The following is a 69,761-nucleotide window of genomic DNA, read 5'->3' as shown; positions in this document are numbered from 1 at the left end:
GCTCATCCTCAAGTGTGTAGATTAGATAAAAAAGCATATAGACAGGGATACCCGGCATTTAGCTGTTTGCTCTGTCCCATTTTTAATAGCATCTGATCCCAGTACAGATAACAAGGTGACTTCTTTGTATTAAAAAAGCTGTTATCTGTACAGTTTCTGAGGTTTGGGAAGAACAGTGACAAAAATAAAATAGCAGTGCGTTGCTTTTTTTTTTTTTTTTTTTTTTTTTTTTACAGAATTTTAAATTTAGCACGAGGGAAAATGTGCGATTGAGCAAGTGTTGCCGCTATTTCATGGGTCTAACAAAAATGCAATATTTTTGTCTCATCGCTCATAGCTCATTGATTCCTTCCACACCTTTCCGCAGCCCCTTTCCCCAGATTGCTTCATTGGTTACTGCTGCACGGGCTGTCAGTCAGCGTGCTCCTGTATCAGACTCCCTTGGGTGGAGGCTGGAAAAAGTTCCCTGCAGTCAGGCCAACAAATTAGATCCCAATCAGTTAGAAAGCCCCAAACACTGCTTCTAGCCAGACCCCCAAGCCTGCAAACACAAGCCACCTTGCAGCTCTGATTCCACCTAGAGCTGCACAAAGCAGAGACAGCTTTGGCCTTGTCCCTGACAAGACCCCTGAGCTCACCACCATCCCCTTCTCCTCTCCCCACACACTCTTCCTGAAAGAAACCAGGTGCTACAGAGGCTGAAATAGTGTTGGCTGTTCTTCTCCTTTCACCCCTGGAACTGGTACGCCATTTCCCACTACTTGGATCATTTGCACTATCACCTTTCCACTTGATTTTTCAACTTCTTGCTTTCCAGTTTCAAGCCGACAGGCTTTATTTGTAAGTCACCTTAGAGACGTCAAAACTACACAGTGCAAATTAGAATGTGGAAAAGGTTCAGCTCGGTTTATCAAATAGGCAATTATTTATGACAACTCCTGGTTATGAGAACATGATGTTTTGTTTGTTGTATAGCCAGCATAAAAATGACATATGGATACACTTTGCAAAAATGCCACATTAATATTTTTCATATTTGTCTGGACTAGCTCTAGATTGTTTTCTGTAAACTTTGCATAACCCCCAATATTTAAACATTTGGTAGCAAGTGTTTTCCCTCAATAAACTCTTAATTGCTGCTTATTGATATCAAGAAAGGTCATTCATGTAGTTAAATGAGATATTTGATAGAGTTAAGGGAACTATATGGTCATGCTGAATAAGGCATTAATATGTGCTTTATAATTAAAAACTGTGTGTTATGTCTATATACAATGCTATATAACAAAATGTATGTTATGTTTATATAATATACACATTTTATAAATATAAATATAAACATGTAAATACATAATATATACTTTATATGTGTCTTCATATATATATATAATAAAACACAGTACACACAAACATAAACAAAAATGTTTATTTTGGATGCAATTAATGGTGATTATTTGTTGCCCAGCACTAATTTAAATGCCAACTCTTTGTCTCTATCTTTGTCACTTGAGTTGTAATGCAAGTTATTTATGAACTGTATGTGGCTACATTTATTGTAAATAGTGAACACTGTCACTATAAATGATTCTGACAGGTTTTCACATGCAAAGTACAGCACAGTTGATTACAAATTTGTCAGTTAAGACTTTTTTCAGACTATACGCATATTGTTAATTGATACTGTTTCAGCAAGAATGGACAAATATATCACCACATGTATGAGAGAACAAATGAAGAAGGCGACTTGTCAGATATGGTTAGTTAAAAGCTTGTAGTTGCACGACACTGGCCAAAAACTGGGGCCAGGTTCATGCTTGCTACTTTTCTTTCTTGCCACTCTGAAATTATGTTTGTCATTTTCTGGATCATAACCAAGTTTTTGACACTTCCAAATGATTAATTCTGCATGTCTTGCATAAGAAACAATTACATTTTCCTTTGACAATACTTGTGTTACAGGGTATAAAAATCCAAGCTATTATTCAGTGCCATCACTCAGATAATTCATTTCATTAGATAGATCGTGCTGAACTGAAGTCAAGCTGTTTGCATAACCATTAATGTACTTGCTGTTGGACCCCACCCTTCATCTGAGAGTCTTTATCCTCTAAATAGCTTGAAGGCTATTAAGTTAATTAATGGCACATGGAGAATGAGGATCACCCAGAATCTCAGTCTACATGCAGTTTTCATCCCATTGTTTTCTGTATACTCTATTTTATTTCATTTTCTCGGTCCTTCAGACAAGTCCAGTACTCTAAATACCTCTGTTCTCAATCCAGGCAGATCCAATGGTCAAGTATTACTCATTCAGAGATTCCATTCCTTTTAAATATGCCTCTGACTCCACCTTCCCTCCCCTTGCTGCTCGATCCTGCCAACATCTTTTTTCTGTAATGAACTGTGGGTATGCTGTCATTGTCCAAGAGCTGGAAGTAAAATGTGTTGGGAGTGAAACTGACGTGGGGACAAGCCAATGCACGGTAAGAGGGCACTGCTAGGAAGTGAAGTTATCTCACGTGGTCCATGAGATGAAGTATCGAAGAAGAGGAAAGTGTCAAGAATGTGAGAGGCTAAGCAAGGAAAGGGGGGAGGGTGCTAAACTGATCTGGTTTGCTCTCTGATGAATATATCTGTATGTGATTATTTTGACAGCAGTTATAAACCCATAAGGCCTGGCCCCAGTTCCTGCTCTTGTTGATTTAAACCACTGAGCCCCATAAATAATGGCTGATTAAGTGGCTGCGCCAGCTCTTTTAGCCCAATTTACCGCTGCCTGGGTCTGAGTGCTGTGGCCCTAAATGTGTTCTGCATTAGTATTACTGAGGAGGACTGGGAAAGCGGGCCGACTGGTCCCATGAGCTGGAGGAAGCTCTCAATGAAAGAGAGCATCTTTTAATAATCATTTGAGCAGACTTAAACTGTGCCTTGATTCAAAGGAAACATGGTAGATACTTATGTCATAAACAGTCATAAATATGTCATGCTAAGTAAACTCATTAATTACAGAAGTCTGATATTTTTAGATGCAAATACACGTACATTTGCTCCAACTGCTCTGTTTATGTCAGTCACTTTGTGCACTGCGTATCAACAACCCAGCTGCCGTTTTTACTTAACTTAATGTTAACCTTCAAAAATGCTGTAATTTAATAACCATAAACCAATAAAACGTAATCTTAGCGACTCTCAAAATGGATATCCGTGTTTCTTACTATACATTAAAATGCGATGATGCCTAAATTCTAATGAAGCTTTAAAAATATATTGTGTTTTACAGTTATATATCATCATAGTAATTTTTTTATCATTTATTTAGTCAGAATAGTAGAATTTTATTAAATATCTACGTATTAGTGTTAAATCAGTTTTATTGTAAAATGCTGTGTGTCTTGCATAAACACTCTAAATTAGTATTTGTGTAGTCTACTTTCTATAATTGTCATTTTTATTAAAAATAAAGTGGAAAAGGAGCTCCTTGCATGTTTTTAAGTAATCCATAATAATTGTTGAAATATTAAGGGTCAAAGGGACCATTTTAAAATGGCCTATATATAATTTTTTTAATTTCAGCCGTTTAACTCACAATTTTACAGAAGACTTTAAATACTAAAGTTGGCCATTGAAGTGTGAGAGCTCCCTCCAGCTGTCACTTATCCTGTTCGACAGCGCAACGACTTGGCGAGTCTTTCTGACAATGGAAGCAGGCGCAATGGTGGTAAGTGTGCTTTGAAATTTCATTTCCCCCTCTTTAGCGGGATAACATTTCACCACTTTAGATTAGCCACCCCAGGTCCCATCAACACATTTAAGAGGGTGACCTCCACCTTCCCCCCCCTCCCCGACGCACAGTGAGACGTCTGAGATGACGGCGCTGTCTTAACCTGGCCAAGGGCAGCATAGCAATAACAAACACAGGATCACAGAACCAGTGCGACCCCTGACCTCACAGCCCTTGCCCAACACCACAGAGATTATTATCAACAGGAACGGCTTCAAAGACCCATACAAGACAGGAGGAAAGATATATATATATACACTGTTTTATTTTCATCACATAAGCGGTCTTGAATACTTTTATGAAATATCATATGCTTAAAGCATTTGTTGATTTCATGTAAACATAGCCATCCTTTTTAACTTTTAAACTGTTTTAGAACAGTGGTGGAAAAGGTCTCTTTAGTAAAGCTAAACACTGACTAATGCTACATATCCATTTTGACTTTCAAAATAATGCATAATGAAGGATACTATGTGGTTCGAAGCCAAATACTGTAGCTGTTTTCTTCAAATCTGTGATACTTTGCATTAAAACATGTCTCTTGTGCATGCCACTGAGTCATAATTGTAAATGAACTGAAATGTAGACTACAAACATGTCACAGAGAAAGAGGAGGATCAAATTCTGTGGTACTGCTCTGAGCCGAGTCTGACAGACTGCTCTGGTCCAGAGCTCTCAGACCTGATTGAGGTTTTAATAAGTAAGAGTAATATGACCTGGCTCCAGTCCCCGTTTCTCTCTCTCTCTTTCTCTTTGTATTTTCTCTGTCCTTTCACTCAGTGTTTGAGTGCATCAGAAACACACAAATCTATTCCAGCTTTGGGAAACTTCACAGAGCCAGTGACGATTCAGAACTGAGAAGGTGGATCAGTGATATGTAATAGCGCTCGCTGCTATAACCCTCCTTGCTTTAACAAACACATCGGCATTCGACAAAATATTCCGCTTGTCTGACTTAGTCTGTCCTCCTTTGGCTTAACTCTTCATTTGATTGAAGTTTGTCAAGAATAAACCATCAGTTCGCTACCGAAAGCAAACTGTAAATCAGACTTTTTGACAGGCGACAAGCCAATCAAAGACATTAGCTGGCAATGGCTCGGTTCTTCATTGGTGAGTGGCAGTAAATGATTCACACTAAGTGTTGTAGTTCCGCCCAGTCGTGAAACCAAACTTGTGCAGGCCGCTTGCTTTCATTGATTGACTAGGCCGTACTTCTGCCAAACTGCTGTCAGCAAAGGCTGTGAGAGTCAGAAAAGCCAGATGGCCCGATGAAGAGAGTCATCTGCCTGTACGTTCTGCTTTAACAAGTGGTGAGTAAAAAGGGTAAGACCATTTCATTTGATTTCTATCAGTTTACATGTTTGCCTGGGGGTGTCTGGTTAAATATTTTGGAAGCATTCACCATTTCATTCATTTTAAAGCCCAAATTTATAAGTGGGATTTGCTGATCAGAGTGTATTGTTGTGAACTCAAGGGTGTGTTTGAGATGTGTGACTGATTGTGTTTGTGGGCCTCATTCCTCAGGAGTTTGTTTATTGTCCTGGTCACTATAAGAAAGGGGACTTTGGTCCCTATTAAGCTTGTGACGACACAAATGGCATCAGCATCAGTAGCTGTAAACTACTCCCATTCCTTTCGTCCTTTCCATCACCTAAGTCCCTGAGACGAACCTTTGATAAGAGCCCATTCTCCTTGAGTGTGGTGAATGTGTCTGTGTAAATGTTGATTCTTTGTCTAGACATCTACTGGCTTGCCTGTTCTCGTGCTCCCTGTGGTTTTCCTAGAGATGCAGAGAAATGATCCACTTGTCTTGAGATGACTCTCAGGTTGAATTGTTGGGATGTAAAGGATACTGCCAGGGAGGGGAAAAGGATGGATGGGCCGCTTAAATTGAACTATTGCTAAATCTTGTAGAATTTGGTGGTATTATTTTTAGGCTGCTTCAAATGCTGAACATAGGTTTCATATGTATAATGTGCTGTTCAAAATCTTTTTATCCATTCATACACACACACTAAATTAATATATGTATATGTATATGTATGTATGTGTGTGTGTGTGTATATATATATATATATATATATATATATATATATATATATATATATATATATATACACACACACACACACACACACACACACACACACACATACATATTAGCAAACCATGTAATAGAAAATATTGTTGCATTGATTAAGCATTTGCAACATAAATTGAAGATCAAATAAATAAATTGATGTTGTCACAAAAATTCCAAGTTATATTTTATTGTAACATTGGTTACACTTTTAATTATATTTTCAATTGGAATGTAATTTTAATATATTTAATGTATTGCTGAATGTTTTTTGTTCAACTCAATATTTCTTATTTACAACTATTTCCAAAAACTATTATTTGTTTTTATTTTTAAAGGGACGATGCACATTTATTGACGTAAGCACATGTAGGATCTTGCAGACTTACAGGCTACGTTTTCATCAGCAGTCTCTATTAAGTTAGTTGCAACACACTTGGCACAAGTATCTATAACATTCAGAACAAAATGTACTGGCTTTTCAATACACTACTTGTTAATATTCACGTGCAAAACATCATTTAAATACAAATACGCACGTGGTATTTATCATGCGGTATTTAAGATATTTTAAGCGCATAATACATGTTTTGCTTTCTTTTTGAGCAAAATAAAAAGCATCCACGCTGCACACCCACAGCCCTCGCCTGTATATGTTCCCCTTGTCCTGTAACTGTGCTGTGATTCTTACCTTCAGCACAGACCTGCACGCGACGTCCCCTGGCGAGGTTCCTTATCAGCTGAACTTGAATCGATTCATTAAGAACAGCACTTGCGCGAGTTATGCGGTGGGTCAAAAAACTCATCTTGCCCAACAGACGTCCTGCTTTTCATGTTAGGTGGGCAGATCGCATTCTTAAGGGCCCCTCCTCCGCTTTCAAAAGCGGGATCAATTTCTTTTTTTACTCTGTTTATGTTATCATTTGTAAATCTTACCAGAACTGGACCATGAGGCACAAGGGGGAACTCATGCACAGTCTAATGAAGTATTTACAGATCGTTCCAACTGTCAAATACTTTTTCCCAATGACACAGTGCAGAGTGCTCACGCTTAACAGCTCGCGTTTGCTTTCCAAACCCCTGCGTGAATGTCTCAGGTCAGGCGGATTTCATTCCAGGTAAATACTAATGCGAGGACCTGCAGAATCCGTAGATATACCATATGCTTTTGAAGGTGTTTCACGGGGTACCGAGTGAACAGATTGCATTTTTTTTTTTTTTAATTACTTCAAGATCCCAGTGCTTTCAAATAGGCTATAGTCTAGTTTCATGTTCGTGCGAAACGTTGTCGTAAAGGATTACAAATTAAGCAGAACATTTTGGTCCGCGTCCTTTAAAACGTGATTTTTTTTTTGTCACGTGATCGTCTGCATTTAAAAATATATATATATATTTTTTTATTTTTGCGGTTAATTTAGGCAATTGTAATAGTAATAAAAACTATAATAACGATAGCATTACTACTACTGGGTTTTGTTCACCTAAAATCTCGTGAAAGACGCAGACATGATGATGGAGCCATTAGAAGGGGAAAATACTGGGGGAACTGTGACCTCTGAGCGGAAGTAATTAGAGCCCATCCTATTAGAGTTTCGTTTACAAAACAAATGGGTTTAACGTTTATTTAAGGTGTTGTTTTTGTTTTCTGCCAAATTCTAATTGGGTTGCTAATACGTAGCATTGGCTGTAATATAGCAATATAGCAACATTAATAAAATAACACGAGATAGCTACTTTTATTTTCGTTCAGGCCAAATAGCTAATGTAACGAAAAGATACCAATTAAAGATCTGGAATGAGGATGTTAGGGAAAAATGCATTTTATTTTTGAGTGATGGCATGCTTTGTGTTTTCGTCTGCTGCGTAACGTAACGAAATCGCACTTTTAAAACCATCTCAACATGTCGGATGTTTTACGATTGGAGCCTAACGCCTGTCTCCTAAACCAATATATTGCGCTTTAAAATAGAGGTTTCTAATTCTAACAATGCCATATCCGGTTATTTCTAGAATGTAGATTGTGAAATAGGTTATTGTCGAATATGAAATAGTTGTGTTTGGTATGACAGATTTTATAATTGCTCAACTAATGAAAGGCTTGCGTGATAACAGTCGAGCAAGGCGCAATGAAACGTGCGAGGTTCTCTAATAATGCAGGCCTGTCGAGTGGCATGACCGCGGAATGTCATTGTAAAGGCGATATAACGATTCTCGAAAATAGCGCGTATTTTCTTTACGATTGTCGACATGCATCGATTTTAAATGTTGCATCAATTGTAGTCTCGCGCACTGAAAGACCATTAAATGTTCTGAGACCACAGAGGCTATTCTTCATATAGCAGCAGGATTAACAGCAGGTTAAACACACCTTAGCGCTGGCTTACATAGGCAGCATAATTTATATATATTAAAGTAACTGAGTAGTAAAACGAATAGAATAAGCATTTTGCTGATTATCTTTATATTGACAATGATCTTATTTTACTAGCCTATTGCCTGAAAACAATCGATGAGAATCTCTATATGGGTTAAACAAATGCAATTCGTAAAAATTCGTTTACTACTTTAATTTAGCAAATATATTTGAGCGTTATGTCATGTTCTTTCTTCCACGTGGGCTGATCGTCGTCACCTTTGAGGATTGCAGTAGTTCACCTGAGTTTCCTTTTACAAGATGCAGGTGGATTATCCGTTCGTGCGTGTATTAGTCTGCGTGAAATCAGCATTCTCGTATGATCTGAATCTCCCACCACCTCTTCTTCACCTCACCCACCGTGCGGAAACGATCCCACTCCGCGCGGTACGATTTAACGCAGCTTGAACTGGAATCGCTGCGGTCTAATTGGAGGTGCGGTTCCGTTTCTGAGCGCTAGACGGCGCTATTTCCACATTTACTACTTAAAGATCAGTCAACGTAATCAGCAGTGACCTGAAGGCACGATCCCCCTTTCAAAACAGACATAACTCATACAAAACGAATAACATTTGTGATTCCAGATTATGGTGATGTTAGCTTTTGTCAGCTTAAGTTTGCGTAAATCCTTTAGACGCATTATTCGTTATACGCAAAAAAAAAAACTAATAGACTGATCATTTATTTATTATTATTTTCTTCGTCGATTTGAATTGGGAAATGCTCTAGATTGAATAGCCATAAATCTTTGTAATTTGGCGGCATCCCCAGTCGTTTTAATTAATTATAGCCTATCGCTGTGTTATTAGGGCGAGATGGCATATCAAACATTTCTTAATAACGAACCCGTGTTTTCAGAACCATATTGTTAAACCTATGATCGAACGAGCGTTCAGTATATTTGAGTGATTTACTTTGAGACAGTGTCCCCGCGCGGCGCGAACCGCGACGCAATGATTGTATTTTTTTTTACAGATTCGTCGGGGAAATGGCATCTTTTCAATTATTTACTTTCTCAAGCTGAACTGTTTTCTTGTTTCTGAAGTCACGGGCATATATATATTTAATTGTTTCACGGTTTGACTCTTTCTGCCTGAATGTTGTTTTGACTCCAAGCAGTCAGCTAATTTTAGATCCCCGGTTACCCAAGAAATGGGAAAGAAAGAGCTCGTAGGGACCGAAAGGAAGATGCTCGAAAAGGGTTCCGAAACCAGAGCTTAATAATTTAGTTGTGCTTGAGACACCAAGATTTTGCGTGCAAGAGGCATTCACGTTAATTAGAGAAACATTTCGTCTTTCAAATACACCACAGTAAATGTTCATTCACGGCTGGTGAAAGAGGAGTCCAAACAATTCATAGCAACTTGTTATTGTTTTTGTCATTTTTACGCAAAATAAAATTAATATGAATGTAATTGATCTTGTTAAATCATTTTTATATTTGAAACAATATAATGTAATATGCGATATAATATAATACAAATATAATACAGTTTAATAAATAAACATTGAAACTGTGCTAAGTTTATATAGCTGTGGATCAAATAATATTAATAGTGGGAGTTTTGTATAGCCTATTACATCTATCTATCTATCTATCTATCTATCTATCTATCTATCTATCTATCTATCTATCTATCTATCTATTAATTCAGTTCATCTTCTAGTTTATTTACTCGTCTGTAAATCTGTAGTTATTTGGCCCGGGCGATACAAATAAAAATTTCTTAGGGAAGTCATATTTACGGAACACACCAGAGTTTGACTTTGCATTCAAACACCAACAGAAACTATATTCACCAACAGAGAAAGCGAGAAAAAAAACCCCGCGCTCTGTAATTTCAGGACGAGCTATGAGGTGTTGATAATTTCTAATATGAAGAAGAGATATGAGATATAATAAACAACGCTGTAATAATTTTGCATTGAAATATTTAGCCTGCTCACATATTTAGATCGTAATTTGGTTAATAATTATGATTGATTCTTTGAGTCCAAATTAAAAAGGCATAAAATGTGCGAGACACTGATAAAAAACCCCCAAAAAAGTTATTATTGTTATTGTTTTCTGTTTTCTTATGTAATATAAAGACATGTGATCTAACAAATTATTTGTATTTTTAATGTGCGTAATCTCACATTTGATCAGCTGTGAAAGCAACAGAGCCTGTTGTTAAAACAAGCTAAACTTTAGCTGACGGGAACATTCTTGTAGATGTTTTCATTCTCTCAGTGACCACCGACCTGTATGACTCTGTACTTGAAATTCGGAACTCACCTATTCAAGTTTACACGAAACGAACAGGCATCGTGGTGTGCTTCGTGTTTTATTTATACCTGCGTTCTGTCAAATTCAACGAGGACCACAGTTTAAAAAGTGACATCCCACTAATATTTCTTTCAGACCGCACACACACACACACACACACACACACACACACACATATATATATATATATATATATATATATATATATATATATATATATATATATATATATATATATATATATATATAGGTCGACTGCATTAGTCAGTATTAAGTATTTTTGAATTTTACCTGTCACGCAACGCTGCAACACCATCATCATCATCATCGTGATCATTATCTTGTATTATAATAGTGACGAATGAGGTTGGAGAATCATCCAGCGTTCGCTCACACACCCCAGAGTGTCTCAAAGCAGCAGAGCAAGCCAACAGCACACACCATTGTGCACTTAATGAATTCTCATTAAACCATCACAAAGGTAAGTTTGTTTGTTTTTTTGTACAAACATATAAATAATACCCGTAAACCTGAATGTCTGCATGCATTTTAATACTCATGTGATGCAGCTTGCACGTGGATTTAAAGACTGCCAAACTAAGGCCACAGTCGTAGAAATGAACAAACGGTTACGACGAATCCTTTTAGGACCTATATCGCCGAGAACGAGCGTTAGGGTTCAGCTCTGAGAGCACGTGTGGTGATCTGAAGGCGGTTGGAGACAGAGAGACCCCCAAAACGTCGGGCTCCGACGTGCATCACGCTCTTTTTTTTGTCCACCCCCTGCCCGCGTTCCAGCGGAGCTCGTTTCTCTCGGACGCCACCGCTTTCGGTGCGCGTTACAAACCGTTTCGCAGTCTAGAAGATTTTCGGTCTTCGCAGCTATCACGACTCGTCGAGATCGCGTCACTTGCGCCCTTGTGAGTTGTCCTCTCGACTTAGGACCACCGGAGACGAGCCTGTCACTTCCGATGTGCTATGATAGAGAAATCAACCATTCGAAGGTAATTCCGTTAAAACAATAACAACTCCGCTATCGACACGGAAACTAAATTAGCCGCATTTTAAGTAGTGAAAGTGCCTCATCCATCATTTCCAAACAAGATTTTTCCATTATCCCTTTTAACATTAACCCACAAATCCAGCCGTGTAGTCCCCCACCCCCTCCACAAGATTGCACGCCGAGCACTTTCTACAGTACGTTCTTATCTTTAACGTCTGTGGCGCGTCCGTGTCACTTCGTCGGGTTAACAAGTGAACATTTACGAGACAGCGATGCATTCAGAGAGGCCCGTGCGCAATCGAACTCAAACGGCTTTTAAATAGAAATGCAAATGAATGACCGAAGTCGAAATTACAGCTGTTTTTTTAGAAACGGGTGTCGACACAGACCGCACCAAAAACGCGTATTTTTGTGCCGTTGTTAAAAACAGAAGTCAAACTGAGAAGCTAAACAGAAGTTCAGCCGAGTCGCCGTATTGATAACTTATACACGTAATGCATTAATTACTTACCTTGGACAGCCCCGTCCCTCCCTCCCTCCCTCCCCGCCTGTCACACTTCCACGTTTGCTCTCCAGTCCTCCTCCCCTCCCACTCCCCACTCCTCTCTCGGCTCTCCGTCAGTCCGCGCGCCGCGCAGGGGAGAGATTGAAAGTGACACGCTCACATTGTTGCTCTTGAGATTTTACGCCGCCGTTAATAGGTAACGTCCGCGTCGCGCAAAGCAAGATACCTGACATCTGTTTTTAGCTCGGGTTCCCTTTGTGCGCGCGCGGCAGCGTAGATGGACGTTTTTTAGATTTTGATGCTCTCTTTGCGCCCGCCGCTGAGGTTCTCGGCTCTGCCACGGACACTCGTGACTCAAACTCGCGGTGAACGGTGAGCAAGACTCTGTACCGCGGGAGAGATCGTCGTCGGTCGCTTCTCGGAACTTCTCGGATCTCTGTGCTGTGTTCAATCTCGTGCACTGTCCCCTCTCTCTCTCTCTCTCTCTCTCTCTTCTCTATCTTGCGCGCTCTCTCTCTTCATGCTGTCTATCTCCTGCTACCTGTACCCCTCAGCTCGGAGTCTCTCAGTTCCAGTGGCTCGGTCGCAGCGCGCAGCGCACGGAGCCCAAGTGTCCAACACCGAACCCACCGAACTCGACCGTGTTCAGTCCTCCGCGAGGCAGCGACAAGCCCAGCCCTGGATTCAATACTTTTAATCAATGGACAGAGCCCTCTCAACGGCCAACCGAGGTACCGACACGCCATAAGCAGTAAGTGCAACAGAAAACAACTTTAGTCTTCTTTCGTCCGATGCTTCCTTCGTTCATTTTACCCGCTACTGCGACAGAAAGTTCTGCAACTAAGTAGCTATCCTGAATACAGATGTGCATACATGTGTTTGAAGATACGAGGTAAATTCGTTGAGGCCTTTAGAAAGAAAAGAAATGTCGGCCCATCAATCAGTTTAGAAGGCCACGGATGATTTACACTTACTGCGCACTTCTCCTTAAGACACGTGTAGCGCCCTTTCCACGTTACATTGTTGTTTTAATAAGTACATAATGTTGCTTCAAGTTATAAAACTTAGCTTTGATGGTGGCCGACGTTGAAGAAGCAAAACGCAGCGCGCAGCGGACGAGAGGAAGACTTGTCAACGAAACGATTTTTTTTGACGTTCACCGGGATATTTAGGTTTTTAACAAACAGCCCAGTCGTAACGATAATTTAAGATGTTTTTCCGTACTCGTTTATTTTCAAACACACAAATAACAGCACCGTGCAATCGTGTCTCATTCATTAAGCTCGGAAACAAGAGCACCAGACCCATGCACCTTGTGCTCTGTCGATCGTGTGGGATTTTTAAAAACGACATTTTCTTTTGAATAATATAACACAGCCACACGCTCGGTTAAAGTTAAAACGTTAATTTAATAATTGCCGAGGTTGCCTGATGAATTACATCTCACCGACGAGAGTGTTTTGAGCTCTTGAGGTGCAGCTGGTTTAAAAAAAAAAAAGATTTGAAACGTTTTTTTATTTACGTTTTTTTAGAAATAAAAAGATAGCGAAACAACGTACAATTATTAGAGGTTCTGAAAGCACGTTTAAGGGGAAATCCTGTTTTTACTCCAGCCCCAACAAGATCAGGCCTCAAGTTTAGCTTCACACGTGTGTGACTTTTATGTCTGTGGTCTCTTCGCCCTCAAGATGTATGTATGTGTGTGTGTGTGTGTGTGTAACTGGCTTTTTTTTTGAGAGCCTAATTTTTCTTTTATGAGAGGATTCAGAGACCTAATTTAGAAAACGTTATGCTTGTTGCATTATTTTCTAAAATAAACGAAGAACACCAAAACAAAAGCAAAGCCCTGTTCAATGTGTCAAATAATTTTCAGCCTTGAGAAATTGACGCTCATGGTTTGTTTACCCGCAAACTTTTTTTTTTCATTTAACCATGCTATATTGCTGTTTTCTTTCTGTTGTTTAAGAAAGTTGTCACATGCGATAGTGCACTTTAAAGGTGGCCACGCAATATTTAATGGTTTATGTTTTGTAAAACCTCGTACTTTTTTTGTTTTAAGCACCTCACGTTGTTAAACAACGGGTGATTGAGTTTTCAATTTTTTTAATAAGGAGAAGCAGCCTTTAAAAGGGGAACCTGAAGCAAAAGATCCGGCATTATATTATGATCGTTTTATTTAACGAAAATTACTGTTACACTCTTCTGTTTCGATGAAGTTAAAACTGTTTAAATTCGATTCAATTACACTCAGCAGTTATTTTATTATTATTATTATTTTATTTTACGAGTCTGGAAACTCTATAAAGTAAAATCTAACACAGACATGCGGAACATAGTAAATCAGAATAAGACAACCAGACAATGTATTTTTAAGCATCTTAAAGATATTTAAATTTCTGAAGTTATTTATAAATGCAGTGAGACGAAATAAACGTGATCTGCGTATATGTTTAAGAAGCAGGTAGTCTGAATCATCTGAGACGATCACCTTTTTTCCCACAACGCACAATATTCTTCTTTAAGAGCACAGGTCTTTGAAGTGAAAGAGAGGGAGCCCCTTTTCCACACAGAACCCGTAGATTTGTCTTTAATATAAGCATGATGGAGTTTAACCGAGCTAATTCGTCTCTGCTTGAAAAAAAAAACCCACTGTGAATTGAAATCGCTATCCCTCTGTTGTCGAAAACAATACACATTACATGGAAATGGATCCACGATCCAGAAGACAGTTGTGCTCTTATTCGACTCTGAACTCTCAAGTAAATGGTTAAATAAAAAAAAAAAAAAAACGAAAAACCGTGCACATGATTTGTTATTATATTACATGCGATATTTTTTTCCCCTGTCAGTTCAAACCCCGAGTTATGTATACATAACTTTAAAACTTTACAGCGATGCATTTGAAGAGTCACTCACAAAACCATGCCTGTGTGAGAGGGAGGTATGGTTTGCTATATAGCTGCCATCAGCGCTAGAGATCATTCTGTTTCTTTTTAAAGTTACATTGATGTATCCATTATTCATTTGCACAAACTTGGCCCCCATAGCCGGCGGAGACGTTTTCTTAACCAGGACCAAAAGGAAAAACAAAACGTTAATTAGTCTCCGTAACGGAGAGGCTCTATACGTCTCGGTGATTTTGCAATAGATGGAAGCCTCCGAGGATACTTTAATCTCGCGCTTTGGGGAGCCCATCAAAATGGATCAGATCCAGCATTTATTCACGGCGTGTTTTCTCCAGCCCTGTACCTTCAGGGACTTCAGGGAGAGTTCAGCGCCAGATCGCTTTTACTTTAGTCTGCTCTTGCGATACCTGTTAATTATATATTGTGTCGTTGTATCTGTATGAGCGGCGGGTGGGATTTTTGGTGCCTGGAAATGTCAAAATAAAAATAAATAAATAAACGATAACCTTCACGCAGCGAGTGACCCCATGAGCCTATCGTTGTTGCTTTTAGTTACTTCGTAATACTGAGATCTGACGACGTTTCAATAAAGCATTAGACTATTTATCACGCAAATACGCGAAACTTCACTCTTCCGCTGGAGAAAAAATAGTCCCTGACAGATTAAAGCGGCCCGCGGGTTTCCGAACAGTGATTCACAGATGCACTTTGGTGAGGTTAACAGGTGTTTGTGTCATTGCTGGTTTTATATTGTGTGTCTCAGCAGGATTGGGACACTGTTGGAACAACAGCTCGCTGAACCAGAAATATTCGTTTAATAGAATAGGCCTGATATTAATTCGCCGTAAATAGCTCACTAAGGCCTAGTAACTTGGATTTGAACGCGATTCCTTAGAAATTTGTAACTTTAGAAGTTGGCAAATGTATTATTTTTAACACTAAGTAAAAAAAAACTTTTTATCTTCAATATTTTTTATTATTCTAAATTTTTTTTTCAGAGTAGTTTGATGTTTCAAAGTCTGTTTCTGGATTATAGGCTACACATCGAGATTTGAGATATTATTTCGATCCTTGTTACCCATGTAAAAGATATTGTTTATGCAGGTCATGTGTTGTCACAGTTAAAGCTGATATTAAGCAACCTCAAGTAACATTTTAGTTTTAATTAACAGATGATATTTTAATAAAACTGAAACATTAAAACCATTAAAAAATATCAAAACAGTAAAATGTGGGCCTACAATGCACAGATATCAAGTTATTGTTTTTGCCAACAAATATTGTGTTTAATACTGTAAGAACGGTTTTTGTTTTTATATATATATTTTAAACATGACAGCTCGAAATTTATTACAGTCCTGAGGGCACAGTTCAGCCTTTCACATAAAATCTGTTATTATGTAGGCTAGTTGAATATGCAAGCATGGTATTATTGGGATCAAAAGCTACTTGAAAGTTTAGTTTGGAGGATATAATTTAAAAAAAAAAAATTCTAATTTAGATGGGTTCTGAACTAGGCGTTTAAAACCTTATAAAAGCACTGCTAGAAAAGTCACACATTTTTGCAACTGGATTTTTGACTCAAAACATTATTGTGGTTTAATCTATATATAATCTATATATATATTATCGAACCATTTAACACTACATACCTAAATCCAGACCGCAGTCACCGACTCTGTGTGTGTGTTCATGTGTGTTTTATAGCCCTGCTCAGTGTAGTCTACCATGTGTGATTTTTGTGAGTCAATGTGTGGTCCCTGGAAGTGTCAGCGCAGCGAGCCTGCTCTGTGGTTTCTGTGTGTTGAGTGTTTGTGTACACTTGTGTTTGTCCGTTTTTGTCTGTGTGCGAGTCAGAGAGCAAGGGATTTAGGGAGAACATAATAAACTGCTGCTCACTCTTTATCTTTTACTGTCTAAGATGTTTATTAGCAAACTCTAAATGTGCTTCCCGGAAGATCTGTCGAACCCTCTTCGTATTTGAATCGACATATTCTGCACACATGTCTAATACGTTTGCAAACACCCACGTTATGGCAACTGTATTTGTCACTTTCTCTCAATTCGGTAATATCTTATAAACTCTTACTACCTTCTATTTAACAAGACTTGACTTTATTGCTAATATATATGTCTCATTGCCTCATATAATCATAAGAATATATATATATATATATATATATATATATATATATATATATATATATATATATATATATATATATATATATATAAGACGACTTGATACTGAGACATACATTATATATATATATATATATATATATATATATATATATATATATACACACACATACATATATATAATGTATGTCCCAGTATCAAGCTCGTCTTATTATGTATGTTTCCAGTGTAATCATCTGTCTTGGTTACAGTTTGATCTGCCATCAAATTCGTGGGTGATAAGCTGCTATCTATGTATTCTTCCCTTCCCAACGCACACACCTGTGAGACAGCGAGGGGCCTTCAATACGAATCCCTCAACCATCTTCACATGCTTTATCTGCACCCTGACTGAGCCGATGCTTTAATAACCCTGCAATAAATGAGTATCACAGCCCTATTCCCTGGTCAATAAGGTTAACGCCTAAACATGTCGTCAACACAAAGATACCACGATACCACCAGGTTCTGAACAACACACGGCTTTATCTCATCGCTCATTTGCATGCGTGTCCCTATTAGCTGTTATTAACTGTTGTCGGCTAAAGGGCTTTTATTACTCTGAGCTGGAAACGGGCAAGAAATTGGACACTCTTGCCCTGCCAAACAGCCTTTTCCATACCTAATTTGTGAAATTGCTTTTTATGTCATCTTTGCAGTCAGGATTTCTCCTTCTCTTTTCCCAACCTTCCGCCTTTTTTCTCAGCGTCTCTCAATACCGTTCTCTTCTCTGTGTATACTGACTGACAGTGTGAGTATAGTCAGATCAGCAGTGTGTCGTTTACTGCCCTCAGTTTCCTGTGTGTGGTACAACTGGCAGAGGCCGCTCTCATTGCCAAAGAAAAGAGTGCAATGTGGAGGGGAGAGGAGGGTTAGCAGAAATCGTATATCGCATTAGGAGAGAGTCTCTGCAGTGTGGTCGTCGTAGTTTGGAAATTTGAGTCTCATGGGATCGGAGTTCTGTTCCACTCCCTCGTCTGGCTTCTCTCATCTACCCCTAAACATAACAGTCATTAGTTATATTTGTAATGTGTGGCGGCAAGCATTACAAATAAAAATGGAACCGGGTATCTGGTTGTGAATACCTATTGGTGCAACACTCAAATGTAAGGTGCTGTGTATCTTTCAGTTTCATGTTGCGTGTCATTTGTCAAGTGGGCTGGTTAGTATGTGCTCTTTATTAGCATAGCTGTAAAACAGCTGTACTAGTTAAAAATGCTAAAACCTATATTTCATAATCCTTCCTGCTATTAATCGTCTTACTGTAAGCAATTTCTTAATCTCGAATCAAGATCTTGCTTTAATTTTTTTTATCTTCGTAATCTTTATTGATTATTCTTGATAACGTGCACTGATTAGTCGTTTATCTCTATTTCTGTGTTGAACAGTTGGAAGGACAGGGATTAAACAAGTTCAATCACACTTTTATGATGACTTTATGATTATAAATTAAACTCCGTCATCATTTACATACCTTCATGTTGTTCCACGCTTGAATGACTTTTTTCCTTCTGTGGAGAATAAAAACAAAGTGACATTTTCAGTATGTCTTCTTTCGTGTTTGTCAAAAAAAAAAGTAAATAAACGATTTTGTTCATTTTTGGGTGAACTCCCCCAACTCCTATTTATGCTTTAACTCCTATTTATGCTTTATCATTTTTAATGGTTAATTTTAATTTAGAAATATGCAACTTAGTCATTCAGTCACCTTTTTCCAGTCTGTTGATGAAATTGAGGAATACACTCTCTGTTAGAAAAAAAAAGCTTTGATGAAGCCGGTTCACCATTAGCTCAGCAAAATCTGGATGAGATCTTGTGGTGCTGAATTACAGAGCTTTTACCAGCATAATCACACAATCTCTTTCACCTCGCATTTGAGTTCATGAATTCCAAAACCTTGAATCACAGTAGTTTGTTGCAAAAGTATCCAAAGCGGTGTATCATAACTGTAAGCGTAGGCTTATATTGTTTCGTTACAGCAAGCGTGTATTGACCAGAAGAAACTTTGACGGCACCATCATTGCATAGCCTCTGCCATCTCCATACTTGGGTGACGGGCAGACACACTGGAGCTGGTATTATCTCCCCATCAAATATTTGCCGGGGTGGAGGAGGATCACAAAAGATAGAGAGAGAGCGAGAGAGAGAGATGGGAGAAACGATTCAGACAAAATCTTGATTGGGATCGGAAGACTCATTAAAATCAGGCAGGTTTGGACCTGTGAAGCCCAGTGTAGGAGGGAACAAAGACAAGCCATCGGTGCCAGATCAACTAACGCCGATAAAAGACTTTAAGGGGTGGTAATATAGTGCGACTTGCAGGCAAACAGATGAAAAGCTCTCAACGTCACTGATGGCAATGAACGCGTCAAATACAATGGCCATTGTGTCCGTTTGCGGTTAAATCCGTCAGATTTCTCGCTCGGTTCTGTGCAAGTATCTAAAACATCTCAAGGCGCTTTTTGTGAAGAGATTTTATTTTACCCCCGGGACTGCAAGTCTAATGGGCAAGCCCGCATCGTAGACGAGCTGTTAATTAAAAGCAGATCTGCTCGCCTCATACAGTTAAAGTGGATCACAGTGATTTTACACATAGCAGTGGGTTGTATCTGTTATATTTTAGGACCTTATTCTCTTATTGTTACCGAAGTGCAGTGTTTTCAAACTTTGATTCATTTGGAAAACTTTGACATGACGAGCACAAGAGTAATGAGAAATAATAGCTGCATGTACACTGAGGGAGTATCAGTTTTAATTGGATAGCTGTGTTTAATGGGTGCTATTAATTTTGAATATACATGCGAGTGTGTTTTCATAAGCATGCATGTCCATTGTTGTAGTGTATTGTTCACACTTGAGCTCAATTAAATTGTCTCATAGGCTCTGTAAATGTGTGTGTGTGTGTGTGTGTGTGTGTAAGTACAGTGTGGACCATCAGTCCTTGTTCTCTCAGCAGCACTCTAACACATTTATTTCCATTCAAATGGTCTTAAAGTGTTTTTCCTCCCACCCGCTTATTAAACTCTAAAGAATTCAGACACTTGATTTCTGGACCCGCGTTAGGTTTTTAATCACGCAGAGGCTAATGTTTTTAATTTATTATTCATTTTGAAAATTTAGCTGTAGCTTGTAATTCTCTTTGGACTTTTTTATGTTCCATGATGATGTTTTTCTCGTCAGGGCCAGAGAAAAGAATAATGTTTTTTGCATAACCGCTATGAGAAGAATAGCAGAGAGGGGGGACAGTGAAATCTATCTATCTATCTATCTATCTATCTATCTATCTATCTATCTATCTATCTATCTATCTATCTATCTATCTATCTATCTATCTATCTATCTATCTATCTATCTATCTATCTATCTATCTATCTATCTATCTATCTATCTATCTATCTATCTATCTATCTATCTATCCATCCATCCATCCATCCATCAGAATCTCTCTGTATTTAGGAAGTAATATGCAAATCAAAGCACTCCAGTGGGGAGTGTGTTCCCAGTCCTTAACTTTTGGCATTGGCTCAATACAGCCTGGCACTGACTCTGATGGACATTACCAATATTAAAGGTTTGGCTGAAAAACAAAGACCCCTGAAAGAAAAATTGTCCCCATGGAGTGTTATGTGCATTCAGAAATACCGTATTTGCACGCATGCTAACACAGACATAATTTGAACAACTTAATAATGCATAAAAACATCTCTTCTTTCGTATTTGCCTAGAGGTCTGTCATTTTGGCTACACACACACACATTTAAATGCACATGCACATTAGTTTACATTCCCCAGACGCTGGAGCAGAACGACACACTAGGCCTCTGCTTTCTTTGTTTGCTGATAGAGGTGATAAGATGCCAGCATACTCTTAAACAATTTTCTGTATTTTATGACATATATTTTGATGTCATTGTGTTGTTGTCTATTTGAGTGTTGTGATTAAAATATTCTGAAGAAAAATGCTAATAGAATTTAATTTGTTATTTGCTACTTGTCGTTTAAGATAAATCTGATCTTAAATAAAATTTGATCTCATTTGATTCACTTTAGGGTTTATTGCATTAATAATCCAATACGAATGTCATGTATGAATGAATGTCAGTATGAATTATTATTTTCATGGTGGGGACACAATTGTTTTTATGTAATGATTTAGACAGAATGTAGAGATATGCATTCATTTATTTTCATAAGATTTAAAAAGAAAAAATACTATGATAAAAAAAAAGTAAAAACAATGTATTTTAATGTATTATGTCATGATATAGTCTCCCACAGTCCAACTCAATATTTTTGTTATTAAACATACAAGTAATGATGTTCAGAAGAAAGTATATCCATCGATATTGACTGAGATTTTATTAGGTGTTTCCCCTCTCTTTGTCTCAGGTCCTTATCCTCTGGCTGGTGTTCCCCCTGTAGTGTGGAGGGGGATGGAGCGTGGCGGAGGAGAGAGTCCTCGTTTACGGGACAGCCCAGAGCGACGTGGGAGCAGCAGTCCTGATATCGGCGGCCCCCCACCAAAGTTGGGCCGCCTGGAGCTCAATGGCAGTCCCACAGGTCATCGCAGTCGCCACAATGGGGCCCCACAGAGACCTCTCGGTGGTAAGACTCTCGCAACCTTTACTGTCTTTACTTTATACTATATATTAATTGTACGGTAGAGAAATATCACACACTAGCGCCATTGTTTAATGTGTCTAGAGCACAAATTCCAACCACTACACCGCTGTTTCAACAAAAATATTGTTTTTTAATTAGTAAGATAGTTGTCAAAGCTTAAAGAAATGAATAAACATCAAAACTGCACATCTAGCTATGCATTTAGCCTGGTGCTTAATTTTATCTGGGCTGCCGATAGTGCAAGATTTAATCAATTTAATCCCATACTCCAACTGTAGTTCTGCTCAGAGGAGTGTTGTGGCCAGCATAAGCTCAGTGAATTAAGTAGCAACATATAGACCTGATTTATTCCCCTTGGCCAGTTATTGACTTCAACAGTAGCGTGTGTCAGAAGGGGGGTCATATTGATTACAGTGACCCCAACGAATTGCCACATGCAGCGGTGTGGTCACAACTGTGATTATTGAATGGCTTAAAATGTGTTTTTACACTTGGGTAGTTGACACATAACATGGACATGAACTTTTTTAATCCAGCATCAAGGTTTTTTTTAAAACAAATAATAGGAAGCTATAATATAAATAATAGGAAACGTTGGCAAATAATTATATTAAAATGAAGGGTCATGTGACACTAAAGACTGACTGCTAAATAAATTAGAACCTAAAATATATTAAAAGAGAAACAGTTCTGTTAAATTGTAATAATATTTCAAAATACTGATTACTTTACAGTGTTGTCAACAAATAAAGGAAGCATATGAGATATTTCCGTAAATTGTATAATTGGTATTGTGTGTGTCCTGACAATAAAGAAGAAATAAATAAATATATATATATATATATATATATATATATATATATATATATATATATATATATATATATATATATATATATATATTATTATTATAAATTTTTTTCTGATTTAAACAGTGTGTGTATTGTAACACACATAGCCCAAGCACAAGTCTTATGTGTCTCACATTAAGCCAAAAAGTCACCAAGGTCAAGCTGTAATTCACCTTGACAGTGACAATGTGTGTAGCCAATCATAAAGCCACATATCAGATATAGATTAGATTTTTTAGAGGCCAAAACGTTAACAACACACACCGTGTGTTTGTTTGTGATTATGTGTATGTGTGAGTTGTACACCTCCGAGGCTGATTTGATATGATAAAATATCTAAGTCAACAAACATTTCTTAAAAATGTTCTGGAGTAGGTTGAAACGGAGAGTAGTGGGGCTTTCTCTTCTTGTGCACCGGTTAGTTTTAATCAGAGGTTGTCTTCTCCAAACCACAATGAAACACTAAAGAGTGGGCCACACACAAAACAGACGTGGATTCAGAATCTCTCAGACACATGCCTGCAATGCTACATTTTTTTGACATCTATAACAAGATAAATTTACTTGCAAAGAAGGCTTTAAAGCTGGTATTCAGGAAATATAATTTGAATTAAGTTTGTATTTTACCCCTGCAGAAATTTTTTTTTAACCAGTTTAGCAAAATAATACATTTTATGTAATAATGTTCATTCAAAAATGTTATCTTTATTTTTTATACAATTTTTTTTTTATCTAATGCAGTAAGTATATCATATTTTAAGGATTTCCGGGAATCAGTTTTTTAAATTTCTTTGTTATTTATTGTTTTTTGTTGTATTTCAAAGTTAATTTCGAAGTATGCTGTTGCATTAGTGATCTGCAGTGTCACAACTTTATATAATGTTTAATGCAGATGAGTGATTATAATAACAGATATGCTTACAAGTGTATAACTCTAACGGATGACACCCTTCAAAACTGGTGCATACCTTTTAATAAAATTTTCAGGCTTTAAAACAGATATTCAAAGAGACTCAAATACTTACTCAGAGTGAGTATTGCACAGAAATGAAACGCTCACACACACACACACACATATACGTAAATGAGTCAGACACAGGCTTCACACACATGCTGTTATCTTATGATGAAACCCTGCTCATACAGGGCACAGGGATGAGCCCATGGGAGCTAGCGGAAGAAAGAGAGTGAGAAAGAGAGGGGGACTGCTGGGAGCTGCTGTGTGTTGACAGTTATATTTCCCTGTTGGGGGAAATTCACTTACTTGAATTGGCACCGGCCCCTGGCCTGTAATTCACTCCATAAGAGCATTCTGAACTGGAAGCCAGGGTGATTAATGGAAAGGAAATAGAAATATAGGAATTGACTGATTAAACCAAGGAGCTCGGGGAACGGTGCCGTGAATGTATATGTATTTGCATGGAAGTGTGTGTGTGTGTGTGTATAAATTAGGAGAGAGTTTTGCACTGCTCTGCTCTTATTAGAACATCTGGGATTTTGCCTAATGCTTTCAGCCTATAATTTCTAAGGGGTATTAATTAATGGTCAGAACGCTTTTGAGCACTTCAGGGAAATTGAAAAAACAACAACAACATAGGTTGGGCCTAGATTAACCAGAGCAAACTTGGGTGGGATTTGTGTTTTGCAGGCACCATTAGGTACCGCATACTATTTCTCAATAAGCCGTGAATGACTGTGCATCTCGACATCCCATTAAAAGATGGGACTCTGTACCCACCGAATCACTCGCCAACATATTTTACAGGTTAATCATAAATGTTTTTAACTAAGATGTTAACAAAGTCAACGCTACTAAAATAATGTGTTAAGTCGCAGCGCAGTGAGCCGTAACCTCAAACACTGAAGGAAGAAAGGTTTGCATATCCGTTGGATGCCCATGCAACTAATTTTATTAAGTGACCCTGCCGTTAGCACGCAGTTCGTTGACTTGAGGAGATATCAGCTCAGCTGCCCTGACAAACTGAAGGGAGGCGCCATAAAAAAATGATAACTTTAATCAAGCATAATGGAGCTGGTTTGATGGTTGGTTTGATACACAATCTGAACGGCTTGTTCGAGTTGACTATTTGCATTGGGCTGTGAAACCTGAGACAAGCGTTTGACCCTGGCCACCTCATTCAAATGCAAGTAATGAACCTATTAATCATTAATGGTTTCTAATGAAAATACTCATTTTTGTGAAAAGCACATAGCTGTTCAAAATAATGCCATGATTTAATTGCGAATTAGATTAATACAGGATTTTTTTTGGGGAATGAAAATGAGTCAAATTCCCATTTATAAAATATCGGCTCAGTCACTAGACTTTGTTTTTTAACAAATGTTAATTCAGTTCTCTGTTGACCATCGTTTTTGAAAGAATTTCTATGATGTGCTGCGCTCCTGTATTGCAGGTCTGATGATTCCAGTCTTCTGCGTGGTGGAGCAGCTGGATGGAGGGATGATATCGGATGGAGAGAGCCGGGAGGAACATGCCGAGTTCGTGTTGGTCAGGAAAGACATCCTCTTCACTCAGCTGGTTGAGACTGCACTTCTCGCCCTTGGATACTCCCACAGTTCTGCAGCCCAGGCACACGGTCAGTTCAACGTTAATTGGCCCAGACTCAGTGTATGATCAAAACAGTTGATTCATTTACATGTTCAGTTTAAGTAAATACAATGGTAACGTTTTATTTTACGATTACACCTATTAGCTGAATATTTCTAGAACATTAGCCATTTTTCAGTGCTAATTAAATCCATATTAAAACCTTATTTTATTATGCTACATCCCTAATTTTTGCCAATACCTTAATACCTTAAGTTTTACTAAATAAAAACTAATAACAGCCTTACTAATTAGTAATAAACAGCAATATAAGAATTTGTTGAGGGAAACGTAATAAGTTAATAGTTAACACATGTTACCTTTTCTAAAGTGTTGCCCAATATCAGGTATTTCAACATTTTATATTAAATTTAATAACAAGCTGCTAAATGTTTTGATGCCAAAATATTTCTAATAAAAGTCCCTTTTTAAACATAGAATTCTGCTAAATTGTATTTAATGTGCACTTAGTAGTGTAATTTAAATCCTAAAAGTGAGGAAAAGAAAAACGTAAAAACTTAAAACCTTAAGGAAAAAAGGCCTTGAGTGTATAATTTAAGTGTATGTAAGGCACACACTTTTTCCAACACACTTAAGTGCACTTTTAAAACAGTGCACTGTGTAATGAACTTTAAATTAAAACACTTCCTTTAAAGCACATTTATAAAGTTACATTTACATCATTTTTATAATAACCTTTTGTTGAGCTTTAACTATATACACTTATTAATTAACATAATAAAGCAAAGTGATTATGATATAATTATTTATTTACTTTATCTGTAGTGTTTTTTTATTTTACATTTAAAATTATAGTATTTTTTAAATACAGTAAATTGCATTCAATAGCAATTATATGGAAGTATATTGTAGTTTATCATAAATGCTTGTCAGCACATTTAGCATTACAATTTAACTACATTTTAAACACAGTAGAAGTAATTATGAAATTACATATAAAAATTTACTTTTGTTTAATTTGCAATATATCAATTTTAATGGTAATGAAATGCAATTAATTATCTGAAAACAATACATTTATTTTCCACTTAAATATATATTGTTTTAAATTATGTTGTTTAAAGTATACTAAAATACATTACTAAATATACTAAAATAGTATACTTTTCTCAAATGTCATTCATATAGCTCATAATAACATATTCTACTTGAAATCCCAATGTTTAAAAATTACAAATTTTGCACATTGCTGGTTTGTGATACATAATGCATTAATTCATGTTAATGAAACTAATGAAAATGCAAAAGAATCTTACATATATTTACTGTATACATACTCGATATAACTGGATGCCATGCGAATCATCTTAGTAATCTTTACATAATACATACTCTTTCGGTTATATTTCAGGCAGTATGTTAAGCAGCGTGCAGCATATATTGCACAGAATGCAGTAAGCAATACGCTATTACTCAATTCCTTTCCAGTTCAGAGCGATTAGAGCGGCATGGAGTGCAGAGAGGAGGTCCGGCTGTTGAGATGTTGACAGGAGGATATACTGTTTTGGGCTAATGTGTCTGAGAACACTGAGCAGGAAGGCCATTTGTTCAACAAAACTGAATCATAGACAGTCTGAAAATCTCATTAAAGAAGAACAAAGGAAATAGCGAGGCAAAGAATTTGGTACTTTCACGTCACCAAAAGATGCGTGTGAACTGTATTTGTGCATTTGTGGTAACTTTGTGGGAATGCATGTTTGTGTCTGCTCGAGGTCTTTGTGCGCCTTCATTTTCTGTGTGTGTTTGTGTGTGTATATAGAGAATGTTTATGAGTGTGTGGGCCCAAGAAGCAATATAATGCTTTACTTTATTGTTGTACACATGATTGTCATCTCCCAGAAGATTGAGAGTTTACTTGTATTCTGTGAAGTATGAAGAAAATTTAAAACAGTCATTACTTCATGTTGATCGGCGGTAACAAAAGACATCGCGATTTACTTCATAGGTTGAGCATTTTGGCCTGTTTGCAGTCACAGTTCACGCTCTGTACGTCTGACTAGAATAGAGTTTGTCGCACGATTTGATGGTGCTGCAGTTTATGGAAGGCATTGTCAGAAAACAGAAAATTGAAGGCCACATTTCAACCTTTAATTAAATGATCGTTTAAGTCGGGCTGAAATGAAATGTCTGCAACGTTTTTGTAGTGATTGTAGTTTTTAAAATTAAATGCTGCGTGGTTGTGTTTGTGTGTGACTGCAGCTTGTTATTCATCAAAAATAATGTTAAATAAGCATCCTTTATCTTTTTTTCGACAACTAAATATACAAAAACAGAAAAAACACGAGTCACTCATAGGTCAACAGAGTGTCTTTAAATTCACTCGAAGCGCCCTTTACAGATTCCTTTGAAGAGCCAAAAACAGATCAATATGTTACCCACACAGCGACTCGAGCCATTTGCGTAACCTCCAAAAATACCGTCCTGTGCTATAAAATTAAACAAGTATGCAAATTGATAGAAGCGGCATTATGATTGGAAAGGCAAAATAGTCCTGTCTGGCCCACACAATGGCGCCACATCTGTGAGGAAGTCCCAGACGCTACTCCCCTAAACACAGAAACACAAGCGGTCACCTCTGTACGGTCGTAAAACGATATCAAAAGGACACAGAGGAGGACAGGACAACAAACCATTTAGGCTCAATATAACCCACACACCCTCGCAGTGATCAGTTCAGATGAGGCCAGATAAAATGAAAGCAGAGGGATACGGCTGAAATGATGCTCACACATACTAACAGGATTCTCTCATTGTGGAGAACTGCACTGACTTCAGCTTATTGCTATGAGCAGAGAACGAGCGATAGAACGAGAGAGAGAGAGAGAGAGAGAGAGAGAGAGAGAGAGGTGAGCTCTCCTCTCAAATGAATCCTTTTTGTTTTTAAAGCAAGCGTTTATGTTAAATGAATAATTTCTGGCTTAAATTATACATTTTTTCCTCTGCGGTTCACAACCAAAATTACACAGAGTCCCATCTATTTTCTCCCTGTTTGAATTGTGTCCTGCATAGCTCTCTCGTAGTGGTATATTTAAGCTCCTCTCCCAGCACCGCTGCCTTTCTTTAATTAGCCTGACCAGTAATTAACTGGGAGATATTGTTTATTTCAATTATAAGGGTCTGAGTACTTTTATAGAATCGTATGGACAGACCTGTACTTTAAGGCTTCAGACAATTAACAGTGGTGACGGATTACAGCGCGAGTGCATTGTTGTGCTGCCACGTTTGACATGAAGCCACGGCAGGTCGAACTGGGGCAGTTTGATGAAAATACGCTCCGCTGCCTGACAGAAGCCGAACGGTCCCTTCACTTAATCTGAGCAATGACAGTTAACTGATTCCAACCTGCAGCGGGAACATTTATGATTAGCAACATGTGCAGATGATGTAATGATTATCTGACTTACAGTATACTTAAAGGATAAATCACCTAAAAATAAAGATTCTGACATCATTTACATCATGTGGTTCCAAACCTGTGTGTTTTTTTTTTTTTTACTGTGGAAAATTGCAGGAGAGTTTTCAAAGAATATTCACACTGTTTTTTTAATACCACGGCCGTTCATTTTAACTGTACTGTCATGCTTCAAAAACAACTAAATGAATAAAATAAAAGCACGAAGAACTTGTAAACTAAATATAAACGGAAAAAAAGTAAATAATGACAGTTTTCCTTTTTTTCAGTCTGTTTTTTACTGTTTTGGTTTAAAAACTACCTCTCTCCTCAACGAATCCTTTAGATTTATGACCAAAAGCATGTCAGCTTTCCATCTGCCACCTGATAGCCAATCAGAAGCAAGTCAGTTTTGTCATTGTTGTTGCCAGTTTTCAATGCTCTGTCTTGTTTGGTCATTTATGACAGTCAGGTCTTTCCCATACAAACTTTTATATTACGATCAAACTTCTAAGTAAACTGAATCTGTACATTCCATAAATCTATAATCTGGAGGATGGTATAGGTGTATGTATTATTTGATTATAAGAACTTGGTATGAGTATTATTTCATAAAGGTCAAATGATTTTAATTCCAAATTTAGATTCACTCACCCGTGAAAGAAAAAAACAAGCAAACGAAAAAATGGTTGCTCAAGTGGGACTTGCTGGTTTTAAAATGAAAACTCTGACAGCATCTGCATAACTTCTTATTGTTTTAAACCTGTAGGCATTGGACATTGGACTCCAACATTGGACTCCACTGACTCCAAGTATAATTTTGTTTTTCCCAAAATGTCTCCTTTTTTGTTTCATAAATAAGGTCATTTATGTTTGGAATGATAAGGTGAGTAATAAATACAGAAAAAAGGTATCATAAAAGATGTATGATATTTTAGTAAAACCGTAATAAAGTGCATTCTGAAAAATAGTATTTCACAGACCTGTCTTTCCTATTTGATTTATTAAATCTAGATAGATACATTATTAATGATTTACTGTAACAGTCTGTGGTCTTCACGGCTCATATAGTGGGGCATCCCTTTAGAACGGCAAACATTCAGAGTTTTGTGTATCTTTCCAAACTAGCTCTGCAGAATAGCGTATGTGTGCTGGGGAACATTTTCAGACTGTGTGTGAGCTTGCGTTTGTGTGTGTGTGAGTGTGTATGGATGGATACACATAAGCTTTAGCCAAGCCACCAGCCGACCACATGAAAGCCCAGCAATGGGAGGAGGAATTTTAATGTGGCAATGGGAACAATGGTTTGTACTGGGGGAGGAAAATGACAAGGAACAGAGTCTTTCCAAGTTAAAAATGATTCATTAATGACATTACCACAGGCCCTGTATGATGCTAGCTTATACTGTAAATAGGAATACATTTAACCACTTTTTATTAGAACAGAGCTCATTGCTTTTTTTTTTCAGATCGCTCACAGTGAACTGTCTAACACTGAACACACTGGGTAACCTCGCTGGCATTCAACTCTTACAGAACCACTGCTTAGCTTAAAGTGCATTAATAGTGTCTCAGTTCAGTCTTAATTAATGCTACCGCTCAAAGCGGGAATACTCTAGAAGTCTGCGGTGGGCATACATTCAGCATTACACAATGAGACAAAACGGCAATGTCCCTCAAAAATCAAAGCGAAACCCGTAATATAAACAGAGACTTGAAAAAGGAGGACAGATCTAAAGGGGGGCGTGGCACAATCACACAAATTGTCTTCATCTGTCTGACTTGACTCTCCCCTTTAACTCACTGTCTGGAGAATACAACTCCACAAATACCTTTAGAACAAAGACAAGAGGCCTGTATATCAGAGGATAGGAGTTCACTGTAGTTTCAAGGGTCATCAGCAGGCTCTGCCTCTCTTGTAGTGGTTGTCTGGGTTAACAACTTACTGAAGGGTTCACAACATAATTTATAATAAATAAATTATAAGTAATAACATACACTGAGACGGTTTTAGCTTACCGTTTAATGCTTAAAGCACTTTTCATGGAAAAAACAACATAATTTATGTCACGCTTTCTCAAGAATAACATAGGGAAGAATCTAAGGTGCTACTGATGAGAAGTACAGAAAGTATGCAGATGAAATGTAGATGAATTTACTCTATTTACTTTTGGTATGTAGTTATTAAATATATTATGTTTATAATTATTATTTCAAACATATTTTTATATATTTATATGATCTATTTATTTTTTATTATAATTTTATTGCTACTTTTTATTTTTACTACTATTTAATTTTTTTCTGTTTACATTTTTAAATAGTTCAGCCTAATTACCTTCATTTTTGCACCATATTTCTTTATCAAATTTTGCAATGCTATTTTTCATTTGCTATTATTGCCGTTTATTTACACTGAATCTATTAGACTGAAGCATGCAGTAATATACAGTATGACGTACCTAAAAGAAACAACTTTTAAGTAGCTCTGTCTATTATTTTATGTAAGACTATTTTATAAACCAATGAGGCACATGTCCATAATCAAGGGGCCTAAGGCTCCGCAAGGCCTTGTTTAGATTATGACACTGATAAGGTCCCACATAAGGAGCAATCAGCCACCAGTGGCAGAAAACAGTGGAACGGGTAACACAGAATGTCTTGTTATCTTCTCTCTAGTCAAAACACAAACAGTGAACTGAGAGAAACAATAGAGCCCTTGCTAATTTGCAAAAACAGATTCTGTCCAAAGCTAACTCATTCAATCAGGCTTTAGTGGCAGCAGTGGCATGGCAGTACAGTGTCTGGATGGAGGTAAGTGATCCATCGGCATGTCTGTGTGTGATTGAGCAGCTGGAGCTCTTCAGATGACACAAACAGCCTAAAGCACAAAAAAAGACAAAAGAGAGAGAAAGAGAGCGAGAGAGGGAAGCTGGGCAGCGTCTGGGTCTCATTTAGTGGATAGTAATGTGATTAGCATTGTTTAGTTTTCACAGCTTCAGTCAGACCATGGGAAATACTTTTGTGTGAGAGTTTGTGTTTTGTATCTCTTCACGGCGCACCCTTTGTTTTCGGGTCAGGTTCGCTTCCTGTTGTCGGATGTGTTGAATTTATACATTTGCGCGAGGGATGTACATCGACTTCACATGCACATGAGCAGTGCGTGTTGAAAAGTGTTTACGGACGTGTGCTGTGTTTGGAAAACGGTTAATAATGCAAAGAGCACAGGGTCCGGTTTACATGTACGGCGCATCTTGACAATGATTGCGACATCTGGAAATAAATAGAGCGGAGGGCATAATAGATTCAGCTAATTCATTTTTAATAGCTCAGTGTGGTTCTTGGAAAAAAAAAAAAATTATGGCACCCTCAGTAGATGCCACTGCTACTTAGCTTTTATCCTGATCTGTAAGCTTATTCAAGTTCAGCATATTTAAAGCAAATAACACCACGCAACTTTAAAGTGATAGCTCCCTCTAAAACGAAAAGTTTACTCAGTAAAATTTAAGTAAGGGTCCTGTTGGATCTACAACAGTTTTTCCAGCATATATAAGGAGAGAATTTAACCAATTAACATTTAATTTCTACTGCTTTTATGTTACTCAGTGACAAATAAATGAAGGCACACTTGTGATATTTGGGTGAACTATCCCTCTTAAATAGGAAACTCATTGCGGGACGGCCTTAGTTACCTGGACTATTTACAAAACAATCAGACGGCTTCGTTCAAAAATATGGCTTTGTCTCACAGTGACACCCCGATTACAGATTACTCTTCAGCCATAAATGCTCGTCTCTTCCTTTGCACAACGAGAGGCATTTATAACAGTCAATTTGGGTTAATCATACAATCATTGACCTGTGTTTATGACGGCCCATTAATGGAGGGGGGGATTGGGGGTGGATGTAATTGTCAGAGGCAGCGATGCACTAGACGAACGCCTGCTTTCTATATGTATTCCTTGGCTGTAAAAGAGCCACAGGCGCCCCTTCGGCCCGCAGTTATTGGTGCAGCCCTCAGTCTGTGTGTTAGGTGCTTCTTCCTGACCTGATAAGTATTTAATAGATAAAGCCTTATCATCTGTGCTATTGTTCCTTGCTGTCTGCTTTTATAGCCCGAGCTGAACCGTAGAAAATGAGCAGTAAAGAAAACAAAATGTATGATTTCCAAAATATTTGATGCAAGAACCCACAGGTAGTGTAAATAATTTTGTGAATGATAAATATATGACTCATTTCCCACTACGCTTCCTTCTCACTTAAGAACTATGCGTATAATTATGTATTTCGCCATGAGCTGTAAATTACATCGGTCTGCCCTCTCTTTCCAATCACACAATGTTCTTGTCTCTCTGTCTTTCAATCATTATGTTTGTGTGCCCTCTAATGTTGATTTTTACTGTAAGTGGGTGCTGGTGTGGTGATGTAATGCGCCAGGTTTGGTTCTGGTTTGGTGGAGCTGCCCACTCAGTGGAGTGGAACCCCTCCTAACTTATTCTTTTATTGAGATTTCATTACAGCCATCATTGACATGAGGCTATCTCTGATGATGTCATGGAAATATGCTACACAAATTTGCGGGACAATGAGATCAAGTGGGGTTAATCGACTCCCTCTCTCTGCTTATTTTTTCACAGGCATCATTAAGGTGGGCCGCTGGAACCCCCTGCCCATCCATTACCTGACAGATGCTCCAGAGGCAACAGTTGCTGATATGTTGCTGGACGTTTATCACATGGTCACGCTACGCATCCAGCTACAGAGGTAAGAGACCACAGAGCTGTCAAAAATAAATTTGAAGAGAATCAGAAGAGAATTTTTCTGCATGTCCATAACCTATATGGTTTATATGCTTTATGGGGGTCATTTGAAATAACTAACTGATATGTAATATAAACCATATATTTATACTTTTTATAACAACACTTATTATTATTATTTCTAAATAAAATCAAATAATTATACCTTTAAATAAGCAGCCCAACCAAAAACAGATTATTATCATTAATGAATGAATAAATGAATAAAAAAACAAGCAAATAAATGAATAAATATTAGAACAGGCTATCTTGTGGTGTCACTTTGTAACACGCTTCTAATTGAAAAATGTAAAAGTGAACTACAAAGTACATTATTTAAGTTTATTGACATTATTTATTGTTTATTGTCATTTAATAATTTTTTAGTGAAATCATTTCGATTTGTAAAAATGTAATTGATAAATATTGTGTCTTTTGTCTACAAATTATGGGGAAAAGACATTGGTTATGTATATAAAAACTTAATTTATTAATAAATAAATATTGATATTTATGCTTTGTAAGACATCACAAAATAATATTAATTAATGATAAAATAATAATAATACATAACATTGTTTATTATATTAATGATTGCATCGAGAAACTACATGCAAAAGTTTCCCTTTTTTATATATTTTGCTCCATCACAAGTGATGTGATAATTAAGCGATTATTTTGCTTATGTCAATGACAGATAGTTAAGCAAGCCTCTAAAGCCCTGTGCATACATAAAAGAACAGGGTAAACTTTTTATCTGCACTTCTCAATGAGCTCTTTCATGCCCAATGATTGCAGTTTACTCTTGGATGCTGAGGAGATAAACATAGGGTCCAAATGAGAAGATTGTAGTCTTTGTGTAGTTCTGTACCATCCAGGTTTGTTTTCCTGTTTCCATGGTGATAAAATTGTTGACCCAAACTGCTGCAGGGTTTATTGATTAGGAAATGAAGATAGTTACTGTACAGTAATGGCGGGATTTGGGATTTACAGCTTTGCTAAACTGGAGGACCTTCCGTCAGAGCAGTGGAATCACGCTACAGTACGCAACGCCCTCAAAGAGCTGCTCAAAGAGATGAACCAGAGCACGCTGGCCAAAGAATGTCCGCTCTCTCAGGTACAGCTGCTACCCACTCAGATTTTTTTTTTTTCAAATACAACACACACAGACTTGACATTTAAAATGATAAGTAAAACATGTACTGCTGGTGCAACTCTTCCAAAACTAACAACATAATACTTAGCAGTGTAACATAAATGAAAATGTTGGGCCCAGTATTGCATTATGCTTGCAGATGTTCCAATCAATGGCGTCAGTGCATGGTTAATGTAGCCTAAATTGTGTTAGCGTGTTTCATTCATCAATTGTAAATTTACTCAAAAATTCCCCACATTCATGGGCCATTTCTAAAACCCAGAAATTACTTCACCATGAGAGAGTATGCGTGCGTGTGTTTCTATGTGGGTGTGCATCCACGATCTTTGCTGTGCTCATTTCCAAGTAAGCGAGCAATCTTGGAGATTTATGTATCTGTGCACGCTGTGTTTAAGTGGAACTCTGTGTGGGTGTTGATCCTCATATCAATTGTTTGCATATGTGTGTGGCTCTTCCTCTCTACTTGTGTCACTGCGGCTCGAAGCTTGTCGCGGCGTTCACTATCCGCCTTGCCTGGGTGGCTTTCCACAGTAATGTGTTTTATAGACCATTTATCATTGCAATTTTAAGATCTTGACCATGTGTGTTTATTTCTGTTATCCTCTGTCGTTATTCCCATTTTTTCCCTTTTTATTGACTTCTCTCATTTCTTTGACTTTTTCTAGAGTATGATCTCCTCGATAGTGAATAGCTCCTACTATGCTAACGTCTCAACAGCCAAGTGCCAAGAATTTGGTCGCTGGTACAAGAAGTATAAAAAAATTAAAGGTAAGGTTTTTGCTGTCTTTTTGGTTGTATTTTTACTCTGTCCAACTAATATCCAACTCAAATAAATTCTTCATCAGTTATTTGGTGCAACCTTAAATCAAGTGGGATAAAGACTAAAATGCTAACCTGAAAATTTTCACAGTAATTTGGTCAATAAAGCATAGTTATCAAACACGAGTAGGTATTACATTCGATAAAGAGCTGGTTCTATATGGCATACATGTGTGTAGTGTCAATGCAATCCAGACGTGCAACATCTGCCATGTTATCATTGACATGTGACAATAAATTGCGTCGCTCTTTCCCTGTGCCCTTAAGAGATAGTAAAGCATCCACTGAATGCACTTCAGAAGTAAGTTATCAGTCATTTTTTGAATATCATACTAAGGCATACTGCACTTTTTAAATGCTATATTGCTTTTCCTCTGCTACATAGCAGGTAACTAGGCATATTCGGATGCAGGGAATGTGTTTTTTCTAGTGTGTGGTTAGTATTCAGGGTCGTGAGCAAGTCTTGAGCTTTGTGCTATGTTTTGTACATTATCTCTCAATGACTCCTCTTACATGGGATGGGGTAACTTAAGACTCCTCGCAGCCTAATAGAAACCACTGTTCCTTCCCTAAAAATGCTGCAGGGGGTCTCCCAGTGGCAGGTTCTGCAAGGAGTCGTCCCACAGCTCCGCTGTTTAAGCCTCTTAGCAGCCAAATGCCTGTGACAATTTTCCTCCTCTCGTTGCCCCTTCAAAAAGTGAAATAATTACACAGCAGGACAGATCAAAGTGGGGCTAAACCCCAAGTGCAGTGAGAGAGCAAGCACCAACAAAGAATAAAGCGATCCTCAGCAAGCTGACAGAGTAAGTGGTGTTGAGTTACACCGAGCCTCCTCCATTAGTTCTGCTCCTTGCCTTCCAGAGCTAAACACACAGCCCGCATTGCCAGATGTGTATGCCAGTGCAGAGAGACCCCATTGGATGACTCACGTGTCAGTCGCCAAAGTTGTAAAACTTTCTATTCATGAAAGAACATTGTTGTTTTCAGTGTTTTGTCATTTACCATTTCCTTGTGTTTTTTTCAGGGGACTATTTGTGGCAAGGACGGGAGAGCTCGGAAATCAAGGGTAGGCATCTACATTCTGATGTTTATTTGGGTAAAGGACTGTCTTTGATTTGTCAACTAGAACACTAGAGAGTTTGTTCTAGTGCCTCATCCTCATCTCTATCCCTCCGCAGTTGAAAGGGACAGTCTCACTGACTTCTGTGTATTAGCCCAGCGTCCGCCCCCTCACCTTGCTGGTCTGGCGCAGCTCGGTCCGTTGAACAGTGGCGGGTCTCTGGTGAAAGGTGGCTCTGGAGAACCTCAGAATTCAGCCCAGTCTCAGCCTCCATCTCAAGGGCAGCCCCAAGCTCCATCATCTCACGGACAGCTCCATCACAGTCCTCCGCTAAGGGCTCAGGTGCCTCCTCCACCTCCGCCAGCCGCGCTGCAACCTCTTTTGGCACCCGGAGGACTCCTCTCACCCCAGCTCAGTCCACAGCTGGTGAGGCAGCAGTTAGCCATGGCTCATCTTATAAACCAGCAGCTGGCCGTCAGCCGCCTCCTGCATCAGCACCCACAGGCTCTCAACCAGCAGTTTCTCAATCACCCACCCATCCCGCGGCCTAGCAAGTCCGGTGGTCCTGGAGAGCCCGGGTCCAACCCCTCGGCTGCGGAAGTTTCCTCTGATATCTACCAGCAGGTGCGAGATGAGCTGAAAAGAGCCAGTGTCTCACAGGCAGTGTTCGCTCGAGTTGCCTTCAACCGTACACAGGTACAGTACAGATAGCACGGTGGAGCATATATTATTCACTGAATTGTTCAAAGCCACAAAGAAAAACTTTGGTTTTAGAAAGGAGTAAGACGCTACACCATGTGTAGTAGCATAAAGAACCTCTTCAGAACATCGGGCATGGCAGTGTAATTAATATTAATTATTTGCAATGATATTTGTAAATGTAATTATATGTAACACTGTGAATATTTCAATTACTTTAATTTCTAATTTGAATTTAAATGCTGGCAAAAATACAACATAATAATAATAATAATAATAATAATAATAATAATAATAATAATGTAGAAACAAATGATTTAAACATGCATAATAATAATAATATGAAAATAATTTTAATGGAATTGAAATGTCATAGATTAAAATTTTCTATAAATGTTTCACATTTATTTTGAAACTGTAATACCATTTAAAATTCTCATATAACAGAAGCAGTGACAGATTTTACTTATATCTTACTATACTTAGATTTTACTTTACTTATATAAAAAAAATGTTCTTACCATTTGTTGTTCAGTTAATGCAGCTTGATGCAAGCTTGCTTTTTTTAGTTTTTAGAACCTATTGTTATAATCATTTTAATCAAGTTAAGTTTTATAATGAAAAGTATATTGAATTTTAGAATGTTAATGTTAGAATGAAGGTTGACAAGCCCTAGTAACTATCCCAAGCACATACTAAATATACAAATCTGAAATTAACAAGTTTAAAATGGCACTGGACTACACAAAAGAGAATAATGAAGGTATCAATGCCGCTCGGTCAGAGGTTTCATGTCTGTAAATCGCTTTAAGGATGTCAGTGGGATTCTCTCATACACCCTCTCTGCAGCAAACACACCTGGTGAATTCCCAGAGCCTCTAAATTATGTCCAATTACATCCAACATAGTGCACAGTCAGTTAAAGAGTGGGTGGAGACTTACATGGTACAGGTGAAGTAACAGGATAGATGTGCTGCAAGAAAATGAGCCTTCCACAAATCGCTTCCTCTGTGCTTACGTGTGTGTTTATGTGTATGCACCAGGGCCTGTTATCAGAGATCTTGCGAAAAGAGGAGGACCCACGCTCAGCCTCTCAATCCTTGCTAGTAAACCTCAAAGCCATGCAGAACTTCCTAAACTTACCTGAGAGCGAGAGGGACCGAATTTACCAGGAAGAGCGGGAGCGCAGCATGAACCCTCCTGTGAGTCTGCCCCCAAGCACAAACCCCAACCCTGGTGGCGCCCGCCTTTCTCAGGTACCCTACTTTCCCACCCTTGACTAGATTCAGCCCCCTACACAAACTCTTTTTGTGTTTGTATGTCTGACCGGGTGTAGAAATACCTGAAAGCTTGTGTTGTGTCTAATTCTGAATTGTTTATCTGTAGGCCTATGAGATTGCTTTTGTTTCTGTCTGCATTCATGTGATCTGTTTACTTGTTTTGTTTGGCTTACACTTTGTTGTTTTCTTTGGATCAGGCTATTGTAAAGCTTAAAAAAATACATGAAATTTTATATTAAAGTCTATTAAAGGCTGGAATACACCGTATGACTTTTAAAAAACTAGATATTCTAAATTTTCCAACTATGAAATAAGTACATACACTAAATAACTGAATGTCAAACACTACCAGACGTTCAAGACTCACACAGACAAGAGATGCATGACAAATGAAAGCAATGCATAAAATCTAAAATTGCCATTAGCATCGATTCCTCTTGAGATTATCTGAAAATATCTGGTTAAAAGTCATGTAGTGCAATCCAACCTAAAGCCAGTCAATCTTTAGCTCCTATGACATCTTTAGCTAAAACTCACAGCGTTAAGCTATTATTCTTGTATGATGATCTCTTTGTATATATATATATATATATATATATATATATATATATATATATATATATATATATTATTATTATTATTATTATATATATTATATATTATTAATATATATAATATTTGTACATATTTTCACTGACAACAATACGGATTACTTACTAACACAATCAAACTGACTTTCAAGACAGTGCCCTCTAAGGGTCAGTGCTAAAATATGACTGCTATCTGTCTTATTTCTAACATCACACCATATCCCCCAATGCAGAAAGTGTGGGAGCGCAGCATCGATGAACAGTTAACCCCTGACGCGTGGGCATCTATTTGGAAGAATAAAACCAAAATAACAAACTCGGTGAGGATCACATCAACACATCAACACAACTTCATTTCCTCATAGAGTGTACCTCATCCGAGACCTCCAAGATCTGTAGTGATCAACTGTAGGCAAAACACTTTTCCCATTTTGCAAATAAAAGCCAAGCTACAACAAAAGGTCAAATTTCTAATGTTTATATTGAAGATTTACAACCATTTAAATGTTTGAGATTATATGGTGCGCACCCATTAAAACATCAGGTCCACAAGTTCTTGCTCCTCATTCTCTAAAATGACAAAAGCAGAAAAGCATGGCTCTGGTCTTGTCATGGCATGTTTATATTAAATGACCTGGAACCTGGTGCGTGGACTTTCTGAATATGAATACGACTGCTTTCAAACTCAAGACCATTGTGAATGAACCCATGTAGATAATAAAAATCTTTCTGATATGAGAACAAAGTTCTCATTCTTTGGTTGTAGGGAATGTGGTTGTGTATTATCATTACTATTATGTCTGTATATGTTTATCTCACAATCGTTTTTACTGGGGAATGTGAGATTACTTGCCTGTGCTTGCAGGGCAACTTCAAACATTGAATAAGAAAACACACCACTGTAAAATCAATACACCATACTTCAAACGCATACTACAAAGAGTTTACTAACATGATACTTTAATGATTTATCTGCTAAAATCTCAACACATTGCAGGTACAAACAAGGGTCTAAAATGTCATCCATGAATGTTATATCATGTTGTACTCTCTCTAGCAATTATGAATATTTATCTAACCAAAATGTCTTTGTTGCTTTTACCTTTGACTGCTGGACCCACACAGTCCAAAACTTCTGGTCCGAACCCTGACCTTCCTCTGAAACTTGAGCCGCTGGTTAACATCACTTCAGCCATTTATGACGAAATCCAGCAGGAGATGAAACGGGCAAAAGTGTCTCAGGCCCTTTTCGCTAAGGTGGCAGCCAATAAGAGCCAAGTAAGAACTGATTTTTTTTCATTAGAGTTAATAATCCGAACATGTTTCCATTCTTTTACATTACATGAAGCCAAAACTAAACTACAAACATTTTTTTACTAGTCTAATCTATGCATACTATTTTACACTGAAAATACACAGAAAAAAACGAATAATTGCGTCTTCTAAATCTTGCATTTTATTTTAGTGTACAGGAAAATTTTAACAACTCCGCATTTTCATATGACAATTGTTAATAATAAATTTAAGAGAAACGTACATGTGTGGTTTTTCCAGGTTCTCAGCTTAAATGTTTTTTTTTTTTTTTTTTTTTTTATTGTAAACAAATTAAATACAAATAAATAATTGATAAATAATAATAAAAAAAATAGGTGCCAAAAATATTAAGGGATGCAATACCAATACCAATGCAATATATTTAAACATATTGGTGATTTATTTTATGTTTGAAAGATGTTAAAATTACACTTAGCTTACATATTCTTTCCTCGGTCTGTGTAGGGGAAGTAATGGTGTCCGTATGTACAGACTGTTATATCTGATTATGGCGCGTCTCTACAGTAGATAAACAAAAACATCAACATCAACAGATAGCCTGATAAATCCCTTCCATTTATTCATCTCTTACCATTCCAGATCCTGCCAAAGGAATTCACTCTCTTTCAGTTCTTTTGTCAATCTCTCCCATCCCATGAGTCATGGCTTATGTTGTGATACATACGTGCATCCAGTGATCCATAGATTGATCTGATTTCTTTCCTCATACCTTTTACACTTACACTTTTTCCCAGACAACTATATAAAGAATGCATAATATTGTGACTAAAAGTATACATCACTGAAGTGTAATAGTCAAAGATTTGAGTCTTTAATAAACTCTTAAATATTTTCTAACTGAAGTAAACAGCCAATGTAGCAGTTATAACTACTTTTTAATATTTTTATTAGCATATTCGTAAGTTATCTTAAATTAAAACTTGACAAATGCTAAATGGGCAAATAAAAAATGTCTTGCTATCTATCTGTGTGTGTGTGATATAATAATAACATAAAAATAATAATAAAAGTAACAATAATACATTTTGCCATCCTTTTCTTTTTCAATAAGATAAACCTTTTCTTTTCTTTTCTTTTCTTTTCTTTTGGATGGCATGGCAAAATTTCCCAAATCATTTGCCATTGACAGATATAAGCAGAGTTAATTTTGGACCCCCGCCACACTGTGTTATTGCAAAGGACAGCAACAAATCCCATTCTTTAACATAAACCGGAAAATCATGGCATTCATTTCAGAGTGTTGATAAAGATTTTTTTTTAAAAGCTTTTGGACCATTTGTTTGTCTCTGTCTCATTTAGATAAAAGAGGTCTAATTGATTTAGTCAAATATGATCTGACTCCCAGCTGCGCCTAATTCTTACCATGTAATAGCCTGAGAGAGATTCAGTCTCTGCTGCTTGCTTTACTGAGGAGCTCTGAGTTATTGCGGCATGGCTTGCGAGTGCGGCCACCTCATCTAGAGGCATGTGTTAGGGGCGTCTTCGCATGTTTGCGTGTATGAGATGTGTCAGCAAAGTGCTGCTCTGCTGGTGTGTGTATATATGAATGTATGTGTGTGTGTGTGTGAGTGTGTGACAGATGTGGTTAGGTCTCACAGGTCTGGGGTCGGGTGGGGGGGTCACGGCTGAACGCGCCCATCTGCTGCAGCTGGCCAGGAGGAGCTGAGGGAGAAGGAAAGAGAGAGAGAGATGCTCAGGTCATTAACAATGTGTGCTGGAAGTGGTTGGCTGCACACAACAGCTGGTGTCAAAGACTGGCCCAGTCTAGCAGAGATAATCAAATCTTCCTAATCTCCACCATTTCACTCTCTCTTTCACACACTCTCCGCTCTCTCGGTGCACTTGTGATGCTTGGTGCTGCTAGCTGTTTACTGTAAAGTAAACTTTATAGTCGTAAAATAAACCTATTCAAAGAGCGAGTCCCATTCTGCCGATCATTTCCTTACCTTTTTATAATGTACCGTTAAAGTGACATAAATGCCCCAAAAAGAGAAGTCAGACTCTGTAGTGGTGCTTTAGCGGGTAATCCACTAAGAAGCCAAGACTCATGTTATTATTTACTGATATTGTTGGAAAAATCGAAAATCATCCAACTCTCATCCATTTTACAAGGGATGGCTGTGTGAGCTGCTTCGCTGGAAAGAGAGTCCCAGCCCGGAGAACAGGACTCTATGGGAGAACCTGTGTACCATCCGGAGGTTTTTGAGCCTTCCACAAACAGACAGGGATCTGGTGTATGAGGAGGAGTCCCGCCATCACCACAGTGAACGGCTGCACACTGTACTGCATTTGCCCACTGACCCTCAGGTGAGTTTATGAAACATCATGAATACAAATATGTGTGGCAAAAGAAAGCTATTAAATGTGATGTTTGCAGGGCTGTAATATAATGAGAAATTCTAAACAAAGTGTAAAGAAGGATTTGCACAGAGTTTATTGGAACAATCTGTATGAGTTTCTTCTGTTGAATACAAAGTAAAAAAAGCCAATAGCTACCATCAACTGGTCACCAACTTTCTTCAAAATACATTCTCTTGTATTCAACAGAAGAAAAAACATGTTTGGAACAAGTGGAAGGTGAGTAAATGATGAGAGAAGTTTTATTTTGGGTGAACTATTCCTTTAAAGACACAGCATCAAAAAATGCCCTGAAAAATAAAAGAAGGTCGACCCTGATCAAGAATGGTCCAGTAAATGGTCCAGTTTTATTTTATTTTATTTTATTTTATTTTATTTTACTTTATTTATTTATTTATTTATTTTTATTTCTGCTTTGTCCATTAAAAACAATTTGTTGAATTCTGAGAGTTAAAGTGTTTTGTAAAAGAAACCCTGATTAACGTTAAAAGTAAAAATTTATAATTTGACTGCTGAGTGTATTTGAAGGAAAGAGGAAAGAGAAAAAAATTGTTCTGCGTAAATATTTTAAGCATAGTTCTCTTTAGATCATATAAATGCGTTCATTGTGTACACTTCTTTGAGGCTTTAGTTTTAATATCGGCATCATTTATGCAGCATTCCTGCCAACATCTAATAACCCAGCACACCACAACCTCTTTAATGACACACACACACACACACACACACACACAGAATTCCAAATAACACGCTACTGATTAAATGGACTTTCCCCTATGCCAGCCAGGGTCATTATAGTAAAGACTGTGGACAAACACTTTTCCAGTATTACCATAGACGTGCATTCATACACAGTACACACACACATCTACACACTAATACAGATATGTAAATACATTCACACACAAACGGCATTCACATAAATCTACAAACACTTGGATCAATGCTTTCCACCTTCTTTTAGCCTACTCTTCTTTCTCACCCTGCCAGTAAAGCATTGCAGTTTAATTCACTCACAATGATTGCTGTTTATTAACATTTATTAACTTAAGCTGAGCAGCAGTATTAAGATTAAGTACTAACAAATGGAGACAGAGTGGCTCTCTGTTACTGTCTTAACCCATTACATCTCTTTCTCTCTTGCTTGCTTTCTCTTTTATGTCAGTGGAATAAACAGTCTGTTGGCGAGCATGTGTGTGTGTGTGTGTGTGTAAATATACTCATTTATGTGTTTTGGGCGCAGAAGGAAATGCCCCATTAGGACACACCCTGACAGACAGTGCCACCACAGCCCTGATATTAATAATTACGGGAAGAGAACACACACACACACAGACACACATATATGCACATACACACACAGGCGCAATGACTCAAGAGACATCACTACAGTTAGTCTCTTTAGTAACTCTACACTGGCTTTGACCATGAACTCTTGCACAACATTAATCATAAAAACACATGTTTAGGATAGTCAGTGCATTTACTAAAGCAAAATGTTGATAAAAGTAAAATTAAGTACAAATAACATTTATTTGTATTATGTATATAGCATCAATGGCACATATTATGTTTTTATATATATTGTTATATTTAATTGAAACAAAAGTATTTAATATTAAAATATTATATTATAATATATCTAACTTTTCTTTTTAAATGTATGTATAGTTTTTATGTGATGTAATATTTTGATGCTTTTTGAGACTTATTGACTGAATATATATGTATATTTTATTCTATTTATACAGCATGATTCTGTTCATATAACACTGAGCACATATATGCATATATTATTGTATTTATTAGTTATGATATTAAAATAATATAAACAATTTTAAATATAGCAAATATTATATTATAATAAAAATACAAATATATTACAATAATACAAATAGCATATTAAATAACATGTCTAATAATAAACAAAATAATAAAAAAATACAATAAAATAATAAAAATACATAAATGCCCTACATGAGCATGTATGTGGCTGTTTTTTAATTTGTGTCCTTGGTACTTTTTTTTTTTTTTTTTGGAGTAGTAATGCGGGACCCTCCTTAAATCAAAATACCCAGCAGCCCCCTCGGCTCCAGCCTGCCTGCCACCACAGCACATGTGTCCCAGCTGTTTATGCAGACATGAGCATGTTAATTAATGAACACATGCAGCACATACATGTATGCAGTTTTATTAAAGCCAATACCAACTCAGTGTGACCATCAGATTTTAACAATGTTTTATTCAACCCTTATAAGATCATCAACTGTGACTCCAAAAAGCAATCTTGTAACTTTGATAAATCATTTCACCGCTTTGTGTAATTTTTTTGTCTTTTTTTAAAAAAAAAAATAGTTTTAACCACTCCATGACATGTCCAAGTGAGTCCCTGGGTGCTCGCTCCACCTTAGGGATACACTCACACTAACGCACTCTAGATGACTGACCCTGTCCCATGTCGTCTTTGCACAGTTTCTGCAATGCGTGTGTATGGTCTTAAGTGCCTCCCTTTGCTCATTTGGCAAGACATTTCTTATGAATAATTTCTCCTTTGTTTTTGCTAAATTGGATGCTGCAGTGTGCACTGGAGTGCCCTTTAGACCCTGCCATGTGGATTGGGACCCCGATTGAGTGCTGGGGTAAAAGGAGTACAATAATTGTAAGCAAAAGTTTACAAATATAAAAACTAAATTCACAATTGTGCAATATAAAGTTGCACAGTTAGATGTCACATTTACTAAAAATGACAATTTTGGGATAAAATTTAATTAAATTTTTTTTCTGAGGCAATAACAGGCTTCCTTACTAGGAATAGTGACTAATGCGTGGGTACATTTCTTTTAATTTTGTGGATTGCCTAAACTATGCATTCTGAAACAAATATGAAGACACACACACACACACACACACACACACACACACATGACTCACCCATTCCTGAGGTATTGCACTGTGGCAAAGAAAAATTATGATGCACATGATAATTGGAGAAGGTGAAGTCATGCACAAGCAAACCAACAGGAAAGTGTCTTTCTCATCATTACATATTTATCTGCCTGTTAATGGCGTCTCCAGTGGCAACGTAGCCACCCCCCACCCCCCCCAATCCTGCCTCTGTCCCCACGAGGGCCAGTCCTCATTAAGAATCAACTAAATTTTTTATGTTCTATAATTCTTTCATACTTCTTCACCATAATTTGCCTTGATTTGTGTTTAAAGGGGTAAAAGACACATTTTCTTACTGCAGTGAACTCACAGACCCGTCCCAGCTTGGAATTAGAAAAGAAGGAAGTAATGGAGATGAATATTGAAAAAAGAAAGGCGGGCAGGGAAAAATGGTCCTGTGTCCAAATGTGACTTCTGTGGTTGAGAAGACGTTGTTTAAGAACTGAGTAGGTGAATGAATTGGATGGTGGAGGAAATCGGAGGTTGGCTTTATAGCTAAAGCAGGGTTTTGAAATGGAGTCACTCCTCTGGCTTGGCAGAAAAGCTCTTCATTAGCGTCCACCATTAGAGCACAAGAACAGGCATCTTAGACTCTTTACTCTGAATGGGTTGCTGGAGGAAAACATCTGATAGGATGCCAAAACAATGATATGTAAATGCTCAACGTCATCATTTAATGTTTGTGTTGTGCATTTTATAGTGTACTGTATATATGTCTTTGGAACACACCTAAATTGTTCCCAGAATTTCATAAAATAATATACACAATAAGCAAACATATACAGGATGAATGAGTTTGTGAATGTGTGTGTGGTCTCTTAAGCTAAGCTAACGGGTATTTTGCACTGTTATGCCGTGTGGTCAATCTAATTATTCACCATCTTCAAACTTCTTTGACATTTCTTTTTCTCGTCCTTTTTTGTGGCCTCTGTTTGTTTCTCTGAGACATGGAAAGTAATACATTATGGAGAAACAGAGAAGAAAAAGAACAAACCTACACACTTCCTGTAAAGCACCAGCCCAAAACAGCCCCCACAAGTGAAATCGGAGCAATTTCATGGTCTGGCCTGCCCTCAATATTATTTAAAAAATACCCTGTTATTATTTAGGGAATAGAGAGAGCAGGAGAGAGACAGAGAGAGAGAGGCGCATGACTATTATCTTTATGTAGGTCCTTTAATTTTAATGCACCGCAGATTTATAGCTTAGCATTCCAGTGTGGAGGCACTGGGCACCCCACCCTGGTCATAAACTCAGCAGGACAGCGCCACAGAGTTCGATAGCTCAGCTGTGACACACTGCACCTTCTCTTGTATCAGAGCTAACCAGATCTGTCTTTTTACCTCTCACTAAATATCTGCTATTTACTCCTAATCCTATTTTATCACTGTTTTATACTCTGTCCCCCCTAATCCCCCTTCTCTGTTTTGGCGCCCACACTAGAAATGGAAGATTTATTGAGAAACATATGGAGGGTATGGGAACCTCTATAAAAAACAATAGTGTAGCTCTTTTAGTCTACTAACTTGGAAAATGCTAATGATTGTTTGTACAAGACAATAGCATATGCAAACAATCTTACAACTCAAAGTCAAAAGTGTCATTTCTTGCTGTCTGTGCTTTCGCTTTACTTTTACTGTTAAATTTAGCAGTGCTAACTGGGATGGAATTTATCCATGTCAAAATGATAGATGAAACCGACTTGCCACTATACTTCAAATGGTTGTTTCAAAACACATCTCTTCATAATAGATTCTTTTGATGTAATTTATTTTGGTTTTGGTGTGTATTTGTTCAGCTTCTTCCTCTGTTGAATTTCATGTGGTCTATGTGTCAGCTCAGATGTTGTTAGTCGCCTTGATGGTCTTAAAACATGATGCAATGACAAGATATTTAATCTTGTGGAATTATGTGTACAGTATACATAGTTAAACAATCATAGCCCAGTCTGGTTGGATTTTTACCAGAGTTGATCACATACTAAAGCGTGCAGAGGACATTAACTCCAAGAGACATTCATTAAAAGGACACTTTGAACTTTTAAGCAGTTTTTCAATTATTCCATACTGCTGACGCTTGTTTATAATTTTAGGTAAGAGATCACTCTGGACCAACTATTAACTCTTAAACTTTCCCAGCAGGCACTTCACAGACAACCCATGCAGCCACTAAAGGACCACTCTCCCATCCGAGAAGAACCTGTTCCCAGTTCTGGAGCCGAAGATAACCCCCAGGCTATTGCTGGTTCAGGCAACAGTGGAGGAGTTGGCAACGTCACAAAAAAACCTCGCTCCCGCACCAAGATCTCTCTGGAGGCTCTAGGCATCTTACAGAGCTTCATTCAAGATGTGGGCCTCTACCCTGACCAGGAAGCAATCCACACCCTTTCAGCTCAACTAGATCTGCCCAAACACACCATTGTTAAGTTCTTCCAGAACCAGCGTTATCACGTGAAGCATCATGGCCGACTGAAAGAGCTAGGATCTGAGGGAGGCGGTGTCGACGTAGCCGAATATCGTGATGAGGAGCTGCTCTCCAGTTCGGAGGATGCGGAATCCAGTGAAGATGGCCACGAGGAGATCTACAGTGGGCATGAAAGCGCACCAGCTGGAGCAGTCAACTCAATCTCAACTCCAGCTGTTTCTTCAGGCCAGGATGAGAATAAAGACAAAGGCCTGCCTCTGGGATCAGCCAGACCCAGCTCCCTGCCCCCTTGTGGTTCATCTCCAAGTCCTCGAGATCAAGCAGAATATCAGAGATAAAACAGTCTCAACAAAGACTATACTGTCAGTGGGGAAAGGCAAGGAGTGAGCACTTATAACTATTCTGTAGTGGAGGAGAGACAGCTTAGAAACTTACTGACAAAGACACAGTGTCCTCTGAGGACCTGTAGAAGGCAAACCAAACTAGACAAGATCTGCATTTTGATTAAGGTGATATGGTGTAGAAAGATGAGTTGTGATCTACTCCCGGCCTCATACCTCACAAGTTACTTACAGGGATAGCATGGTAAGGAAGCAGTCCCTATGGCGTGCTACAAAGGAGGGAATTTGGTTGGCTGGGAAGCATTCATTTTCTAGATGTAACTCATCAATTTTAGGCAAGATAGCTGCCACAACCCCAACATGTCACAAGCATTCAAATGTGCATGCTAAGAATGTCAAGAAGGCCAGTCTTTCACTAAGTGTTTCATTTCTAATCTGAGAGCAGGGGGTCTCTCTCAAAATACCACTATCCATGCCCCCTCTTTATCTCTGCAGGGCTAAAATGGCAGGGACAGTGCTTTAGATGAGCCAATGATCTCCTATGGGACACCAACAACTTCACTCCTGTCCAATCAGGGAGCCTAGTGGGCGGCTGTAGCTGTCCTCATCTTCCCCTCCATGATGGGGCATTCTGGTGGTCGCCAACTGAGGGCTGTGCTTGACTGCTAAAGCGGTTGGTTGGGTTGGAGGTACAGATGAGATCTTGGGTGTACACATAAGCCCAGCCCAGGAACCCTACTATAAACACATGTGGTGTGCTGAAAGGTCCACAGTTAGCCCAGTGGCGCTTTTGAAGACCACGCCATCCTTCCCACAACCAGCCACAAGCGTCATTCCAAGCAGTCCCACATGGTTCAAGAAATCACTCTTTTACCCCCACCACCCATGCACACCCAATACAGACTGTGCACAACATCCCAATCCATCAGTCCTGTCCAGTGATTGAAGGTTTGCTTTATACAGATATGTTTAGATTGTAGGTTTCATTGCAGGTTTGCTCTCTCTACACTTAAAAGACAGTGAGAATAAAACATAATTGGCGGGAGGACTGACTGCTATGGACAGAAGGACACTGGTGAGGGTGCAGTCTAATTGCATCTGCCTCTGGCCTAGTGGAGAAGAGCAAAGCATTTCCAGCAACTGCGCTTGCGTGGAAGTGCGGTAGTTCTTCTCTCTTCCGTCACCTCCCACAGCTTTCTCTTTTACTGACTGATGCCCACAATGTCCTGATTTGACCACACTCACCCACACCCAACTCCACAGCACTATTTATTGCTATCTTCACCCTCAATTATTATTGTTGTTATTGTTATTATTGTTATTATGGTTGTTCTTGCTGTTATTTTTAGTTCTATTTTCATGGTCTAATATCAGCTTTTGGCTTGCAGCAGATGTTTTGGTAATGAGAGACGTTGTGAAAGAAAGAAACACTGCCAAAACAGAGAGGAACGAATTGGAAGCAGTTACTGAAGTTACTGAGTCAATCATGTGATATGTACTGCCAATTCTATCAGCATTATGTACTTTTCCAAAGAGAACAGCACTTGGCAGATGAGGTGTTGAATATTAAAACAATAGAAATAAGAGGAATCATTGGAATTTATATGATCTTTTTGTGTATACGATGACAATCCTTCTTTTGAGCCAATCAGAACTCAGCAAGCATGGACTCTGCATTCTGATTGAAACTTTGATCAGCATAACTTGAGGCAACATGGCCACCTGTTGCAAATCATCCATGACACCGTGGCAACACTTGGATCCAGGGTTCTGATTTGTTTTTGAGAATCAGCTGCTACTTGCTCTTTCACAGATAATAGACAAAATGTTGTTAACCTTATGCTAACCCTTAAACTATTTTTGTTTCAAACGAGTGATAATTGTGGTCTATGTCCATGTTTTGTCTACTAAAAATGGAAAAATGTTTTATTTAGAATCTTTAATGTGCAAAATGCTGATGTGGTTCTTGCAATTCCTTTGAGCATCCTGAATCTTTCACATAGGCACAGTGTCCACACCTGCACATGCCTATGACTAATCCATTCCAACAGAACATTGATTTAAAACGGGGATACACATATATTTTTCTCAGAAGGTATAGAAGATGGCATTCCAATTACAAGGTATACAACCTTGAGAAGTTGTTCTCTAGTAAATCAATCATTTGTACCTGGTTATGGTTTCTCTGTGACCACACTACATTTCCAACAAATATTCAATAAAGACCAGCCAAAGCATCAAGAACTAGAGCTCTCTAATAAGATGTGCAGGTGGCAAAATAGCCTGTTGTGCTTTACACCTACTAACTGTTGACAACTTTAGACTATGATGTGCTTCTCTGCTGTTCACCTCTCTAGAGAGATTAAATTCTTCTGAACCATTTTCTGTCCAATTCAGCCATCTGCATCATCATCTGCTCATTTCAATTTCACTCTCTGTTTGCTTGATTGCTTGCTGTCCTGCATTTACCCAAATCTGAACTTTATGGTCAATCATAGGTGATTATACAGACCTGACGCACCTCCCTGTCTTTCATCGTTGCTCCCCTAAAATCTTAAATTACTGTAAACAGCCTGAGAATCTGTGATTATGTGATTTTTCTCCATGATAACTGGCAACAGTCTACAGTCTTTTAGGTTATTCCACCCTCTTGCTACTCATTTAAGGTTAGTTACATTTACCCATCATCTTTAAATGTTAGAAATTGCATTTGATAATGGGAAAGAGCTGCTGAATGACGAGATACACTATAAAATCCTGGATACCTGCAGGCTTTGCAAAAGGTCTTTAATAACATGGTAGTGATTGCCTCCTTGATCTACACCTTACTTAAACCTGTCAATCATCTGCCCATTTTGGAGGCCTGCACCGCCTCTTTCGTTAAACTCTAAGCATCTTCTCCAAATCCCGCCACCCCGCCGAGTTTAGATCAGCTGGAGACAAGCACTTCTGATGAGTCCGTCCCTATACACCTCCCAAATTACCCTCATAAATGATGCAAGCATGTGCACGCATGTGTCTGTGTGTCCTAGACTGGTGTTTAACCTACCATGGGGGTGGCTTACCACTCAGCGGGAGCGAACAACCACGCGCTTCTTCTCTTCCATCACCTCCTCCTCTCCGTCTTTGTCAGAGTTAGTGGCGAGAGTGACGTCGAGGAGAAAACAAAGAAGATTCCAAGAGTCCCTGATGAGCACTAGGTCAAGGTCACTGCCCAATTATCCATGTCTTTCATTTTCATTCTGTCTTTTCAGTTCTCTCTACTATCCTCTCTGTTCCCTCATTTTCTCGTTCACCAGGCGGGAAAGTAATCGTTGTCATCCCATGCTGTGGTGTCGAGGTTAAGTGGAGGTGATCATGTCTCCTTGTGGAAAGGCTAGTTCCTTGAGAAGCAGCAGACTCCTGGAGAGGCATGTCTGAGAAGTGCTGCGGTTAAGACAAAGGCTTAGTTTGACTCATTTGTTTGGTATCTGGTCGTCTACAAAGCCACTATCACTTTAGGTTGACTTTCAGTGTTTTGAATGGAAAAACTGAAGGCCACTTTCTTGTACGTACACACACTATTTAGAGGATTTTGATTAGGACGACCTGAAGTGTTTATAATTTATCGCTTTAATATGAAATTTACAGGTACACAAGAATGTCCCAAACAAAATAAAACAAAAAGTAAAGGATCATAATCATTTTCAATACCCCATAAATTTCTGAGAAAAGATGTTCTTGCTCGTCTTGCTAATGCTTTTGTTTTTCATACAGTGCCTCTGAACTAAGCACAATGCTCCAGTTCTTGCTTTGGAGATGACAAAATTAGATGATCTCATAATTTTCATCAGTTTTCATCATTTTTGTACTCATAAACGCCTACAATGTGAATCAGGATTGCCACTCCTGAATTGGTACTTTCCTTGTCAATCGAATGCATTGTCATTATCACTAAGTGATAATTAACTTATGTGCATCATTTGGCTTCTTTGTTTGTATGACAATGTTTTGTTTTTTGATTTTGTTTTTCAAATGCTGTTGTTTAAATAAAGTGCATTCAAGGAAATGGACCTATTGCGTGTGGGTTTGTTCTACCTGCAGACTGTTGACTAAACTGGGTGGTCTGCAAGTCAAATCACTTTATCCTTAGTCCACATTACGGTCACAGAAGTTAAAAGAAAGCAGTGACTAATGCACAATGCTATGTTGTATTGAGCAGAGGGATTAGAAGTGGAGACAAATGAGTGGAAAGAAACAAAATACAGTTTCACTTGTACATTAAAGTAATCAAACAAACCATAATAGGAAAAAATGTTACTGGAAATGACAACGTAGCATTTCATGCTTATCCATTTAGGAGAATTTGAATAAATAAATCACTTGATACTGCAATCTGGTGAGTAATGAAAAATATTCAAGCATATTGCTCCGATGTCTATCTGGAGTGTCTCTATAAATCAGACTTGCATAAGTAAATTCTTTCGAATCGGACATTATTCAAAATATCCATTTTGTCCCAACTGAAAACAAACCTGACTTTCATTTCGACACAATAAACAAGAACTACACTGAGGAAAAGTTTCCTGCATCAATAATTCCACGCCTTATTGCATTTTACAACCTGATTGCTGCAGGCTTCTTTGCATTCATTCCATTGTGTGCTCTCTTGGGCCTATTGTGGGTTATGAAATGCACATTTGCATACAAGTGATAAACTTCCACTGCCGTTAACTCTGCTAAATTGCCTCAGCATATATGACAATTTTTGTTATCATTTATTATTCTGTGCAAAGATAAGAATTGCTTTAATTATGTGAAACCCCATCAGTCCCTTGACCGCACGTAGCCCTCGCTACTAAAGCCACTGCTGAACTCAGAGTCCTTTCTCTGGCCACCTGCCAGGCTTCCCTCCTTTCCATGTTTCCCCTTCTCTCTAGAACAGCTTGCAGTGGTGTCCTCTGGTTTTCATTCCACACCAGCCCTCCAATCTCCTAAATTGAACTTATTATTCGCTCAATTGGTTTGCTTTAACCCTTTCTCCCCCTCCAGGTCCGGGCCTGTATGTCATTAGCCAGAGGATTTTTCGGTCGCAGAGAGAGCGTCAGGAGCTGGAGGGGTGTAGCTATAAACCCATGGTCCCTGGCAGGATTTGCAGTTGCATCCGCTGGAAGAGAGTCAGTGCTCATTCTATGAGTGCAGTGGAGCCAGACCACCCAGAGAGGGATGTGTGGCCCAGTTTGTTTTCTGGCTGATGAGTTTTAGTCCCAGCTGATAGCTTTGGCGACCTGGATCTCTCTCTCTCTCTTTCTCTGCTCATTCATTCTCTGTCTCTTCCTCTCTGACGTACACTAAACTCTGTACAAACCATTTTAATGGCCGTCTGTGTGCATTCTTTATGACATATCAGTATGACATGGTTCTATAACTGCATAGATATCATCCAATGCCAAATCAAAAGAATGTAAAGTGCAGCCTTACAGGTGTAAAAGCATGCAAAAAGCATGCAAAAATAAATCCAAGCACCTCCTCTTTGAAATTATTTGCATAAACATTGGAGTCCACGAATACTTCATCCCTCAGGTCGAAAGAATGCTATAGCCATTATTAGGTTATTATGGGAATCAAGCCCTTAAAAAAAGATATTACATCATGTGCAACCCACAAATTATTATTATTATTATTATTATTATTATTATTATTATTATTATTATTATTATAATATTTGAATTTGAAAAACGCTATAAAATATGTGCACAATGAATAGTAAGATATAGTAAGACATAAAGCATACATCCCTTCTGATTGTAATATTTTTGTGATTGGTGTAAAAATTCAAGACCTGATGATTTATTGTAATGTATTATTATTGTGACAATTATATTGTACAAATATATTTACATATTTGCATTTGTCTGTGAAATTTAAAAAAAAAAGTAAGTAATAATAAAGTTATTACAATAAAAGTGTAGTAACAATTATTTTTTTTAATGTATTGATTACAATTTGTATAACCACAGTTTTACTACAATTACGATGGTTAAATTAGTAGCAAAACCAGGGTAAATTTTCATAAAGGAAAGTATGATCTTTATAAAGAACAAACACAAAAAAAGGTCAAAAAGTGGTTTGAGCAATCACTTTGCATGTTTGTCTAATGGTCTCTACCCATTTAAGAAGGTGATTATTGGATAGAATAAGCTGTGAGAGGGTCAATCTATAACTGATGAAGCCACATAGATACACAATGAAATATCTGTAACAAATGAAAAATATTAAGATGAATGTCTATGAAACCTCATCAACAGAACACTCATAAAACCTCTGATTGGAGGAATCACAGTAACTTCTTCAGTTTGACAGGTGGATTTGATAATCAGGTCAGGGCCTCTGAGTAAGTGGGCATCACTTGGGCATGAGCGAAGCACGCACCGCTGAATAAATACTGGCCCGACAAAGCACCATCTAAAATTTCTAACACTGTGCTGTCTGTTTGTAATTATCAAACCACAGAAGAAGTGCGTGTGAGGAAACTCAAGGGGCCCATGTGGCCAAGGGTTTTAAGCGGACACAATAAAAGGCATCATTGTTTCTGTGGGAAAGGTTTAGATGTCGCACTCCATGTGACGGAGAGCTGTGAGGTCGTGGCTGTATGCGGTTTCCCTATGTTGCTTTGTGTTTACATCAATGTGTCTGCGAGCAGGTCTGTGTGTGGCCTTTTTGACAAATACTTTGATTCTGTTTGTTGTATCAGCCCTCGTTAATGCTTTTTAAATGGTGCCAGGGACTCGTTTTTCCTGATTAAGTGACAAAAACATCCTGGAAAACAATGTTTTGCAACACTTTGGGATTGCATGACATCAAATACACATCTAGCCTCGGTTGGGCTCTGGAGATTTATGGACTTTTGATGTTGTTTGTCTTAGATGAGAACTGAGCGGTTAGACACAGAATGGAGAGTGATGGACAGAGAACAGATAAACTGAGATTGACAGCTCTCTGCCAGGGGAGAGGGGGCAGCTGCCAGGGCACTGCTGCTAGGGTATTAGGGCCTGATGGCACCGTGATTAGGGGCCATTAGAGGTGAGAGAGAGGGGGCGGCACAGGACGCAGGTGCATCAATGCCTGTTATTACCCAGAATTCAGCGGGGTGAAGCGCAAACACACACCTGTGGTCTCCCGTTGGCACGCTCGCTACCCACCCCCCTAATCTCACTCCCGCACATTAATACACACACTGATAAACACACTAATACCCAGAGCGCACTTTCATACAAGCGGCTTCTTCCTCTCAAAATGTTTAGCTTTTCTCTCGCATTTTGCCTCTCTAAAACTGATTTTCTGGCACATTCATAAATATGTTTTTTTCAAATGCATCGCTTTTCAAATTTATATTTATATATAGTAAATTTGTATATATATATATATATATATATATATATATATATATATATATATATATATATATATATATGTATACTGTCCTGATAACTAACTGAACTAAAATAGTTTTAATTTTCTAAAACATAAGCTAAAATAAAATACAATAAAACTGAATAAGAATAAGTTAAAGCACTAAAATGTCCAAAACCAAAAACTAAAATTAAATAAATATTACTATATATTATTGTGTAAAGCATTACATATATTATAATTTATATTGTCCTGATAACTAACTGAATTAAAATAAGTTGAATCGCTACAATTTCCCAAGCTAAAAATAAAATAAAAATAAAATATAATAAAACTGAATAAAAAAAGTTGAAGCACTAAAAGGTTTAATTAAAAAAAAAAAAATAATTCAAATTTAACAAATACAGATTTGGAAGGAAGTTTTAACAGAAACATATATTTTTGAATATTTTTTCCTATAAGAATGGATATCAAGATGAACAAAAACATCTCTAAAGCTGGAACAAGTGTCAGCGAAGCTCAGTGGAGTTCCTGCTCATCATTTGAGTGAGAGATTGAGGATGGGAGGAAATGTGAGCTGTCATGATGATGTCTCAAGAGAGATCAGGCTAAAGCAGGGCATCTGTCACTGGCCCGTATCAGAGTGTCATACGACGACACTAATGCACCAAACAACAACATTCACATGAGCACAACCCAATCAGCTCTCATGAACAAACATTCAATTACCTCAACCGAGCATGAAAATCAAAACTGTCTCCGTTTGATTGGTGCCCCTAATTAGCTTGACAGCAAAAATAGAAATGGCTTCTGACAAACACGAGAATACTTTTATTCGGTGTTTCGCAAAGTTGCAGAGATATCGTAACTGACCTCAAAAGCAGAGACCTGATGGGATAACTACTAAGTAGGATATTAAGATTTGGTGGAGTCCACACTGGAGGGTCAGGTACAAAAAGCTATTTGTGGTAAAAATAAGAACAAGGGTTGCAGTGGGTCTGATTTGTCTGATTTAATCAGTATCCCCGTCAAGCACAATATTCAATATAAGAGGCCAAACAGCTGCTGCAATTAAAAATGTATAATGCGCCACATTTCTCTAAATCCCAGAATAACTAATCTCCTCTGTAACATGAAAAAAACATGAGAGGAAATGTAATGATTTCATCCATCAAAAACCTGAACAAACACACCAACTCACACATTAGACGGTCACATACTATCTGTGAGTTATCCTGCGCTGCCTACTTTCCACTCAGTTGTACAGGTGATGGGGTTTACGGTATTAAAAATTACTGCAAAAAAATATACAGTCATATCATTAGAGAAATTGTAATATTCTAATTAGTTTATACATTCCACATATTATATGGGGGTGACGTAAATAACTTTATCTTTAAAAAAAGACAATGGTTACACTCTATTTTAGGTTGTTGTTTTTACAGAGTAATTATACATTTAATTAATATTAACTAGATGTACTTACTATATGGGTAGTGTTAGGATTAAGGTTTGGTTTAGGGTTACTTGCATTTAATTATGCATAATTTATTGTTATTATAAAGTAAACACAGGTGCAGCAAAGACACCTTAAGATAAAGTGTTATCAAGACAAAGTAATATTAATGTTTAAAATGATCATAAACCAAGGCTGATTAGATTTAGCAAAACAAAAATAAAATTAACCACTTTTACAATGCAAAACATCAGTAAAAATACAATACAAAAAATTCACACTTTATTGTCACATTTATAACAAGTGTGCAAATAGATGATTGATTCGTCCATTCATTAAAATATTTTAAAATCCCCAGATTTCCCAAAAAGAAGGTTTTGTTAAATTGACCTATATTTCTGAGTATTTTTTTCTAATAACTATAATCCATATCTATACATTTGCTATGTAAACTATTCCAAAAAACAGAGAAGAAGAATACAGTATAGATTAATGTTTAGACCGTCACATTTCTGGTCCATGACTCTTGCACCACACCACTGTTGTATTTCACTCCAAACTACAATTCCCATAATGCATAATGACACACTCACACACCTGACTGCACTGATCACACGTTCACCTGCATTCAATTACATATGCACCTTAACGAACAGTTTCTTCCTCTGTTTCACGCCAAGTGTTATTTAGCATATATCACTCTTCTAGCAATAGCTACACCACGGAGTTGAGTAGTTTCTAGTTTCAGTTCTAGTCTAAGTCTAATAATTTTGTATTGCCTTGTTGTCTGTTTCCTGATCTTCTGCCTATACATCTTGGATTAACCCTTTGCCTGCTGTTTCGTATTATGTTTGCTCCTTGCTGAACTTTTTCTCATGTACTGGATTGTTTCTCTTTGCATCGCCCCCTGGATCACATTCATCTGCATTCGACCCCATCTGTTCACTGGACTGCCTGTTTACCGTTGTTGTTTGACCACGCCTTCTAATAAAGCTTGCAAATGGATCCACAAGTCTCAACAAGAGTGTTCAGAATTTTTTCAATTCTGTTTAGTGTCATTAGTGGCATTTCTAGATTTAGTTTTATTCTAGATTAGAGTAGTTCAACTGGAATATTGTATGTGTGAACGGCACTGATAAAGGAATGCATTTCACAGGATTTTTATAAGATGCCATCACAGCCGCCTCTCATGCCCAAAGGCGGCCAGGGCATGATGACAGGTGTGCGGAGCAGGCCTGCCCGAGGGGGTCCCGGGGTGAAGTGCCTCCACCCCATCTATAGCTGATGCTTTCTGACAGTCTTATGGAGACAGAGCTGCAAAATTTATCACAGTTCAAAACATAATAGTTTGTCACAATTTCTTCTCGACAGTTGTGTTTCAAAAATTAAAAAATAAAGAAATTAAAAATATTATTAAAAACTATAACAGTATCTTAATCATACTAAAATAACACTGTTCGGTTGAAGAAAACGTGAAAGATCAACATAGTTCACCCCGTTTAGCTTACAGTAGTTCATATCAGCACACCCCCAAACAAGCAAAGTTACAATTTATACAAAACAAAAACAAAACAATAACTCTCTCAATGGATTTCCATATGCCCCCTCTAATATCCTCCTTATGCAGTGACACATCATCCATGAATGATTGACCAACTCAGACGTGACACTGGCAAGTGCTGGACTCACTTCAGACATTAACCAGTACCAGACGTGACTGCACAACCCATCTCCCCGTCACTGATTGTCCCTTAACTGTTTACCTTATTAAAGCCTGACTGATGGCTGTCATTCTTTTATCTATCAGAGTGTTTCTTCCACTGACTGATATTGTACTTAATATGTTCCTTTGTAGCCAAAGTAAGCAGAAACTTGTAAAGATTTACTATGCAAAAATAAGTATACTGAGAACTAAAGTGTGAAAAACTAAATTTTGCATGGACACATAATTAGAGCAGTGATAGGGTTGCTTGAAATCTGTTAATGGTTACTATTAACACATTTGTGGTAGGAATATGATGAAGGGCAAAACAGAACTCGTCAAGCACAAAATCTGAGTACAGATGTAAACTTTGATCAATAATAGCGTTCCTGGTGTGAGTTTGATATTGCTTATATAACAACTCAATTAACAAGAAGTAATGTACATTTTACACATAACATTGGCATTTACGTTGTCTTTATGCTCCGTGTTTTAGAACAAAAAACTTGAATGAATGATTCACTGAAAAATTGTTTTCACTGAAAGTTTTATTACTGATTGAATTATTGTTTCAGAAACACAGTTGAGTAAAAGTTTCAGTGAGACAGTCATGAAATTATTAGTTTTGTTCATGAATGAATCTGGGTTGTTGAACTGGTAAGTAAAAATCGATGGTTGAGTAAAAATAATTAAACGATTTAATTAAGAAAGTCACTTGATTTGTTTCTGAATTGATTGATTTGTGTTTTAAACAAATCCATTGAGTGAATGATTCAATGATTCGCTCCTAAAGACTCATAAAGTCACTAGTTGCCACCTACTGGTGTGACAGTGTAACTTGCGAAAAAAGTCATATTTGGATATAATATTGCTTGTTAAGCGTTTGAATAGTCTAAGACAGGCCATGCGGTCAGCTTGTCTTCATGCACAGACCCCCACAAAATAATTGAAACCTCTTTTGTATATATGTGTGCTGCACACATACACTTGTCACATTACCACACAATCCCACGCTAATGTAGCTTTACACACATTATTCAATATTCATCAGCAAGCTGTCACATAATACACTTCTTCCGCCAACTCAATCACCCCACGCTGGTTAACATCTGACAGAGCAGACCAACCCCAAGAGCCCGCCATGTCTCCGATCTCCCCCTCCCGCTAACCCAGCCACTGTGGAATGGAGGTTTTTTGGAGGGGCTCTATGTATAGCTGTCTCAAACATCGCCCGTGAGGCCACATTCTGTGGACACTTGTGGCGGATGGTGCCGTTTACAATCTGTGGGCTCCAGTGATTGTTGGTCAGGAACGTCTGCGTAAAAAATAGGAAATAATGATGGGCTTGGTGCTTATTGTGCCTCTTCATGGTATTAAAGGTCAGCACTGAATGCCGAGCAAAAGACACAGAGCTCGTAAACAGGGCTCAGAATAGCCAGAGTCCAGTAAGCAGAGAGAAGGGCGGCCCTCCCTGATACAAAGCTCTATTAAAAAAAGAGGGGTGAAAATGTAAGTTTGCACGGATGTTGTTTAAGTCACTTTTACTTTTACATTATTTTAATAAGTACTCAATAAGTTACTGTTTTAAATTTTTAAGTTCCCATGAAATTACAACTGCATGTAACAATAACCAAATTAAACATTTATTTATGTCAGATTAATGGAGCAAACTGCAAACTGCTCATTTTGTGTGCATACTTTTCAAGAGTTTGGTATAATGAACTTTCTTTGAGTGATGCACAAAGAACCTGTTTTCTTAAAATCATCACATCACATTTGCACAAAACTATTTGATATGCAACACACAGAACTCAATTTTTTTTCCGTGAAACATGAAAAATCAGTCATTGATCATATTCAGTAGATGAACAAATTCAGCACATCAAAATAAAGTAACTGAGACTACAAAAGAAACAATTGCAAATAAAGCTGTCAAATATTATTCAGACAAAGAAACCACATAAATGACCTATGCCCCAATGCATACTGGGAAGATAGTGAAAGGGACTTAACCACAAAAACATCAGTATATGCCTATTTGGGAAAGAAAAAAATCCAGTTAACTTGATGTACTTGTTTATTTGACTGAAACATGTTGAGAGCTTTGGTAACAATTTACAATAAGGCTCACAAGTTGACATTAACTAACAACATTAGTTAAGATGAACTAAGAATGAACAATACTTCTACAGCATTTATTAATCCCAGTTAATGCGGATTGCAGCATTCGTTAATGTATTATTAAAATTGTGTTTATTAACATTAGTTAATGCACTATGAGCTATCATGAATAAACAATGAACAACATTATTTTTATTAACTAACATCAACAAAAATGTATAAATACAGTAATAAACATACTTTTCATTGTTTGTTCAGGTTAGTTATTACGTCAACTACAAATAGTACCTTATTGTAAAGTGTTACCAAGTTTTTAATAACAGAAAATTATTCATAACAGAAAAGCTGTATTGAAGTGCCTAAAAGTCAGCATAGGAATAAATAATAAAAAATAAAACACTGCACAATTCTAATAAAAAAATTAGATCAGCAAACAACGCAAGCATCATGAGGTATGTAAATACATAACGCATTATATTATAGGCCAGTCTCAAAATGCAATGCTCAGTCTATCAAACTAATAAAATATGCATATGGGGTCATACTCTTTCTGTCTGTGCATCAAGAGCTTTTTTTGAGAAAAGAAAACAGAACACATTTGTGAATCAATATGTAACATTCTCACACCAGTCTCACACTCCCCTTAAGTAGTGATTAATGAGTTCCCAGACTGCTATGTATGAGAAACACGGCTGATTTCTGACCCCTCAGTAGTTAATGGCTAAATGTCAGTCATTAAGACGGTCAGTGCAGTTGGTATTAACTTTCCACTTTCCTACATAAAGATGCCCAAAGAAATCACAGAGATCCTACATCATGGAAAAAAATGATAACCTGACAAGAGCCACCTTACTCACAGTCCATTCATTTATTCATATTCATACTACGATTCACTGTGAGATATTTCGAATTGTCCACTTTTTAAAGTCTTGCGTACACGCAGTGTGTGTGTGGTCGTGCGTGTGGGCATTGTCTTTGCATTACCCCGTGTGGGCGGCTGTATTAGCTCACCTGTGCAGCACAATGCCTCATGTCTCCGCGGTCACACTCAATTAGTCGCCACTGAGCGCGTGCAGGGCTGCCTCTCTTGTTTGCCGCCATTGGCTGATGGCCCCGGTGATAGCATTGAGCTGCTGTCTCCTCTCCAGCCCCAGCATGCAGCGTTCTGTCTGCAGATGGCTGCGATGATAGCATTCACAGCTGCACCGGGACACTTTCATCTGCTGCACATCTCCCGGCCCGATGCCAGGCACAAGCACGTAAGGGCACAAACTGTATCCGGCCACCCACCGCCTTACTATGGCCTGTCCAAAGCAGAGGTCACACAGGTTAGGGTTGCAAAAAAACAGTCATAATGTAAACAGGGCTAACTGAGGCTAATCAACAGAATTGTGACAGGAAACAATCCTCTTCTAATCCGCTGTCCAGGATCATGATTTGCCTGCAGTATTTAGGCCTCATCCAAAGTTTAGAAAGCTATCATTTATCCACTGTGAAATTTAAATCGCTTTTTGGATATTTTAAGTCTGACCATAACTAAATTTTACCATATTTTTAACTTGATACGTAATCAGAGCTATTGTTAAGAGACAAGGCCGAAAGAGTGTTTTTCCCCATGTTATGGAATTAAATGCAAATATTTACTCTCATATGTTATTCAACTTAACAGCTTATAATGTGAAATACAATATTATATTAAATTGTCTATATAATTATTGTTGGCACTGAAACCTAGTCAGCATTAGATACAGTAAATTGGGTCGTAATGCTCATTTTGGAAACACAGGTTTAAATCCAGGTTGCAATTTTTATTCCTTTTACTTGTACACTGAATAAACATAGTTTTGGATTCACTCTGAATCAATTTTAAATACAAAAAAGTTTATATAATATATCGTACATAATCAGCAAGAAACAGCATGCAACACGTAGTATTAAAAGAGACAGAAACACTGAAATAGTAATACATACTCCAATAATCAATGCTTTATTTACAACTTATACAAAAACGTTACAGTGTAGTATATAGGCCAGAAAAGTAACTTGCACTATCAACAGTTCAGGGTAATGATTCTTCTCACTTGTAGATCAAGTGTGTGTGTTAATGATGAATCTGACTCCACACTTGAGTGGCACTGGATGGCTTTTAAGGGCAACGACCTTGTCCCTAATAGATGACCACTCAAACAGTCATCACTCACCCAACACACATCATTATCTGTGAATGAATCATTGGTTTATTCATTAAGGACACTTTCGCCAGAAAAGAGGTGACAAATTCAGTCAAAGGTCATCACTGTCTCTCACAACTGACTTCTGTTCTGCATCATCTGGTGAAGTTGACACCTTACACTTCTTCACATCGTGGTGCGGCATATTAGACAAATATATACTACTCTATAACCAACAAGACTTTTAACTACACAGAAATTATAGGGATGCTTAGTATTGGGGGTAAATAATTGTAACAGTAGCATATATATGTTTATGTTAATTGACTTAAACATATTATGGAAACAGACAGTGCAAGTTCAAGCAAAGATTACATTTGTGTTGTACCTTTTTAGCAAGTTTTCCTTTCACCATCAATCTGCTCGCAAGCTGAATTCTCCAGTTTTCTCTAAACCTGTTTTAGAATAACACGTTACAAACTGAAAATGTTTCACTAATATTCTAATACTAGATAGAAAAAAAATACAGTATGAACTCCACACAAAGCAAATATTTTCCACAGAATATTTCAATCATTTATTTTGGATTTAGTACAAAAGCAAATAGAAGTTAATCATTCAATTTTGTAAACACAGTGTCTTTAGAAAATATATTTATTTGCCATATATTGCATATGCATTGCATACTTAGTTAAAAAAATTGTTATATTATATAGTGTATACAATACAGATTGTGTCAATAGTGTTAAACAGTTTCAAAATCCACTTGGCTCAAAATCAGAGCACACTTAAGGTCCCAGAACCAGTTCTTCAAAATGTTTCAGGCAAAGCATTCAAATGACAGAACTGTTCAAACAGCTGATAAATTCTTATCAGCACTTTACTGGAGGTGCTTATCTGAATGGCTCTTTTAGTCCCTTGGGTCTGTGATGCCCACCCTCCAGGGCCACATCCTCACTCCACTGCCTCCCCAGAGCCCCTCTTGCGTTGTCCAAATCTGTAATTGTGGTCTAATGGCAGTGTTTGAAGCTGATCTAGCACATAAACAGGCGAAGGAAGTCTTTAGAGCCTTAATCACTCAGTCCCTCCCTCTCTCTTTCTCCTCTCTCTCTCTCTCTCTCTCTCTCTCTCTCTTACGTCTCCCCTCCTCCTCCTCCTTCTCTCTCTCTCTCTCCCCTTCTCTGGTTCAGCCGATCAGGCCCCTGCTTCCCAGACAACTGCAAACAATTAGGCAAATTAGTGGCTCCGCCATCACCATCAAGAGGCCTGCTTGTTTATATCTTAATTGAAGCGAATGTCAAAACAGTCAAGGTTTGAAAGAAACAAGATGCGTCCATGAGATGAAATTCAAACTGCCAGCCAGCCCAAATATTAAGAGTGTTTGTTTAATAGCGTGCGACCAACTGGGAAAAAGAAGGATATAAGCGAAAAAAGAGAGGCAAAGAGAGGGGGGGGGTAGATATAAAGAATACATATGGGGAAAATACATGCCGACATTTTCCACAACTGTATATAAGATTTCTTTTATCTGTTTAACCCCTCTGCCCTCTATTTTCTGTGTGTGGGTGCATTCGTTCTCTGTCTGAGGGCACGGGGAATTTTTTCAGACCTCGGATCTGTACTGATGCACACAGTCATTGTAAAAGCTTTTTGCTAAATAGAGAGAAAAAAATATGCACTATTCATCGGGCTTGTCCCCTCCCCCCTCCTCCTGTACAATACATAAATAAACAGGAATGACCTGATTGAGATGTAAAAGGCAGGGACTCGGCTCTGGGAGCCATTCGTTAGAATGATGCATTAACCATAGTGTTCTCAGCAGGGCCAATGGCACTATGCACACTAAACAGGGATCGCTTAAACTAATAGGCCTTTCTCATTACTACATACTCATTTTGGAGTAACGAAAGCGCTTGAGCTGTTTCTTGTTTATTTGTGGATTGTTGTGCTCATAAGTGACTTTGCCACTTACTAGTGATGTGCCGTAAGCAGCACCTTTGCAGCTGCACACGGCCTCCTCAACTGTAGGACGTCTCTGTGAGTAACTCAATACAGCACTTTCCTCATATACGTGACACACATGCAATGGCACAATTCAGAGTCACTGTAAACACAACTAAAAATGGCAAAAATTATAAGCAGATGTGATAGTAAAAACAAGTGCCTTTAACATTGAGCTACTTTAGACTGACATGTTGTAGCAATGCTGATAGAATAATATTATAATAACAACATGTATCTGTTTGTGTATACAGGAAAGCAGGAATAAAACTCAAAATCTTCTATACTATATACTGTACTTCTATTACTATACATAAACATTATATATATATATATATATATATATATATATATATATATATATATATATATATATATATATATTCAATTTATTCTGCTGAGACATTGCTGTTTAATCTTTAGGCCATCACTCAGTATTCTTTCCAATATGTCGATTTTATTATTATAAATAATGTGTTTAATACATTCCAGGAATCTGTCATAAACAAAAAGTTTAAAAGAACAGCATTCATTTAAAATGTGTTTGATTATTTTTGATTTGAGACCATATAAAGGTACTGTCACGTTTAAACAGCTTAATTACATTTTTATTATTTTCATCATTAGATATTATATATTTTATTATTTCTAATTATTTAAATAATAAAAATTTGATCTGTGGTCCAAATTTTTAAAGTGTTAATTTATATTGCTGGCCAGTAGCTTGAGATCCCTTCAATAACAAGAACAAGCTAACAAACAAAAACAAAACAAAAAAGAAAAACAAGACAAAAACTGCTTAAGTTTTACGCTTGCCTTTCATAAAAAACACAGCCTTGGAGGCAATATAATCCAGATCCTACTGGCAATACTGATTGTTGTGTTCAGTAGGTAGATGGATGTTTATGGAGCAGGTGAGCTCAGAAGTTTGGCTCCAGCATTAGGGGCCCAGACAGACATATAGACTCTACCTATCAGGCACCGGTCTGCACAGAGCCCACGAGTATCAGCGCTCTAATTGGATCAGTGGCACGAATGTGATTACCGCTGGCGTATTTATTTACATAATAATTATTATTGCCAGCCCTGTGGTGCCAGAGGATGTGGAGGGGGGAGGGCCAGAAATACGGCTGATCTGTGTGTGTGTGTGTGAGCGAGAGGTCGTCGTACGTGCCTCCCCCTTCAGTGCAGAGCTGATATGATGGCATTATTCTATTAGTGCTCCAGTGTGAAGTTTGAAATGAGCTCTGATTGGATTAGTTAACGGCGAGGACTAGATAGTGCGGAATGAGGTTAGCGGCAGCGCACGCTCCGGCGGCCGCAATTAGGAGTCCGTCCAGGGAGAACATTTGGAAGTGTGCCAACACGCAATGACTCCTCCTACCGCAAATACAAATATTAGATTAAAGTCGAATGTATTTAAAGCGTGTTATTTACTATTGTTATTTATTGCTTATCTGTTCCAGTCAGTGCATACCAACATATCCATCCATCCGTTCACTTTCCTTGCCAGCTGTCTGTATATCAGTCGATTGATCAGTCCATCCCTCGTTCTGTCGTGAAGCGTCATTGTTTGCTAACTCAGTTCTGTTGAGTGTAGTTAAAGAGTTTAGTAAGCGTGTAATGGTGTTTAATCACAGTGTTCCTCAAACAGCCCATTACAGCAGTGTTGAGTGGCAGCATTACATGGCGCCTGCGGGGTCTGAACAAACCACCTTTTGTTAATAAGGCTCCATTAATCAGAGCCATTACAGAAGCCACTGGACCACAGGGCCATGCCGTGCATGATAAATATCCTCCAAACAGAAACAATTTACCCACCCCGTCTAAACAAACCTCTATTGTGTGTGTGCGCAACAATACATGTGGCAATTGTTCCCGTGTTGTCCCATGATTTGTTTCTCCCTATGAATATACTAATTACATTACCCTTAAAAACACACCGACACACACAGACCGTTTATGTGTCTGTGAGGCAGAACAATGCTTGGTTGGCATGTGTGCGTGTGTGTTTGTGCATGTGTGAACAGTGATCGGCACAGGGCGGAACAGGAACCACGCACTCTGGCTAAAGTGACCCTAAGGAGCAGTTGAGGTTGAATGTTGGAGGGCTGCCTGTGGGCCGACGTGTCTGCAGACGCGGCCGTGTCTCATTCAGTGCCGAGCGTGTGCTGTTCTCTGTCATTACCACAACTCCTCCAGGACCAAACACTGTCCACCCAAACCAGGGCTAATAGATTATGTGAAAAATGCAGCCTGCCCTTAATGGTTTGGTCCCCGTATTCATGTAAATCTGCATTTTTGACAAATAGATTAATTGATTTACGATGCAGATTGTATTATGTAGATTTTTATTTATTTTTTTACTTTTTACACTTTACAAGGTTCAAATTCGTTAACCTAATGTAGATTAATGTTTAATATTTTAAATATATATATATACATTTATATTATTTATAGCATTTAAATAGTACAAATTAGCTAGTTAATGTATCATAAACAAACAGGAATTAACAATGAAGAACAATAGGCCTATATTAATAAAAAGACAGCTTAGATTAATAAATGCTGTAATTATTCCTTAATAACTAAGGCATTAACTAAACTTAACAATTACCCTAACATTAATGCAATGTGTTACCATCAAATGTTTAAATAATATTATAGAAAATATAGAAAGACTTTTTCAACTTGAGCTGTGATTTTTAGTTTTAACATTAATATAGACTAGTAAAACAGTGACTCTGATTTAAATAACCATCTACTGTATTACTCTGTGATATATAATAATAATAATAATAATATGTAATTCTATATTTAAATGACTGAAGTTTCAGAACAGACATTGTTTGTATTTATTTCACTTTCAAAAGATTTCAATTGAAAGATCAGCTGCTGAATAATTATACAGCCTTGTCTTTCAGCGAAACCAACAGCTACTTATCTGAACTAAAAAAAATCATTTTGGAGCTATTCAAAGCACATAAACATATTTTAAATGTTCTATAATTAATGGTCAGTGTGGTCTGGAAAAAACAGACATTTCTGGAGCATTTAAAAGATTGGTTAAGTTTTTGACCGTTGTGTTAACATACATAATGCACATTTAAGTTTCAAGTATGATCTAAAACATTTTTCCTCTGCTCAAGATGGCTTTGTCCTCCCGCTCATCCCTGTTGCCTTGTTTTTGTCCTTCTTGCTGTGATGGAGAATCATTTGTTGTGTCAGCTCCGCTTTTCCTCTATTCCTTTTCCTCATTAGTGACATTCTGTTCATTTTGGTATCCCACATTCTCGACCACCATCCCTTTTCCTCCTTCTCCTGCCTTTCCCCCCATCTTTCTGCAGAGTGTCTAATTCCAGAGCTGGGATCTTCACAACAGATAACAGCGCTAATTTCATTAATTATAAACCAATATGTTACTGGAAGCCTCCGGAGACTCCTGGCCAACACTGGCATCTGGTCCGCAGTGCGGGGGTGGGGGGTGGTGGGGGGACTGAAGAGGTTAGACAAGAGAGTAGACAAGGAGTGAGAAAAGAAAGAGAAAGATAGAGGGATTACAGAGGGCTGTCCTTGTCATTAGTGGATGAGAGAGGCCGACTATGAGATCACGTCCCCATTCTTTGTCTAGAGTGGCGTATGGTTGATATTACTGTCTGTCACCATGAAGCCATAAAAACAACTCAGAACAGCTCATTGTCTGAGAGTATCCACAGATTCAAGATTCAAACCAATAAACGGTTGTGAAGGCACTTTTTTTTTAAAACCCATTACCGAAAACCAACCTGGTCTCATAAAAATATTTACCTTTGTGCAAAACTGGTTTTATGTACCTTACGGTGCTAAAACACAGGTTCAATATGTGAACCCTGGCATATTTTTATTACGTTGATACAGGCGTTTAATCCGGAGGTTAAGAACTGAAATATCTTTGGACTATCGCTAAAAGGTAATGCCCTACACCAAATCCAACCCTAAACCTACCAACAGTGTTAACAAACGCAAAACTGATGTAAAAACACATATGTTGATGCAACCGTGCCATTTCAACTTCCTTTTACACAGTCATAACATGATATTCTTCAAGTAAGTGTGTGAAAATTATGCTTTATTAAAAAAAACTTTGTACATTCCCACTAGGCACTGGACGTCTATATAACATCAGATTGATGTTGGACATTACATCGGACAGATGTTGCAGTTTTATTAAAAATAAAAATCGTATTGACGTCAGTATTTGACGTTGACTTAACGTTGGATTTTGGTTACACAACCTAAAACTTTGTCTCGCTAAAAAGTGCACCCAGATACATTTATGCCATGAGACCAGGTAGGGTTAAACTGCACTGTCTAGACAGACTAATAGATAGATAGATAGATAGATAGATAGATAGATAGATAGATAGATAGATAGATAGATAGATAGATAGATAGATAGATAGAAAGATAGGTAGAAAGATACAGGAACGGACGTGAAGC

The 69,761-nt window shown here is 37.8% G+C and overlaps 1 protein-coding gene across 5 annotated transcripts; it reads left to right on the top strand.

Moving 5' to 3' along the window:
* Window positions 1-10,932: 10,932 nt before the first annotated feature.
* On the top strand, window positions 10,933-52,491 carry satb2 (SATB homeobox 2). 5 transcript variants are annotated; one of them, XM_043249428.1, is made up of 15 exons: window positions 10,933-11,024; window positions 12,606-12,802; window positions 21,528-21,743; window positions 25,027-25,209; window positions 33,270-33,396; window positions 34,425-34,548; window positions 35,253-35,355; window positions 36,431-36,472; window positions 36,585-37,162; window positions 38,209-38,421; window positions 39,269-39,355; window positions 40,161-40,313; window positions 42,483-42,677; window positions 42,918-42,947; window positions 47,813-52,491. In XM_043249428.1, exons 3-15 carry the CDS (start codon window positions 21,572-21,574, stop codon window positions 48,434-48,436), a joined length of 2,631 nt encoding a protein of 876 aa, XP_043105363.1. In that variant the 5' UTR covers window positions 10,933-11,024; window positions 12,606-12,802; window positions 21,528-21,571; the 3' UTR covers window positions 48,437-52,491. The 5 variants fall into 5 exon arrangements, with proteins under 5 accessions (XP_043105363.1, XP_043105360.1, XP_043105364.1 ...); XM_043249425.1 differs by lacking the exon at window positions 10,933-11,024 and adding an exon at window positions 12,145-12,423; XM_043249429.1 differs by lacking the exons at window positions 10,933-11,024; window positions 12,606-12,802 and adding an exon at window positions 12,145-12,423.
* The last annotated feature ends 17,270 nt before the right edge of the window (window positions 52,492-69,761 follow it).

This window comes from Puntigrus tetrazona, chromosome 9 (genome assembly GCF_018831695.1).
Source record: "Puntigrus tetrazona isolate hp1 chromosome 9, ASM1883169v1, whole genome shotgun sequence".
Taxonomy (NCBI): domain Eukaryota; kingdom Metazoa; phylum Chordata; class Actinopteri; order Cypriniformes; family Cyprinidae; genus Puntigrus; species Puntigrus tetrazona.
Note: the sequence above shows the minus strand (reverse complement) of the source record. Positions and strands in the feature narration are given on the sequence as shown.

What these genes read in the sequence shown, in the direction of transcription:
- satb2 (XM_043249425.1), top strand. Translation starts at nt 12,350, where the DNA reads ATGCTCTCTTTGCGCCCGCCGCTGAGGTTCTCGGCTCTGCCACGGACA. An exon ending in TTCTGCAGCCCAGGCACACG is followed by an intron (nt 25,210 to 33,269) that starts GTCAGTTCAACG and finishes ATTTTTTCACAG; the next exon opens with GCATCATTAAGGTGGGCCGC. An exon ending in AAGAATGTCCGCTCTCTCAG is followed by an intron (nt 34,549 to 35,252) that starts GTACAGCTGCTA and finishes GACTTTTTCTAG; the next exon opens with AGTATGATCTCCTCGATAGT.